General features: G+C 42.0%; 1 protein-coding gene across 2 annotated transcripts; it reads right to left on the bottom strand.

Moving 5' to 3' along the window:
- Positions 1 to 3,329: 3,329 nt before the first annotated feature.
- LOC136886057 (CD209 antigen-like protein 2) lies at positions 3,330 to 36,148 on the bottom strand. Of its 2 annotated transcripts, XM_067158783.2 has the most exons (5): positions 36,092 to 36,148; positions 31,715 to 31,823; positions 25,201 to 25,296; positions 20,989 to 21,219; positions 3,330 to 3,614 (listed from the first exon to the last, which is right to left on the bottom strand). In XM_067158783.2, the coding sequence occupies exons 1-5, from the start codon at positions 36,122 to 36,124 to the stop codon at positions 3,469 to 3,471; spliced, it is 615 nt and encodes a 204-aa protein (XP_067014884.2). In that variant the 5' UTR covers positions 36,125 to 36,148; the 3' UTR covers positions 3,330 to 3,468. The 2 variants fall into 2 exon arrangements, with proteins under 2 accessions (XP_067014884.2, XP_067014885.2); XM_067158784.2 differs by lacking the exon at positions 25,201 to 25,296.
- Positions 36,149 to 72,089: the final 35,941 nt, after the last annotated feature.

Raw genomic sequence — 72,089 nt, forward strand, 5'->3', positions numbered from 1 at the left:
CTGTCAAAAAGCATGTGGCTTTTTTACAAACAAGAGCACGTGGAATTTCTAATTGCCCTCCGCCGCATGCATAAGGATCTTCATAACAGCAGCCGCCATATTGTGCAGTAGCCTTTAAGCTAGCTTTCTTCATGAGAGCAGCCACGAATTTGTGCAATCGTCCCCACGGCGTCTCATAAGAGCCTATGTATAGCAGCAATCTTGTGCGACCACCCCTAGGCCGTCTCATAAGAAGCTATGTATAGTTGCCACCTTGTAGAATTAGATAGCCGCCATCTTGCGCAAGCGTACCTAGGGCGTCTCATAAGAGCTTATGTATCACAGCCATCTTGCGCAAGCGCCTTTAAGCCGTCTCCTAAGGAGCTGTGTACAGCCCCTATCTTGTAGAATTATATAGCCGCCATCTTGCGCAGGCATCTCTAGGGTGTCTCATAAGAGCCTATGTATCGCAGCCATCTTGCGGCCACCATCTTACACAAGCGCCCGTAAGGAGTCTCATAAGGAGTTGTGTATAGCCGTCATCTTTTGCTATTGGCTTCGGGAAGGACATCCAGCCGTACAACTGAGGTTAGGCTTGCTGTCTTACGCGTAAAATAGTAAGGTTTAGCCCCTCGAAGATGGCGGATGTGAGGTGGAGGCCGCTGCCGAGAGCGCGTGCTGGCCCTCACTTATACTACTTACTACCACATGCGTAAAGTTGCAGGCAGTTGATTTAGGCAGCACTAAAATGTTTTGTTGATGGTCGCTGTGGAATTGCCCGCTACTACGAGTGCCGTAAAGATGGCAGCATGGTTCTCTGTTGATTAAAGATGGCAGCTTGTCAGAGAAGCACATAGAATTTCAAATTGCCACCAGCACATGCCAAAGGTATGTGGATTAGTGCCGTCCAGATGGCAGAACGATGCTCTGTTGATTAAAGATGGCCGCTGACAGCTGTCAAAAAGCACGTGGCTTTCAAATTAACCCCCACTACATGCATAAGGATGAGGTTTAGTGCCGTAAAAAGGGCAGCACGATGCTTCGTTGAATAAAGATATCCGCTGTCAAAAAAGCACGTGGCTGTCAGCCTGACAGCTGCCAAAAATGCCCGTGGCTGTCAGGAAAGCACGAGGCTTTGTTTACATTCATGGCCTGTGGCGGTGGCGGCGCTCGAACGCCTGACTTATACTACTAGTGTCCTTTTAGTGTCAGGCATACATTGACCGGAGTAGCTCAGGAAGCTGCAGGGAAGGTGAAGAGTGGAAGTCGGTTAGCTTTTTGATAGAAAACCATCCTAAGGCTGGTAAAATCCAAATTTCCGAATTTCTCTAAAGAGTATACTGAGACAGTTCAGCAGCGGAACTGAAAACGTCAGCACCGGTGCCACCCTTCAATCAGCATCGCTCCAACGTAAGAGAAAAGAGGTTTGCACCACTTTTGTTGAGCATAGAATGTGCGAATCGGTACCTCGATTCCTGGAAATTTCCACGGTCGATGGTCAGAGTTTCCCCCCTGAAATTTACTTCTGAGTCATAATTCTGTTGAAAATATAGTTGTGATGAAGCTGGATTTGTCCTTCGCTGCGATGTTCGGGTATGTGCTCATTAAGACGGAGAAATACAAATCTCTAAACTCTTGCAAAGGAGTAATCATTCATAGCGGTTTGCTTAAGGCTTCTGACGACGTCGGAATGGTTAAGTTGCTCGATGAGGGCGCTTTCATTTCGACCTTCAACGCCCAGGCTCTTTCCCAGCAAAAGGAATGTCCGCTGTACCATTTGAGAGTTCGCCCTTGAACTGCAGCTCCAGTGAGGTGTTGTAACTCCCACACCTCGTTGCCATGTCAAGCTTTCACGATCTGTAAGATGAGTACTCTGTGTGCTTCAGCTGTCGAGGTGTGCAGAGAGCGTACGACACTCAGGGAGGACGTCAAAACTCGGGGTAAGATTTCTTTCCCAGACGGCCAGAGAAAGTTAAAATTCGCGGCCACTCTGGAGTTCTCCGTTCCTTCACTGAACAGTTCGTGAAAATGCGGCTTTCACTAGAGAGCTCTACATCTGCAGTCGAATCGTTAAGGAGTCACCAACACAACGTTATTGCTGTAAGTAATAAAAATGGCCGTCCCAAGGACGTATCCGTAGCTAATGCAAAAGAAACACGTGCGTCATTATGGTCTATTGCCAGGTACGTTCGGCCGTGACGTCCTCTACACGAGGGCGGGGGAAGACGTTCCAAGAGCTGTCCACACCATCACTCCTCCAACCTGGTTCGAGACCATCGTATCCCCAAGCATGGACAGTCCGAAGTGCCCGAACACTGCCTACATTATCGGCCAGGCATGGGCGTTTTGATGTCAGGGTTTGTTGATAACCACGTTGGTTCTCTTACAACTGAAATAATGACTGCTGTAGAGGAAACAGTAGCTCCCTCCCCCGGTCTCCCTCGCAGGTAACGGGTCAGCAGTACGTGACCGCCGGAGGGCCATTAAGCATTATCATCCGAATACTATGGGCTCGAGACAGTAAGGAGGCTCCTTGGGTTCTTCCGTGACGGCACATACTCCACCATCGCAAGTAAAGACAAAACTCCGCCTTGTGAACGCCGTACACTCATCTCCATTGCAGACCACATCCCGTCACATTTGGCAGGAAGGTTACCCTACGTATACGTGCTTCACCATCTCTCGTAGTCCTTCAAGGGTACCTTCCATAAACATTTCTGTGACTGATGCTTCAACAATATCCTCAATCTCGCGTAAAGGCATTGGCATACACATTCCCAACCCAGGTAAAGATCCAAAAATTCTGGCAGATTTTAGGACATTAAATGGCCTCTGAAGGCTATTTGAAGGAATGCTGAACCAAAGATTTGGAAGAAGGAGGTCTCCTGACTAACTGCCTGTGTCACGGCCTGCCATGGTTCACCTGGTTAGTTTGAATGAGGCTGTTCTTTGCATTAACACTTTTTACCTGGGGAAATCTGGCGGGATCTTCTCCCTGAAACAGTGATTGTTGTCACGGAGTATCACAGATATCTTGACGCTATGTTCGCTCTATGTACTGTAGACGATTTGCTCTTATTTTGAGCTCCACAATGATGAAGTTCGCCGAGCATGCTGTTGTCCGAATCGATGCGATTTTTTTATTTTCAGTGGACAAAACCTCACTTGCACACTTCTGTCAACATCAATTTCCATTACTTATGTCTGATAACTTTGTTGTTTTAAATGAATGTACAAAATTACATGTCTGATGATGTTTAAATGAAGGCACAGTAGAACATTACATGTCTGATGACCTTGTGGTTTTTAAAGGAAGGTAAACATTGTATATCTTATTACATTGTTGCTTTTAGAAGGGAGAACATTACATGCCTGATGGCCTCGTTGTTTTGTAATTTTCATTGTAGTCAGTGTTCAAACAGCACAAAGAACTTCACCACTTATTTACAAGTAGCTTTATTAAATGTCAACACGCTACATGAGATCTCTTCAAAGTGGAATCTCGCAGATGTAGGGTACCCAGGCATCACAATCCCAGTTATGCAGCAGCCCTGAGCTGTTAGTATCTGCGCACATATGATCAGGTCTCTTATTCGGCTCACCAGCCGCCCACCAACTGCTGAGAGCAGGCTCACCTGAAAACACAGGACATAAGTGTCGTACAGTAGATCAATAACACTTTATCTGTCTTCAGATTATAACGCTTATTTCCGAGGTCACTGCATCCTCCGAGGCTCATAATGGTTTTGAACGCAGACATACGTCCGGATGCCCTTCCCGACAGCACGACGATTTTGAGATGGAAATATCAACCTAGGATAAAGCGGGATTGGATCCTCAGCCATCTGGACCCCCAGCGAATAGGGGAGTATCCCCTCTCTGTCGTAGGAGAGAAGACTAAAAGGTGCACTGATGGCTCTCACTTGAGCCCGTGGTTTGACGACCAGGGGTCCTCTAGCTGAGCCTGGCATATCTTCTACTTACGTCCTCTCTCTCTCTGTTCTTTTTACCTTTCCAGTCCGACCTCTCTTTGTCAACTCTTGTTCTCGTCCGACCCCGAGTCACTCATATTCACGATTTCTGTGGTGCTTCCCTACCTTCCGCCGATACCTTCAATTTTTGAAGTGCCGGACCTTGATAGAGGATGGACGCCCCGTGGTATTCCTATTGAAACAATATTCACCAGCAACAGGCAACAACTTCGTTAGCGGTTTATATCATGAAGTCAAGCAGGTCCGTGTAAATGAGATCGGAATATCTTCACTTCTCACAGACAGGTGTCACCTTGACGGACCCTAACCTCACTTTTGAGGGCAACAGAACATCGCTAACCTCAGTCCTGGCGTCCTGACAGGGCATAACCTAATTGTTGCCACCTAGTGGCAGGGTATTTAAAATGCACATGCTTGTGACATCTGTTAACTTGACAGCTGTCATCTTGGCGGGCCCTTACTTCACTCTTTAAGCACGTGGGCACTGCTAACTTCAGTGCTAGCATCTTAAAAGAACCTAAGCTTATTGCTGCCACCTACGGGGCGCGGAATTTAAGATCCGCGTGATTCTTTGACAGCTACAGTCTTTAAACACGTGGGCACTGCTAACCTCGTTGCTGCATCTTGACCTCTTTTATGCCACCTTAATTACGCAGGGGCGCGGAATTAAATTGATCTTAACAGGGACTTCGCCAAGCTGCGGAATTTTCGGAAGCCCCTTCCCGACACCATTTTGGAGAGCGGATGTTAGTTTTAATGCAAGCTGCCCTTCTCGCCAACATCTTAGAGGACAGTTTAGGGCAAGCTGCCCGCCATCTTAGAGAACATAATTTTAAGTAAACTGCCCTTCTCGACATGGTCCTTTCTCGTTACCATTTATGAGAGAGATGGTCGTTTATATGCAAGATGCCCTTCTCGACTAAACACTATCTTAGAGAACATATTTTTAAAGCAAGCTGCCTTCCTCGACATGGCCCAATTCCCGTCGCCATAGTTTAAATTCATCCTGCCCTTCTTGACATGCTCCCTTCCCGATTATTCTTGAGAGAGGACGATAGTTTTAAAGCAAGCTGCTATTCTCGACACCACCTTGGACAGAGGTTTAAGGCAGGCTGCCCTCACCGACATGCCTCTACCTCGGAGGGGTTCTGAGGCCGTAGTTTTATACCAGGGTGTCCTTCTCGACTTGATAAAGTACCTATAACGTGGAGGGAAGCGGTACCTGATAATAAAATTAGATAAGGAGGTGGCCTAGACGCGTTCTTCCTCCTCCTCCTGACCGGTTAGGTACATTCTTTCTCCTCCTCCTCCTCCTTACCCTCCTCCTACTCCTCACAGGTCAGCTACGTTCCTCCTCCTTACAGTTTTACGGACACATGCCCTTCCCCCTCGCTAAAGCTTTACGTTATCATCCGACAAGACAGAACATGTACAATCCTGTTACAGTGGACGCGAAAGAATGGCGTAGCGTTGTTCTCTTGTAACGCATATGATTTTGCTTTAGGAGGGAGCGGTAGGAGGAGGAGGAAGAGGATGCGGTAACGAGGAAGTAATACATTTTCCCTTTTCAATTTACAGATAAAAATTGCACTTCTGCATACACACACACAAATATGGAATTGATTGGAGGACAAGCGAATGCTGTATGTCTCCATCCGACAAGATTAACCGGTTCAATCCTGTTACAGAGGGCAACAGCATAGTGTTCTGAACAGGAAAACTTACCTTGATTATATTGTCAAGACAGAACATCTTAACAATCTGTAACAGGAAGACGGAACGCGAAGAGGAGTCGATAAAATCATTTATTTCTATTACTGTAATGGATTCGAACACTAATTACTCCACTGAATGAGAGTTAAAAAAATTCCATTCGAACCCCCGTTCTAGTATCGAACTCTGATTAATATCAACAGTATAAAAATTGTCTCATTCTATTACCGTAATGGATTTGATTAACATGGCTTTCGAACTTTTTATATCGTGAGGGAAAACCTCTAATAGAAGGAATCTCACTGGATTAATGCAGGAATAAAATCTTATTTTGTAGGCTGTTAGGAATAGAAAACTGAAATTCTCCGTTGTGAAAGATAACAAATGCACTACTTGATTAATGATTGTACGACAAGCAAATGCTGTGAGGTAGCCCCATTAAGCGCAGACATTTTGCATGAGGCTTTATATCTCCATCCGACAAAAGCGTCCTCTCTCTGCGGAGGGGATTGTTACGCTGAACGGCGCTGTCACTTCTGATGTTCTTCTAACGCATGTTCTGCGACTATACCCTCTGTCGGTATTCAACACAACAATCTAGATTTACTGTCTTCTAATCTCGGGAATCGAACACGTGAGTACCAGTTGTGCATCTACAAACGTTATAATCATTGATAAGAGGGCTACTCCAAGGTAAACGCGTAGTCAGCGGAACGATAGGCCGGCAGAGGATAGATGTGCTTCTTCATAAAACAATAATTACCGCCATGTGATTAGCGTGCACAAGCTATATGCCACATGAACTAGCTCATAGAAGGACGGTATCGACTGCATACCTGCTTTAGAATACTGAATGTTTTAAATCGATCCACGAAATAAAGAATTTATCGTCGCATTTCTCATAAAACAATTGTACCGGGCGGTACACCTCCACGCCGCGAATTCAAATATTGCGCCAGTTGAAACCTCTCTACAGGAGAAACTCTGAACTTTAAAAACTGTATTAAATCCAAGGTTTCCCGGAAGATGTCTCTACTGTAAATTTTGAAGTGTTCTGAACTATATCTATTTCGATTTGTATTTGTTTGCTCTGTAGCAAGAAGTGTGGACATTCTCTTCTAGATGGCACTACTTAAGAACTATAATTGTGCACCCTAGTGTGAAGTGAAGGAACTTTTTTTTGGAAGAAATTTCGTATTCATAAGTTTGTTCTTTGTTAAATTTCTTTCAGTCATTTTTTGGGTTGGCAGTATAACCCTTCTCTTTCCGCTTGTTTTGAATTTAGCTAATCCCGAATTTCTTTAATTATTTTTTGACCAATAACGTATGTCTTCTCCGATATGGAGATGTTGCTTTAAGCTATCCAATAAAGTTGAGGGGGTGTGGGTACTCATTCTTGAAAGGTCTCGAATGTTCCACGAGGGTATTTAAACTGCTGATTTTCTTGTCTCGGTGCCACTTCATCGACATCTTGCTTAGTGTGTGATTATATAGCAGGGGGCGGGAAGCGCCTCTTTCTTCGGGCAACAGTTCATCCACAAGGTAATGGCCGTTTAATAACTTTATTTCTTGCTAGCTCAGCAGTTTAACCCTAGGGGCAGGTTCGAAACTTTTCTCATGTAACCTATCTTTAAAATGTAATAGACATTTGGTAAAATTTTGTTTCTTTAACTATAAATTGGGATAGAGAGTGCCTAACCCTCTCGAGCTTCCACTCATATTGTTTTGAGGTGACTACGTTTTCATAACCGTTTTTCTTCTCTTCGTAATGTAATAAAGTTTTCTGATCGTGTCACCTCCATAGTATGGGATTAGCCCTTGCGTAAGCGGCCTAGTGCCAAGTAGGTTTCAAAAGTGTATTAGGAGTGCAAGATGCGCCTCCATTCTATTTTGTATTATGGGCCAGTATCTTAACCTGATGTTTTATTTTCCTCATGTAAAGGCCCTGTAGTTTGGATATCAAATACCCCTGTTTCTTGGTGTGCCTTAAGGGCAGATAGAAATGAAATTTGTTGTAGCCTTTGATAGGCTTGTCAAATTGAGAGCGGGTCTGCTCTTTTTCTTAACATTGTAATTAGGAGCAAGTGCTCCTTGTACTTAGGGGTTTTCTGCCCTTTAGCTATTGTGGTGGTGAGCTGAGAGCTCAGAAATTAATCTTGGGGCTCGAAGCCCAAATCTTGTAACTATTGTAATTTCTTAAATTGTTTTCCTGCTACTTGGTACCTGTTACTCTGTTGTTGTAATCTGTTGATTTTGAAAATAAAATATAACCTTTGTTAAAGTTTTAAATTAACTTTAATTTCGTAAGTTGAGACCTATTCCACCCAGCACCTTCTTTCACCTCTGCAAATCCACACAACATCGTAACAACAATAATCACCACTAACATTACAGTTTAAACCAACTACCTTGTGATCCGGATGCTAAAACGTCGCTACACTGAATATTTGAAATCGATTTACGAAATACGGAATTAACACTTACTGTACCGATTGGTACACCTATACGCCGAACATTTGAGTTCTCCGCCTTAAATTATTCCTCTACAGCTGAAGCTCTGAACTTTAAAACTGAATTAATTCAACCGTTTATCTGAAGATGTCACTTTGTTAATTTCGAATTATTTTTGTTTACTAATTATCATGGTTCATGTTTGTGGGTTACTGTAGTCACGTCCTAGTTCGTGAACCATATGCAACGGCTGAGTGGCCTAGTAAGTGGTCCTGAGAGTCGGGATACCAGTTGCTATGGAATGGGAGTGAGCATCTCGGACATATTCTGAGTCGTGGCCCTCCTTGTGCTCAGGGGGCTAGGACTATACAATTCACCGGTGGTCCATAACCCGTTAGAGGAGAGATCCTCACTTGCACTATGTGCAAGTAGGGCAGCATCCTCATTCATGAATTTACCGAGCTCAGAACACTTTAACCAAGCCTCGGACCTATGGGAGTAATGGAGTCCCACTCCCATTTGACAGGCGAGGGACTCTTTGGAAACAACTTGGCGAACGAAATGGAATTCGATGGGGAGCTATGGAAGAAAGAAGGTAGAACTGGCTGAGTCAGCAAAGAGGATGCATCTGGATGTGCTAGGAGTAAGTAATATTCGGGTAAGAGGAGATAATGAGGAAGAGATAGGAGATTATAAAATGTACTTGACGGGTGTTAGAAAGGGAAGGGCAGAGTCTGGGGTAGGGCTCTTTATCAGGAATACCATTGCACGCAACACAGTTTCTGTTAGGCACGTAAATGAGCGAATGATGTGGGTAGATTTGTCAGTGGGAGGAATTAGGACAAGAATTGTGTCCATGTATTCACCATGTGAGGGTGCAGATGAGGATGAAGTTGACAAGTTTTATGAAGCATTGAGTGACATCATGGTCAGGGTCAATAGCAAGGATAGAATATTGCTAATGGGCGATTTCAATGCGAGAGTTGGGAATAGACCTGAAGGATACGAAAGGGTGATTGGTAAATATGGGGAAGATATGGAAGCTAATGGGAATGGGAAGCGTTTGCTGGACTTCTGTGCTAGTATGGGTTTAGCTGTTACGAATACATTCTTCAAGCATAAGGCTATTCACCGCTACACGTGGGAGGCTAGGGGTACCAGATCCATAACAGACTATATCAACAGACTTTGAGTTCAGGAGATCTGTTAGGAATGTACGAGTTTTGCGCGGATTTTTCGATGATGCAGACCACTATCTGATCTGTAGTGAACTAAGTATCTCTAGGCCTAGGGTAGAGAAAGTGAAATCTGTCTGCAAACGAATAAGTGTAGAAAATCTCCAGGACGAGGAAATTAGACAGAAGTACATGGATATGATTACTGAAAAGTTTCGAACAGTAGACAGTAAGCAGGTTCAGGATATAGAAAGTGAATGGGTGGCATACAGGGATGCTGTAGTAGAACCAGCAAGGGAATGCCTAGGAACAACTGTGTGTAAAGATGGGAAAAGGCGAACATCTTGGTGGAATGATGAAGTGAGAGCAGCCTGTAAACGTAAAAAGAAGGCTTATCAGAAATGGCTCCAAACAAGGGCCGAGGCAGACATGGATTGGTACGTAGATGAAAGAAACAGAGTGAAACAAATACTTGTTGAATCCAAAAATAAGTCATGGGAAGATTTTGGTAATAACCTGGAAAGGCTAGGTCAAGCAGCAGGTAAACCTTTCTGGACAGTAATAAAGAATCTTAGGAAGGGAGGGAAAAAGGAAATGAACAGTGTTTTGAGTAATTCAGGTGAACTCATAATAGATCCCAGGGAATCACTGGAGAGGTGGAGGGAATATTTTGAACATCTTCTCAATGTAAAAGGAAATCATGGTGGTGATGCAAACAGCCAAGCTCATGGGGAGGTGGAAAATGATGTTGGTGAAATTATGCATGACGAATTGGAAAGGATAGTAAATAAACTCCATTGTCATAAGGCAGCAGGAATAGATGAAATTCGACCTGAAATGGTGAAGTATAGGGGGAAGGCAAGGATGAAATGGCTTCATAGAGTAGTAAAATTAGCGTCGAGTGTTGGTAAGGTACCTTCAGATTGGACAAAAGCAGTAATTGTACCTATCTATAAGCAAGGGAACAGGAAGGATTGCAACAACTATCGAGGTATCTCATTGATTAGTATACTAGGAAAAGTATTCACTGGCATCTTGGAAGGGAGGATGCGATCAGTCGTTGAGAGGAAGTTGGATGAAAACCAGTCTGGTTTCAGTCCACAGAGTGGCTGTCAGGATAAGATTTTCAGTATGCGCCAGGTAATTGAAAAATGCTACGAGGGGAATAGGCAATTGCGTTTATGTTTCGTAGATCTAGAGAAAGCATGTGACAGGGTACCAAGGGAAAAGATGTTCGCCATACTGGGGGACTATGAAATTAAAGGTAGATTATTAAAATCAATCAAAGGCATTTATGTTGACAATTGGGCTTCAGTGAGAATTGATGGTAGAATGTGTTCTTGGTTCAGGGTACTTACAGGATTTAGACAAGGCTGTAATCTTTCACCTTTGCTGTTCGTAAGTTACATGGATCATCTGCTGAAAGGTATAAAATGGCAGGGAGGGATTCATTTAGGTGGAAATGTAGTAAGCAGTTTGGCCTATGCTGACAACTTGGTCTTAATGGCGGTCTGTGCCGAAAGCCTGCAGTCTAATATCTTGGAACTTGAAAATAGGTGCAATGAGTATGGTATGAAAATTAGCCTCTCGAAGACTAAATTGATGTCAGTAGGTAAGAAATTCAACAGAATTGAATGTCAGATTGGTGATACAAAGCTAGAACAGGTCGATAATTTCAAGTATTTAGTTTGTGTGTTCTCCCAGGATGGTAATATAGTAAGTGAGATTGAATCAAGGTGTAGTAAAGCTAATGCAGTGAGCTCGCAGTTGCGATCAGCAGTATTCTGTAAGAAGGAAGTCAGCTCCCAGACGAAACTATCTCTACATCGGTCTGGTTTCAGACCAACTTTGCTTTACGGGAGCGAAAGCTGGGTGGACTCAGGATATCTTATTCATAAGTTAGAAGTAACAGACATGAATGTAGCAAGAATGATTGCTGGTACAAACAGGTGGGAACAATGGCAGGAGGGTACTCGGAATGAGGAGATAAAGGCTAATTTACGAATGAACTCGATGGATGGAGCTGTACGCATAAACCGGCCTCGGTGGTGGGGTCATGTGAGGCGAATGGAGCAGGATAGGTTACCTAGGAGAATAATGGACTCTGTTATGGAGGGTAAGAGAAGTAGAGGGTGACCAAGACGACGATGATTAAAATCGGTTTCTAGCGATTTAAAGATAAGAGGTATAAAATTAAATGAGACCACAACACTAGTTGCAAATCGAGGATTGTGGCGACGTTTAGTAAATTCTCAGACGCTTGCAGACTGAACGTTGAAAGGCATAACAGTCTATAATGATAATGTATGTATGTATGTATGTATGTATGTATGTATGTATGTATGTATGTATGTATGTATGTATGTATGTATGTATGTATGTATGTATGTATGTATGTATGTATTAATTATCACACCGGTTTAGTGCTCGACACTCGGAGCAAGTCGTGCACTTTCAAGTTTGCTAGTAGTTTCAAAATCACCTTGTTATCATGTAGTTCTGTATCATGTTCATCTGTTTCGCCTACCCAGGAGGAGATGTTGTTAGACCTTAGACATCTACCTGAGGAGCAGGCTGATAGTATTCGCAAGTTGTGTCAGTCGTTTCCAGAAGTTTTTCTGACACTCTTGGTGTTACTGACCTCATTGAATACATGATTGAGGTTACGGATTCGATTCCAGTCCGTTTTCCTTCTTATAGGCTATCTCCATCTAAAATGAAGACGTTGAAAGATATCATAGATCAAATGTTGAAGAATGATATAATTCGGCCCTCTAAGTCGGCGTATTCATCGCCTATTCTCCTTGTTCCGAAACCCCAAGGTGGCTTCAGGCCTGTGATGGACTATAGGGCTTCAAATCGGAAGGTGGTGTTACAATCTGTGCCCCTTCCAGACCTTCACTCTTGTTTTTCAAGGTTTTCGAAAGGCTAAATTCTTCACCATCTTAGACCTCAATCAGGCTTATAACCAAATCCCTCTGGCGGAAGAATCTAAACATCTTACAGCGTTTGCCACTGATTGGAACTTGTATGAATACAACCGCGTGCCTTTCGGGCTCCCCACGGGAGCAGCCTTGCTCACGAGACTGCTAGACAGGGTCTTCTCCGACATCAAATTTGAGTATTTATACCATTATCTTGATGATGTCGTCGTATTTTCTGAGACCTTTGAAGAACATCTAGATCAGCTGAAAAGGGTCCTGAGTCGCCTTCGTAAGGCAGGGTTAACGGTGAAGTTGTCCAAGGTTGCTTTCGCTAAGCCTTCCATGTCATGTCTAGGGCATATTGTGTCGCCTGATGGTGTCGCTGTAGATCATTCTAGAACACAGGCCATTCGTGATTTCAAACCTCCTTAGGACATCAAAGGAATTGCCAGATTCATTGGTATGATAAATTTCTTCAGGAAATTTATTCCTAACTTCGCTAATAGAGAGGCGCCATTGAACTTACTTCGTAGGAAAGGCGTCAAGTTTGAGTGGGGTCCTTCTCAAGAAGCCGCTTTCGAAGATCTCAAATTAGCTCTGTGTAATGCCCCTGTTCTTGCCATGTCTGATTTTTCGAAGAAATTTGTCGTTCAAACCGACGCGTCGTCGTCGGCAGTGGCTGCGGTCCTTCTTCATGAGACTGAACTAGGAAGGCGACCCATCGCCTATGCGTCTAGAACTTTAACGGCTCAAGAAGCCAAGTATTCCATTTATGAACTTGAAGGTTTGGCAGTCTTATTTGCTCTAGAAAAGTTCCGCCTCTATTTGGAACATGTCAAGTTCGACTTGGAGACTGATAACCAAGCCTTAAGTTGGGTCTTAGGTAGGCCGCGTGGCACTGTTCGAATAGCCCGCTGGACCATCAGAATTTCTGCCTTCCAATTTGATGTTAGGCATATAAAAGGAACTGAAAACTTTGTTGCTGACGGACTAAGCCGTATGTTTTCCAACGAGGTAGAGCCCCTTGAAAAGGAAGATAGTTCTTCTCTTCCCGAGTCCATATCTCCCGTTGTAAATGCCATTCTAACAGATGCTCCCATGTTGTTTCGGGATATCGAAAAATATCAACGTGAAGATCCGACGCTGGCCCCGATCATGGAAACCCTTTCTTCTGGGGAACATGTAGTCCCTTATGTGCTGAGAAATGGTGTTTTATGTTGCCCGTCGAGGCATGATAAGAAGATGAAAGTTGTGGTTGCAGCTGTTCTTGTACCTATGATCTTCAAGTATTACAATGAGACCCCATTAGGGGGGCATTTAGGCATTTTCAAAACTCGAGAAAAGATCAGAGAAATGTTCATTTGGAAAGGTATGGACGGTGAAATTCGTGAATTGGTAAAAGCTTGTAAAACTTGTTGGCTGAGTAAACCTAGCATGTCCACTAAGCTAGGTTTATTGGCTTCTCACCAAGCGTTGCGCCCCATGGAACGTCTTTACATCGACTACGTAGGACCCTTCCCCCAGTCTAAGGGCCAATAAATTCATCCTTGTGTGTGTAGATGGTTTTACAAGATTTTGCTGGTTATTTCCGATTAACACCATTTCGTGTTTAATTTCCATATTCGCTTCTTTCGGTCCGTGTCAATATATTGTTTCTGATAATGCTAAAGATTTCACCTCCAATCTCTTCCGTAAATTTTGTTTTGTTCTATCCATCTCACATGTAACTACTTCTGCGTATTATCCTCAACCATCTCTTGCTGAACGGGTCAATCATAATCTGAGGTCGGCCCTAATTGCTTATCATCATGATGATCATTCCAGGTGGGACACGTCCTTGCATTGGTTAGCTTTCGCTTTAAATGCGGCGGTTCATGAATCTCATAATTTTACTCCAGCTTCCTTGATGTTTAAGTCTGTACCCAAGACGCCGCTCTCTAACTTTTGGTCGCTTAGTGATATTGTACCTGAGACAATAGATCCAGATAATATTAGAGATCTTTGAAAGAAGGCTAAGGCCAACCTTAAAATTTCTCATGAAATGGTTAGGGGAAGATATTATCGTGGACGGAGGCCCACCAATTTAAAGGTAGGAGACCAAGTTATGGTCAAGAACTTTGTTCCCGCGGGCAAGCTTGCCCCCAGATTTCATGGGCCGTGCATAATTTTGGATTTCCTAACTCCAGCAACATTGTTAGTAAGCAATCCAACCACTGAGAGGATCTTTAGGGTACATATATCACAAATTAAACCCCTGTAGGTCATTGTTAACTTAGCCATCTATGTGTTGCTGCGGCGTAAAGGTTATATTTTTTATTTTCAGAGGCCTTCTGACCCAATATAGTTTAATTGTAATTGTAATCAATATTTGATATAAGACCTTACCCACGGGTTATTCTGCTGCCTCTTCCTGTACGGCCATTACCAAGCTCCCGTCTCCTGCTAAACCATACCAGTGGCAATAAAAATATTTCCACTCCTCTGTCTCACCAACAAGATCGTGCACTAAAATAAGAAAACAAATGTAAACAACAATTCTGCCGCCGAGATTTTATTGTTTCATTGTCCCCGCAGCCGTGCGGCGCCGTACCACCACCGAGGTGGGCTACGGGCCCACTCCACTCCCGTGATGTCTACCTGTGTACGGCGTGCCGGAGTCCATCTACCGGCAATGGCTGATGAGCGGTGCCCCTACCGCCAACTCATCCGGGGACTTGTCCTGCACTTCTGATCTGCGGCGTCTTTCACGACGACTACCCCTCTCATAGTGCGGGAGAGAGGTATCTCAGGGTACTTCAGGGGTCCGGGCGACCTCGACTGGACTTTGGCAGCGGCGGCTGGTCTTCCCGTTAAAAGTAGATACATGTACGGTATTCTACGGCAAACAAGACACTCTAAATCTGGAGTCTAACAAGTTATCAACGAAAAGACTTCGATTCTTTTTCTTTCTTCAAAATTCTTTTTCTTCAATATTAAGAGTCCTTTTCATCGATTAACGTTTCTTCCATGTACACTCACTGACAGAGCAAATGCAACACCAAGAAGGAGTGGTTCGAAAGGGATGAAAGTTGGGGAAAAAACAGAGACGGCACGGACGAATAATTGATGTTTATTTCAAACCGATATGCAGGTTACACAATGCGCACGGCATCGACTCAGTAGGATGTAGGACCACCGCGAGCGGCGATGCACGCAGAAACACGTCGAGGTACAGAGTCAATAAGAGTGCGGATGGTGTCCTGAGGGATGGTTCTCCATTCTCTGTCAACCATTTGCCACAGTTGGTCGTCCGTACGAGGCTGGGGCAGAGTTTGCAAACGGCGTCCAATGAGATCCCACACGTGTTCGATTGGTGAGAGATCCGGAGAGTACGCTGGCCACGGAAGCATCTGTACACCTCGTAGAGCCTATTGGGAGATGCGAGCAGTGTGTGGGCGGGCATTATCCTGCTCAAACAGAGCATTGGGCAGCCCCTGAAGGTACGGGAATGCCACCGGCCGCAGCACATGCTGCACGTAGCGGTGGGCATTTAACGTGCCTTGAATACGCACTAGAGGTGACGTGGAATCATACGCAATAGTGCCCCAAACCATGATGCCGCGTTGTCTAGCGGTAGGGCGCTCCACAGTTACTGTCGGATTTGACCTTTCTCCACGCCGACGCCACACTCGTCTGCGGTGACTATCACGGACAGAACAGAAGCGTGACTCATCGGAGAACATGACGTTCCGCCATTCCCTCATCCAAGTCGCTCTAGCCCGGCACCATGCCAGGCGTGCACGTCTATGCTGTGGAGTCAATGTTAGTCTTCTGAGCGGACGCCGGGAGTGCAGGCCTCCTTCAACCAATCGACGGGAAATTGTTCTGGTCGATATTGGAACAGCCAGGGTGTCTTGCACATGCTGAAGAATGGCGGTTGACGTGGCGTGCGGGGCTGCCACCGCTTAGCGGCGGATGCGCCGATCCTCGCGTGCTGACGTCACTCGGGCTGCGCCTGGACCCCTCGCACGTGCCACATGTCCCTGCGCCAACCCTCTTCGCCACAGGCGCTGCACCGTAGACACATCCCTTTGGGTATCGGCTGCGATTTGACGAAGCGACCAACCTGCCCTTCTCAGCCCGATCACCATACCCCTCGTAAAGTCGTCTGTCTGCTGGAAATGCCTCCGTTGACGGCGGCCTGGCATTCTTAGCTATACACGTGTCCTGTGGCACACGACAACACGTTCTACAATGACTGTCGGCTGAGAAATCACGGTACGAAGTGGGCCATTCGCCAACGCCGTGTCCCATTTATCGTTCGCTACGTGCGCAGCACAGCGGCGCATTTCACATCATGAGCATACCTCAGTGACGTCAGTCTACCCTGCAATTGGCATAAAGTTCTGACCACTCCTTCTTGGTGTTGCATTTGCTCTGTCAGTCAGTGTACTTCAACAAATCTATCACCAGGGAAGCAAATTTTCATCAAGTTGGGTTAAACAAAAAAAACATTCTTCTGTGTCACCACTTGGAAGGACTTTTTGGGGGGGGGGGGAGGTCTGTAGCGGTTGGTACACCTATACGCCGCACATTTCAATTTTCCGCGTTAAATTACTCCTCTACAGCTGAAACTCTGAACTTTAAAACTGAATTAATTCAACCGTTTATCTGAAGATGTCACTGTGTTAATTTCGATTTATTTTTGTTTACTAATTATCAAGAAGTGTGGACATTCTCTCACAGATGTCTCTACCAAAAACTATGATTATGCACCCTGGTGAGAAGTGAAGGAAATTTCGTTGAAGAAATTTTGTATTTATAAGTTTTGGTCTTTACTAAATATTGTTCTTTCATTTGTGGGTTGGCAATATTAAGCTTTCCTTCCGCCTATTTCGAACTTAGCCAATCAGTAATTTCTGTAATTAATTTTCCACCTATCAGAGGTTTCTTCTTCGAATTTCCATGCGTAACTCTTAGCTACCCAATAAAGTTGAGCGGGTGTGTCTTTATTATTCATGAATGGTCTCGAATCTTCCACGAGGGTTTAAAAACTGCTGTTTTTCTCGGCTCTTCGCCACTTCAACAACATCTGGCTTAGTATATGGAAGTATAGCAGGAGGCGGGTTGGGCCTCTTCCTTCGAGCAGCAGCTCTTCAGCAAAGGTAATGGCCTCTTAACATCTTTATTTCTTTCTTGGTCAGCAGTTTAACCTCCGGGGAAGGTTCGAAACCTTTTCAAAGTATCCTACCTGTTCAAAAATGTAACTTAGTGCCGGCTTATGTAAACATTTTCTTATTACTTTAAATGTAAATCGGGGATAGAGAGTGCTTTACCCTCTCGAGCTCCCCTCCATTTCGACTTGAGGTGACTATGTTTCCGTAACTGATTTTCTAATCTTTCCTAATGTGTTAACATTTCTTATACAAGTCTCCTATATGGCGTGGGAATAGCCCCTGTGTATCGGCTTAGCGCCACTTAGGTTTTAACAAGCTTTCATGTAGGAGTGCAAGTACTCGCCTCCATTCAATCTTGTATTTTGGGCCATGAATTTAAACCGTTTGTGTTTTCCTTTCTGAGAAGGCCCAGTAGAATGGGTACGAGGTATCCCTGCTCCGTTATAAGTTGTGCCTTGATGGCAGTTAATTGTAATAAGCTGTTATTGCCTTTAATAGGCTTGGACGATTGAGAGCGGGTCAGCTCTTTCTGGTATTTTGAAAGGTGCCTCTAGGAGGCTTGACTTTATGAGGTGGGAGCAAATGCTCCATGTAATTAGGGGTTGTCTGCCCTTTAGTAATTTGTGGTTGTGAGCTGAGAGCTCAGAAATTGTTAAACTTTGGGGCTCGTAGCCCAGAATTGTAAAAACCCCTTAACTTGTGCTTTCGTTTGTAAAGTTGCATTGTACCTGATTTTTCTTTGTTATTCGCCTAGTGAAAATTGTTAAATATTGTTATCAGTTGAAAATATAACCTTTATTTAAATTTTAAATTCATCTTTCAGACTTGTAGTTAGACCCATTCCAGCCCGCACCTTCTTTCACCTCTGCTGATCCACCAAAACACGGTAACACTTACATTGCTCTTAAAACAATAATCACCACTACCACGACTATCTTATAAGGTGCTACTTACGATAGGTAGGAAGTACTTCCATGCTACCTCTTACAACACGCAGCGTTGCGGTGTATCAATAATCACCACCACTAACAGTACAAACTTGAATTACAGGCACGCATGCGCTTACCCGAGATTAACATACGGTACAGCTCCAGCATTCTTCCTAATGTGAAAATAAGAAACCACGGAAACGCATCTTCAAGGTGGGGTTTGACGCCGCGACATCTACGTGTCCTAAACCGCGCAGCCAATTCGCTTAGTGATGTTTAGAACACAGAATCCCGAAATGAAGTCTCTTGTCCTAACTACAGGTGTTTAGAACACAGAATCCCGAAATGAAGTCTCTTGTCCTAACTACAGGTGTTTAGAACACAGAATGTTGTGTAGTTAACGACTACGGGTCGCTTAACTGAGCGTGTGGGGTGCCGACAACAGAGCATATAGCTGAGTCTGTAGGTTGTTCACAACAGACGCATTACCTGAGATTATTGCATTCGTGAGAGACCTACCGAGTGAACAGCGTGGCATGGTCGCTATCTCCAACACAACAGCCTATCGCCTTACCATCCGCTACAAGGACAGCGCGCACTTCTCTTATAAGACGACTACAAGGGATTCTCAACTTGAGTATCTCCCTGCTTGCCAAGAGGCGCTTTTACTCGGAGACTGCATATTTTCAGGAAAATGTTGGAGAAGACTGCGGGTTCTAGGTTTACCTCGGAGATTAGGTGTTTGGGATTCTCAGCTTGAGTATCTACCTGCCTGCCAAGAGCCGGTTTAGCTCGGGGACTGCATATTTTCCGCCAAATGATGGGAAAGGCTGGGTGACGGGAAGGAACTACGACGAGAAGGGGAACTTGCCTTAAATTATGCCCTCTATGATGATGGTAAATCGAGAAGGGCAGCTTGCAATAAAACTATAACTCTAAGAGCGAGGACAGTGCCGCTGTGATTAGGCCCCTTGGCCTTAGGATCTGTCAAAAACATTCTGCAGCATGGCTAAGTCCCTGTCAAGATCATTTAAAATCCGGGCACCCTAGATGGCAGCAGTGAGATTTGGGTATGTTAAGATGGTAGCAGTAAGTTTGCTTGTTTAAACTCCTCGCCCACATGGTTAAGACTTGTCAGCTGTCAAGAAGCAGGTGGATTTTAAATTCCGCCTTCCTAGGTGATATAATAATAATTTCGTGTGGCTATTTCTAGCCGAGTGCAGTCCTTGTAGGGCAGACCCTCCGATGAGTGTGGGCGGCATCTGCCACGTGTGGGTAACTGCGTGTTATTGTGGTAGAGGATAGTGTTATGTGTGGTGTGTGAGTTGCAGGGATGTTAGGGACAGCACAAACACCCAGCCCCCAGCCCATTGGAATTAACCAATGAAGGTTGAAATCCCCGACCCGGCCGGGAATCGAACCCGGGACCCTCTGAACCGAAGGCCAGTACGCTGACCATTCAGGTAACGAGTCGTACTCCTAGGTGGTAACAACAACGTTTGGGTTTGTTAAGATGGCAGCAGTTAGGTCACTTGCTTATTCTCCGCGTGCATGCGATTAGGACCTGACAGCTATCATAAAACACGTGGATTTTAACTTCCGCTCCCACGTGGTTAAAGATGGCAGCCCTAGGTGGCAACAGTAAGGTTTAGCGCTGTCAAGATAGCAGTAGCGAAGTTCGCTATGTTCACTTGTTTAAAATACTCAGCAAAACATGTGCAGGTGTTTAGGACCTGTCACCTCTCAAAAAGCATGTGGATTTTAAATTTCGTGCCCCTATGTGGCTGCAGTGAGGTTTGGGTCTGTTAAGATTGCAGCACTGAGGTTAGCCTTGTTCACTTATTTAAACTCCTCAGCAAAACTGGTGCACGTGGTCCGTATCTGACAGCTGTCAAAAAACAAGCACGTGGATTTTAAATTACCACGTGCATGAGGTGGCAGCAATGAGGTTTAGCCTCGTCAAGATTGGAGCAGTGAGGTTAGCGATGCTCTGTTGTCCATAAAAGTGAGGTTAGGGCTGTCAAGATGACAGCTATCAAAAGCACGTGGCTAATCTAATATCATGGAACTTGAAAAGTGCTGCAGTGAGAATGACATGACAATTAGCATTACAAAGACTAAAGTAATGTCAGTAGGGAAGAAAGTTCCGAGAACTGAATGTCAGGTCGGAGATACAAAACTGCAACAGGTAGATCACTTCTCCAACAACACCAAGAGGTCTGCTGACGGAAGAATGTCCTCGTACCCGCACGGTTTTAGGTTGCGACTGTTCACGCATTTGACGGCCCTTTACATTCCTTTGGACTTAATTCCCTTTATTACTTTTGCGCAACAATAAATTCATTCGCATGGTTTTCCGAGACTCCATCGTGCCGGAATTTTGCACATCAGGATTTATTTTATGTGCCACTAAATCTATGGACACGAGTCTGACGTAGCACCGGACTGAGCGAGAATCGAACCTGCCAATTTGAACTCAGAAAGCTACTGTTGGCAGGACTTCTTAGTTCCTCCCTTGATTAAAGTTAACAGGGGGTGGTTATCTGCTCCTCATGCGCTCATCAGCCAGTGACATAGCTAAATGTCGACTGCTGTTGTTTAATATGGCAAATGTCTTCCGTCCGACATCCGGTACTTCATGAGTAGAAGAGAACTAGAGAAGAACTCACCTTTCACAGTCTCCCAGCGGTCTTCATATAAGAGCCTGTAAACTCCCATCCAAACAGACAGTTTGGAGCTCGCATTCTTGAACATTGAAGGGATCACCTCTTTCCTCTCCCGTTCACTCTCCACCACCATGAGATCACCACCGTCACTCTTGCACTGCTCCCTGGCGTCACTCCAGCTCTTAATTTCATGGTATCTTTTATAACAGTTGAAACCTCCAAACAGTTGGTAACCTGAGGGCAGATAGAACATCACACGTTTAGATTTTAGACTATCCTATGGGTGAAAATGACGATCCTTCATTATTTGTCGTACTCTTTGATGTATGACATGGTCAGAAGGCACCGTAGTGTACAGAAGAGGAATTAATGGGCTGAATGTATGATAGCAGAAAAGGAGAGGGTGAAACGCGGTGCCGGCACGTAGCCTACTTCTGTCAAACAGCAAAAAGTTGTTTGCTCTTGGCTTAACTTCGCACTCCGACGGAGGAATCACCGTCAAAAGTGTAACATGCCCTGGCTCCAAATGAGAGAGTTTTGGTACGCAATCTAGTGATTAGAAATTGTATACAACAACCTCTCCCACTCTGCCGGCCAACATTGTGATGGCGAGACTCGAACCGGGTAACCACGGTATAGACTTGACGCCTTAACGATCTTGCCCAGCAGGCGTACTGTACCACCATTGGTTCTATCTAGTGATAGACTGACGTGCGCAGCTCATTTCAGGAGCTGGACAATTTGGAGTATTTCAGACATGATTTAGCTGTCTTGGAAATATTCCGGAGATTTCTAGAACGAATAATCAACAATATCGCCGTCGTGTTTAATCTGTACTTTGTCATGGACTCTAAATATATATGCGGCGCTTCTGAAAATGCCAAGAGTTTTCCGCTAGAGTCAGCTGGATTCGAAATTGGCGTATTAGATTATTTATGTTGCCGGATATTCCTAAGGATTTCCATAAAATTTTATTCGACTGACTGCCATCTTTCTTTCCTTCACCCGCTTGCTCTATTCTATGATGACATGAATTAGAATGTTAACAATTATGTCACGAGGGGTGCCACGCCCTGTAGCAGGTGTTGTTTTGGACTGTACCCAGTTGTACAGAAAGGGAACAGACATTAAAACTAGAGCGTGATTTGCCAACCTACTATCATTTTCCTCTGAATTAAATGCTCAAAAATGAAGAAACTTTCACTCACAACGAAGAAGAGTTATACAGATTTCCTTCTGTAAGCTTTAGCTCATGAAAGTTCAGCATGCTCCTGCTTCCCACTAAAACGTTGTACTATTGCAGCAGTAGCACGACCATTTAAGCCACCTTCACCAGTTTTCTCATATGAGCTTCAGAAGGACTGTAAGTCGTCATGATTGAGCTGTGCTGATAACCGCTGGGAGAGTACAATTTTAAACGAAGAGAATCCAAGACAACTCATTCCTTTCTTAACTTTCAGTTGACATTTCTTTAACATTTTATCGAATATACAGTAATTTTCTATTCTTCTTGATTGATGTTCTGATCCGGGCTTTTCATAGACACGAGCGTCTGCCCACCTCACGGGAGAGTTACGTATTGTGGGGAGATGTTGCACCAATCACCTTAAGTGACTCGACTTTTATTGAAGAGTAAAAATTAATATCACGCACGAAAACAAATTATGAGTCGGACAGACTTCTCCCGCTGCTCTCTTTAGCGGATCTACATGAAGATGATCGGTTATGTGTGCGAAATACGTGGACAGGTTGTGGCTCACTTGTCGCAATATTCTCTAATGAACCGTTCAGCATTCTCTTGCTCTAAGGCGAATGCTGGGACAGTTCCTCGTATAGGCGCTTCACCTTCTCCACACCACAAACCTCCCTGGTCTGAGAGAGGCCCGCCCCACCCCTTCACAGTACGGGATGAGAACTGAAGTGCGTAACAAGTTCAATACAGTGAGCTTACTCTTTGGTCTGAGAGAGGCCCGCACCACCCCTTCACGGTACGGGATGAGAACTGAAGTGCGTAACAAGTTCAATACAGTGAGCTTACTCTTTGGTCTGAGAGAGGCCCGCACCACCCCTTCACGGTACGGGATGAGAACTGAAGTTCAATACAGTGAGCTCCATGAGTGCGAGCTGACTGTTTGAGATGTAACATTGTATCGTGAGTAAAAGATGTGTGAGATAATTAACAAAAACCTGTAATTATAACTTCTTTTCGAATTTAGTTACATTTCCCCTGTTTCGTTGGAACCTCCATTTGCTTAATATTAATAATTCTGGAACCGCCTAAATGTGCATACATCACATGTTAGAGGTGCTTTTCTCTAGCGTACAGTGTATAGTCAAAGTCGGATCAGCCCACAACAGTAACTGCAAAGCTTCTTCTATGTATTTAATTTAGTTGGCAGCATTAGAACCATTTCAAAATATGTAAATGGAGAGTAGGTTGTGTGTACAAAGATTGATCCATATTTGATTATTCTTTCTTAAGAGTGAACCACATTTTGTTAACTTCATCATTTGTACAAATTTTGGTTGAATTAAGCCAGGCGCTTGGAAGATATTAAATGGTTAATCGAAGCTTTTAAACAACTTAACACAGTGTTGGCCTGCGAGGCCCATGTTATACACTACTGTACAATAAACGAGGACTTATACAAAACAGGAGCATACATGACATCAGCACTCATCAAGGGAACCGCCTTTCTCAAGCCAAATTATGACAATATTGTGAAAGGAAACGCTTAACACTGGAATACAGCGGGACATAAGTCACTGGTGTGTAAGCATTCAGGGTTCTGTTATAGGGTGTATGTGACTTTAGGGTCATCACATAGTGTAGTTCTCTTTCGGGAGGTCTAAGGAGTTGTCTGAGTTAAGGTTTGGTTCACTGAAAAATGTGATATAACACAAGTTGTAGGAATCGCAGGTTTTGTTCGATTCTTTCACGTACAGATTGACCTTATAACCGGATAATATCAGATATGATTTTTAGTTGCAGTCCTGTGCGATGCTGTGTCCATGTCACATCGCATTACAGATGGAACAAAGCAGTCAATTTAGTTTTTTGATAGCGCAAACGAATAGGGGAGACATCAATAACAACGTGTTTCTTGACTGTTCAGTCACAGTGTTTTACTGTACCGTTGTTGAGGTTCTATCCGCGTTTGGTTGAGGTTTGACGTACTTTTCACTACTGCCACAAGCTTCCGATGAAATTATCATTTAAACACCGGAAGTAGTATGTGACCTGAACCGCAAATTCTTGGAGAAGACTTGTATTCCACTGATGTTCGAGGAACGGGTACAGTGCTGGTAATAAATACGTAGAGTTAGCACCGCTCTTACATCTTCTAGCAGCTGACGAGTGAGACAGAGTTGAGCACACCATGGAGGCTGTTTGCTAAATTGTGGATGTATTGCATTTCGCTTGGAAACTAAAAGTCAGGAAGTGTAGATCCCTAGTAGTTCTATTGGAGTAGTTTCTTGTTGCTTTCCTTCCATACAACATGACACAAACTCAGATAACCTCACACACAGATATTTGTCTCGTGCCGAACTGAGGAGCCACGGAAAATTGCACTGAGGGATGTCGAATCCACGACCTCTGAAATACAAGCCTACAGTCGTTTTCACGTGACAGTATCATCGGTTCGCGTGTGTGGCTACGATACGTCTCTCAGCTATGGAACACTCACTGGATCCGACCTCCAGCTCAGACCCAAGGCTCTCTCGGATCTCCTCTTACAACAAGTTTATCATATTCTCTTTACTCGTGCACTCGTTCTGCAGACTGCTGCTCCAAGCAAGCGCCTATACAGTAACTACAGAGTGAGCACTTTATCTGTGGAACGTTTGTGTTGTGGGAAATTCGAGTGTCGTGGAGTGTAAGAATCCCGCAAGAGTACTTCAGGTTAAACAACTCTTTAGTTATATGTCGTGTCACTGAATGGCCAATTGAAACTGTCTACGTGCGTGAAATTCCCTTCTACGTGGGGATGATTTTAAGTAATATGCATGGCCACCTTTAGATTACACTTCTCTTCGTCTACTCTTCTCATCGAAGGATATCCAGGACTAGGAATGCCAAAAACCCTGAACGTCTCTTGAGAAACTGAATGGTTTCTGTTCGGGATGTATGTGAGCCATAAACGAATATTCGTTTGGTCTCACGTACACAAGTCACAGTTAACCTGCTTAACCAATTAACCGTTTTTCACTCACCCGAATGAGGACAGAACTTTGGTTTAGTAGTAGTAGCAGCAGCTGGTGTAGTATTTGAAGGTGTAACTGGCTCTATACCTTGAGACATCGAGGTACCTGGAAGAAAAACACGCGCCAAATATTTAATTTCTGATAAATTGTAATCCTGAAAATCTATCAGAAACTATGTAAATAATATAAAGAAGGAATTATTTCACGTTCACCGAAAAGGCCCACTTCAAATTATTGTTATGTTTAACAAAATCTGTACCAAGATTATTGTATGTTTTTCACTCTTTCTTTTAAAGATTTATTGTTATGCTATAGAAAGATTACTCATCATGATAATGCTGCTCCAGAAAGGTGTATTTGGTTTGTTTTATCATTCTTGAAGGTGAAGATTCCTTACTTAGCTCCTGTTGCACAAGTAGAAGGCTAAAGACTATTATACTAGATATTAATACTTATTACTGTACTTTCAAAGCAGCAGCGGGCATATTAAAACATGCTGGTGTCAGTTTTACGGAGAGTAACCTTGAATTTACAACAAGATATAAATTGTCTCATTTACAGCTGATGCCACGTAAACAAGTTACAAAAATTAATATCGAATGTTTCCTTTTCTGTCTGACCTGAAAGAAAAGCGGAGAATAAGTTTGCAAGTTATGAACTGAGAAAATGTTCGTAACTGATAGGACATGCACATATTAAAAAGCTGGTTTCCGGTTGTGAAGTGTATTGAAAAACTTCACCGGAAACTTTCGAATCCTATGTTAGGAGACTTACGTATGTAGCATTCTGTTTGGAACACAGCTAACAACATGTGGCCTGCTCCTCCTATCCTGCAGTAGTGAGCCCACAAGGTCTTCCAGTCCAACACCGTATGAACTGTCGCTTGGACGGGAACACTGAATAATAGGTACCATCCCAGCTTTCACCGAGCAGTGAGATAAAAGCCTCTCCCACAACTACGTGTTTCTTAAGGAGACTCAGAACGCTAAAAACAGGAGACATTCTTAGATTTTCCTCCTTCAAGGTTGTGATAAAGCTGAAGTACCACTAGCCTTTTCACTCCGGCGGACTGCCGAAGACGCCTGTACTTGCCGGTAGAGTCACCAGATGTCAGTGGGCGACACTAACTTCACTTTGCGTTATTTGTATTCCATAATGTCAGAGAAACTCTTCTTTCTCATACTGCCGCCAAGGATCTAAACGAAGGGTGGTACTAATTGCCAGTAATAAATTAAGTGCAAGTGCGAGAGAGAAAGCGGAAAACCAAGGTTCTCGCTAGGGCAGAGTGAAAATTTATTAGGAAACTCATACTAAAAAGCAAGTTCCTAACTGCAGCTATTTATAGTTCAAAATAAATTATTCCCTTCTTACGAGAGGTCCATACAATCCCTCTGTTTCCTATGCATGCGTCTACATTTTCACACTTTTAGTGTAATATGTACGTCTACTGAACAGAAATACACACTTTTAGTGTAATATGCACGTCTACTGAACATAAATACACACTTTTAGTGTAATATGTACGTCTACTGAACAGAAATACACACTTTTAGTGTAATGTGTACGTCTACTGAACAGAAATACACACTTTTAGTGTAATATGTACATCTACCGAACATAAAACACTTTTAGTGTAATGTGTACGTCTACTGAACAGAAATACACACTTTTAGTGTAATATGCACGTCTACTGAACATAAATACACACTTTTAGTGTAATATGTACGTCTACTGAACAGAAATACACACTTTTAGTGTAATGTGTACGTCTACTGAACAGAAATACACACTTTTAGTGTAATATGTACATCTACCGAACATAAAACACTTTTAGTGTAATGTGTACGTCTACTGAACAGAAATACACACTTTTAGTGTAATATGTACATCTACCGAACATAAAACACAACTTTTGGTTTATTATGCACGTCTACTGAACAGATGTATGGATAGCATCAACAGTTACGAAAATCACCAAATCAGATTAATATTAAAATATTCCTCACTAGCAGAAGTACTCGTTCTTCGTACGGGTTATAAGAAACTGGCTTTAGTTACTCATACTATCGGTGTGACTGACTTCATGAGTTATTTATATCACTGGTGTATTTACTTAAGTACGCAGAAATTAGTAGAACTCTTTCAAGATTAAAATTATTGTGTCCACCTTTTCATTACAAATTATAATTTTATTGAATGTATTTGTTTGATCCGACATTTCGTAACTATTACAAATGATCAAGGAAATACGCGATGCATAAAAGAAACTGCTATAATTATCGAGAATTATAATCCTCTGGGCTTGTCACTCATGTCGCACATCATATAATGAATCTGAGTATAAATGTCGAGAAATTTTTTCAAGTCATATAGTATACAGGTTGTTTTCATGGTTACAATAATCGTAAAAGTGGACAAAAATATCGGCACTAATAACATCAGTGATCCTACTACTCCATGATTTGATAGAAAATAGTTTAAACTATATGTAACAGACTCCGCAAAATGCTGAAATCTAAGCTAGTACGTAAATACGGAGGCCCGTCGGCAACCGCTGGTCGCTGTACTACGGAGATCTCCGGGGCTATTATTTTTATACTTCACTCCTTTTCCATCTCCGCCCAAAGGAGTGCTATGAGCGTCTTACACAACAGTTTACTTTTCCAGATAGTGAGTCATATGTGTATCAGTTTTTGTTGGCAGGTATGCCAAACGTACATGCATGATGTTGCTGCTGTAGAATCCTGGAGCTGACGTTGCCATGGTTACGGCCGTTCGTTTCTTTATCCGATTCCTAGATCAGGGGTAGTGTGGTTCCAATATCTCCTTAACGGTTGGTTTTAGGGCCCGAAGGGTTTACTGAGTTTTGTTCTTTGCGTCAAGAGGATTAAATTGAACTTTGTCTCGTCCTTGTACGACAAATTCGATTTCGCCTATATTAGTCTATTATTTTAATATTTGTATATCTCCCCCGTCGTCCCTCTCGAATTGTTTTGAAAATAAAATACAGCCCATGTTACTCACTGGCATTGTAGCTTTCTATAGGTCAAGTAATTTTTAAAATCGATTCAGTAGTTTTTGAGTCTATCCGTTACAAACAAATATATCAATTTTTCCTCTTTATAATATTAGTATAGAAGTATAGATTCCATCCCCTACACATACGGTTGCCGTCAGGAAGGGCATCCAGCCGTAAATCAGGGTCAAATCCACATGTGCGACACAGTACGCACCCGCAACCCCACAGGTGTGGGTAAAATGATAGAAGAAGAAGATACTCATTTTAAAAATTCACCCGGTTTTTTAAATTCTTTTCACCCCCTAAGTGGATTTTCCAAAAGGAGTGTGTTCATTTTTAAAGGAAATTCCAAGTACCAAACTCTGTAACATCTTCATTTTTTGAGATATATGTATCCTCATATTAACGAATATTTGTCTTCTTTTACTTTTAAGGGGAATTCCAAATACTAATTTTCATGTCTGTAACATGTTAGGTGTTTGTGATTTATTCTAGGTAATTTCGCTGCTGTAGAATCCTGGAGCTGACGTTGCCATGGTTACGGCAGTTCATTACTTTATCCGATTCCTAGAGGAGGGGTGGTGTGGTGCCAATATCTCCGTAACGGTTGGTTTTAGGGCCTTAAAACATGGTTCTTGGGCCCGTAGGGATTACCGAGTTTTGTTCTTTGCGTCAAGATGACTAAATTGAGCTTTGTCTCGTCCTTACACGACAAATTCGATAGTTTGCCTATATTAGCCTATTATTTTTATATCTCTTCCTCCCCCGGGCCCCCCACCTGGAATTGTTTTGAAAATAAAATTCAGCCCATGTTACTCACTGGCAATGTAGCTTTCTATACGTGAAGTAATTTCTAAAATCGTTTCAGTAATTTTTGAGTCTATTCATTACAAACAAACACATTTTTCCTCTTTATAATATTAGTATAGAATGTCAGTCACAGCTTAGTGTGTACATGTTATTCAAGACGTAGGAACTGTTTAATTCTGGTAGAATGATCTTACAAGGGATGTGAAGAACGTCTCTGGTCACTTTAAGTTTCGGCGACACTTTGATCTTTCCAACTTTCCTTAACTTGATAACCGTCCTTAAGAGGTACTTCCCCTCATGTCTAACCACAGCGGGTCGAAAGTGTCATCAAAAGAAAGGTAAGAGCCACAACGGACATGAAAAGGAAGGACTCTTCTCGCTACAGACTCTCCAGCGCTCCATGCTCACTGAGGTCATCACACACATTACTACATCACGACTTATGCAACAGCACTATTCACATTCTGGAAAAAAGAATTCGTCACCACCCTGGTCACCTTTACCTTCATAGCATTTTCTCAAAACACTCATCTGGTTTTGCCACCATCACATCAATAATATTCCTTCATCTATTCGATCCCGTCACTATCTCATCCACCTCTTCCTCACAGGTTAATTTAAATTTCCGTCATTCGCATTACCTTCCGAGTTAACAGTTGACCAATCAATACAACCCCGTTATTTTTCTGTGTCGTTACCCAAATCATTGTTTACCTTATCAAATATTTCCGCGTCTGTATCAATCACATCGATGTCTGTATCCCCCAAACTATCATCTCTTGAACTTCATGCTTCCCATCTTTAACCTTTTAATAGCTAACAAATTCTTCTTTAATCCGAATAAATACTCCCCCTGCTATCGATCACATCCTATCTCTACAATAAACTTTCCATTTTCGGAAGAAATTTCCGCAACATTATGTCACTTCTTAGACATGAATTAATTCCTAACAACCACCACGTCCCTGTAATCACACCTCCGCTGTCTTGTCCTCCGTATCTCTCTCCTAAACATATCCCTGTCTGATGCATACATACTCAATAGAAGACTCACTCCCAGTCTCACATAAATCTACTCCTTAGTTTCATGTAACGTACCCCTCCACTCAGTAAACCCTCCTAGAAAGTATCCCACTGATAACAATCTGCTCGCCCTTTAATTCATAACAAGAACCCACACTATATTGGTAGTTATTCCTGCTTGCCGTACGTTATTCGTGCCAACATGAATAACTGTCACACAAAATTCTTACCGTCCTCATTCCTCTACCTTGGTTCCCTTTCCTCCACGTACTTTCTCCACGAGCCTAACTATAGAGTCCTCAATGACCAGATCCTCGACCCCATCCACTTCATATGGTTTTTCGTGGTTTCCCATTTTCACACCAGGCACCTTAATTAAGGCCACGGCCGCTTCCTTCCAACTCCTAGGCCTTTCCTATCCCATCGTCGCCATAAGACCTATCTGTGTCGGTGCGACGTAAAGCCCCTAAGCATCCACTTCATCAGATCGCGTCCCCTACTAGTCTCCACGTTTCTCTTTATTCCTACCTGTCACCTTCCTGTAACACTCTGATATTTCCCCTATTTCCCTCTGTGTTTTACCAGCGACGGCTCACGGGTACACTCGTCAAAACTCCCCTTGCCTTGATCCCTTTGCCCTCACCTCTACCCCTCAAAATATTAGGCCTACCTGTCTTTCCGAACTTCCCCTGTTCTCCGTCATAAGCCTAAACACTTTTCCATACTTATCCCATAACTCCCACCAGTCAAGTGCTCTTGGTTTGTTCTATGATAGTGCATCTCACCTTAAGCTTCACAGTGTAACGGTTAGCGCAATTACTTGCAATGCTAGAGGGCCCACTATTCTTTCCCACTATTTCGAGAAATGTAATGTTGGCAGGGCTGCAGGTATGTACCTCAATATGCTCACCCCCATTGGGAGTGCTGCTGGAAAGAACTGCACAACCTCGAGGCAAGTACACGAGTTTTCATTACTTACCTCAAGAACTCTTCTGTAACACCACATTTCAAAGGTTCTACTCTCTTTCTCTGATAATCATGTTTCTATCTCATGGAGTCTCACGTTCCAGGTAAATACTTTTGCAAACGACACCCTGAATTGTATATTTATTGCCATTAAAAGAAGGCGTCATTTACCAAATGCTGATCTTCGATAAATGTCCAGCTAGTGTCGTCTGTTATTTCCTAGCTCTCGAAATTCCTCCACTTCCTTAGTGAGTACATTTACTAGTTTATATCACTTACTTCACCTGACTTTATCTACTACATTCCACTGCCCTTCCCTAGCATTTGTTTGATTTCCACCAGAACAATGACTGCTTCTTCATATCCCACATTGCCTGCTCTATATACACTTTGAACTGTAAGACAGACAGACTACACACCTGTCTCACTCGCTGGTGGATTGTTACTTCCATTATTCAGACCAGTACAGTTTCTGTTATTCTTCGTTTGCTGAAATTAATTCCAATCCCCTCCGGAATATCAGAACGCATTGTACAATATTGAATATGGTGGAGTGTGACACAAGCACGTTCCCTAGCAGATACGCAATAGATACAAAGAAGATTTCGCCCACACAGAATGAGGTCCTACTTCATGAGTTAAGGAATACCGAGTGTGAATGAGGGTTCTATTACATCGATCAGCAACTATAACACTTGGACTTACCGTGTAATGGTGGATGTACAGAAGTCACCGAATCAAGCTGCTTCATTTCATTGCTATCATAAGAACGTTTTTCTTGGTTCTCCGTTGATGCGAATCGTCGCGTGTCAACCTGTAACGAAGATCGGAAACTTTTGACATAGAAAATTAAACCCTACATTTAATTCACAATCCACGGTATTTCCAAGATGAGCAAGGACACCCACTTGAAACAATCCTTCATCTTCACACTCGTGCGTACGTCCTGGACTACTACGGCTCCAGGCAGGGTAGCAGTAGATTGACCTGGCTGGAGTATTTGTTACCACTCCAGGCAGTGTAGCGGTAGATATCGCCTGGCTGGATTATTTCTTACCGCTCCAGGCAGGATAGCGGTAGACATCGCCTGGCTGGATGACTTATTACGGCTCAAGGCAGTGTAGCAGTAGATACCGCCTGACTGGACAATTTCTTACTACTCCAGGTAATGTAGTAGTAGATACCACCTGACTGGACAATTTCTTACTACTCCAGGTAATGTAGCAGTATATATCGCCTGACTGGACAATTTCTTACTACTCCAGGTAATGTAGCAGTAGATATCGCCTGACTGGACAATTTCTTACTACTCCAGGTAATGTAGTAGTAGATACCACCTGGCTGGACTACTTGCTACTGCTCCAGGCAATGTAGCAGTAGATATCGCCTGAATGGACAATTTCTTACAACTCCAGGTAATGTAGTAGTAGATACCACCTGGCTGGTCTACTTCTTACTGCTCCAGGCAGTGTAGCAGTAGATACCTCGTGGCTGGTTTAATTCTTACTGCTCCAGGCAGTGTAGCAGTAGATATAACCTTTCGGAGCTACTTCTTACTGCTCCAGGCGTTGGACCAGTAGATATCGCATTGCTGGACTACTTGTTACTGCTCCAGGTATTTTAGCAGTTGATGTCGCCTGGATGATCTACTTGCTACTGCTCCGGGAAATGTAGCAGTAGATATCGCTTCGCTAGTCTACTTGTTGCTGCTCCAGGTAGTGTAGCAGTATATATCCCAAATTAATTCAGAGTTACTACAGTATTGCCAGTGTACAAAGGATTAGCTGAATAAAAATTAATAGGTCAGTTATGGGCCAGTCAGCTTTACATGTGATCCGTGGAACCCGAGGAAAGCATTCTTTCTGGTTATATTGCACACATTTTCAAAATTTCAAACTGATCTGATAGAAGAAAATCTGTGTTTAGGAAAATACATTCCAGTGAGGATCAACTAGCATGGTTAAAGCAAGATATGCCAAATATTTTATATTCATGCGGCCAAATGGACTGCATCGCCATTTACCTATGGAAGGCCTATTAACAGGGCAGATCAAGGAAGTGAGCTCTATTGGACTAGACTAGGTGTGACTGATTAGGTTGCAACATTTTTAGAAAACATTAGAGTAGGTGCTGCAATCTCTGGTCATATTATGATTAAGAGTGGATGCTGCAAGACAATGTTACTGGACGACGGTGTTCTCTTGTATATCAATTACTGTGTCGATGCTGTGAAAATAGCACATATGGATCACTGCAAGTACCTAGGTGAGCTTTACAGATCTTTTCATATGGTTATGGGTGTATTTAGGGGTCGCAGTAAGGATGTAAAACAGAGGCGTATAAGTCACTGGTAGGACCCGTCCAGCTTATGAGAGTCTCGCCATGATTACTTGACTGAAGAACAGGATGGAGGTACCCAGTGTCGGGCAGCGAAATTTACTCTAGACGGCGTCCGACTAAGAGTAGTTTTATGAAAATATTGGAAGCTTTGGGCTGGGAAGACTTTGCAGTAAGGAGACGAGCAGCTGAGAGATGAACACCTTAAACATGATTTTGACCAGTAACATTTCACCACACCTCACTCTGAGTTCTGCCTGCATTACCTAAGCGCCATCATAGTCCTGGTTCTGTGGCCTCTTAGCACACTATATACGCATATTCTTTGAGGAAAGAATGCTGTATAAATAGACTGACGACATGCGGCAGATCTTGTCGAAAGTGGTGGAGACATGTGAAAACCTTGGTCTAAACCTGAACTTAAAAAATACCAAATGCATTATTGTGAGCAAGGTCCCTGTGAATCAAGGGAGCTCCCATACAAAGGGTCGAGAATATCGTCGTCAACGAGCGCTGGGACCAAAGTGCTGATAGCGCGGAGCTGTGTGTTCTCCATTTTGTTGTATGGAATAGCATCATTTGAAATGTGGGTCTATCTGTAGAAATGTGCTCGGCTGCTAAGATCATGAAGATCTCATATCATGAGGCGCCTTCCTCCAAATAAATATACAACGGAGGATCGAGGGAAGAAGGGGCCTGGGAGACCCCGCACGTCTTGGCTGGGAAACCTGCGACTGCGATTCAGCCAATCGCAAAACTAAGATCTTCAAAGTCCAATGACGGATACGGCAGTTAAAAAGTTAAGTACATGCTTAGTTACATTCTAAGTTAACCTAGGTTTGGTGTTAAAATTCTGTTGTAAAAACCTTCCCTTCTTAGGCCCCTCCCTGCAACGCTGAGTCAGAAACTGCGTGTGCTCCTCCTCAACAGTCGCCAAACACACCTACACCATAATGGAGCACCATCTGAGAAGCACTTACTGTTGCCACAAAATTCAACGTTACAGTGCCCTACATTCATCCGAGTCACGTCATATCAACCTGCGAGAGTTGCCGGCGTAGGGTATGGGCCCGTCTTGCTCCGGCCTGAAGTCCATATAAATTGCCTCCTCTGGGACTGTAATCACTGGGAGATGCGTACTTTCCAAACTGACTCACTGAAATGGAAATGGTGTATGGCTTTTAGTGCCGGGAGTTCGGCTCGCCAAATGCGGGTCTTTTGACTTGACGCGCGTCGTGATGAGGATGAAATGATGGTGAAGACGACACATATACCAAACGTATTTTGGCTATGCGTCAAAGATGGGAGGCGTTGATCGCTCTGTTCTTTCTGTCAAATATTGAGGTTGAAGGGCACAACAAGATAGATCGTGCACCAAAGTGGAATTAAACAAGAAAGAAAGAAAACTAGAGAAACAGAAACGGCGCAATGTAAGAGCAAAGTTATACTAAGTATAAAGTCGACCGGCTCCCATAACATGATAAAGAAAGGCTCACACAGCTCATCAGAGCGATCCACTAACTGGAAAACATATTATAACGGAGAAACGCGTTCGGGAAATGATTGACGCCATTTTGTTTTTTGAAATGTGGCGAAATTAAAACAAGGAATAACAATGTTTAAAAAGGGAGTAAAATGTATCTCCGCCACGAGATAGGACACTGATAAGTACAAGGAATGAATATATAAAAGAGGTGTAAAGGAACAGTAATAGCAATGAATTCAAACCAATCAGAGAGTAATTATGAATCAAAGTGTGCATTTCAAGTTCGAACTGTTCGCCGTTCGGTCAGCTTGGAATTGTGTCTCTTTTGCTTCCCGTTCTGAATTTTGCCTCTCGATCATAGCCAGCGCATTCTCGCCTCTCAGCCGTCATTGCCTTCCTCAGCAATTTCTTTATCTATTTTATGGCGTGAAAGAATTTTCTCCTTCCGCGGTAGACATTAGTTTGGTTCCAGCGATAGCACATAGGGGCGTACTAGACACTGAAGTGTGTTTAGAGAACCATCTGCTATCCTTCTCGGTCACAGTTTACTTGTGACCGAGGCTCCTTCGATACAGCAGGCACCTTCTACACGTATCCTAGCATACAGCAACTTTTGATACTGGGGATTCAGATACAATTTCATTATTATTACTATTATTGTTACCATTATGTGACTGTAATTTGAATTTCGATAAGCGAATTTTTTCTAGTTGAATTGTTGTTCATTATAAGAGGAGTGTGGTTTCTCTCTACATTCCCTGACTCTTTGGGGATAACTAAACGCAACTTGCTGCTGGATGCGGCTTTAGTTATCTTCGCTCTCTGTCATTGAAGTAGCATATTACCTTCAGAAGAGAGATTTACTTTCATTTCTTGAGAATGTTTCTGGGAGATTATTAGCCTGGCAGCACCACCGAATGATATGCGGGTATAGGAAATACACAAAACCGGCAGAGGAGATTTTGCCATTGCTTTCCTCACCTAATAACAGCTCCAGTGTGAAGTTGTATTCAAAACCACCCCTACCTCGAAAACTTTCTTACTGTCAGAGCCATAAGTAGGAAGTAAATAAAGTACACGATTGTATCGACAGGTGGCACTTCAGTGGTACTTGCGTTTGGACACACAACTTTTTCCGGCATGAGGCAGTACTTGTTAGAGATATTCGTGCAACAATGAGAATTATCGACTCGGTCGAATTGCTTGTACTATGAATGCTGAAGATAGTTATGAAAAGTATTTGAAAGCAAAGAACTCACCAGCACGAGTAGTAGGACCCAGATGATCTTCATATTGACGTAGGGCGTATTCTGACAATGGCCAGTGCTTGCCTTGATGAATATATACCTGGAGGTGTGTGAATATCGACATGACAATGTAGTTACTGGGGTGAAAGATAAAGGAAAGTACATGATAATATTGCATTTGATTTACGTCCTATTGTCTAATTTTACGATTATCGGAGAAAAAGGGAAGTACAGTCATATATTACAGGAACGTGACGTTCAATATTTCATTTTATACTATGACGTGACTGTACTGGCCATTTTCTCGTAATGTCACATAATTCAATGCGCGGTGACAGTGGGTTGTGTGGGCGTTCAGTGCGATTGCTTCTCCCGATACATAATATGTGGATTCTTGAAGTGTTATCTGCTCTTATTTTAATGTATGCAATAGTAAAAATAATGTTAATCATAATAATGAGTAGTTATTGATGGTTCATCAACAAACAGAGCTGTTTGGAATGAACTTGGCATAACACGGAAGAAGAAATCTTATACATAAAGTTGTAGGGGGTCCACTGTCTGTAATTCCCTTTTTTCTGCCAAATTTTCAAATATTTATCCGTTTTACGTCAACTCAAGACCGAATCGGTGGTTTTTATTTTTCGTGTCTGTTTGTTTGTCTGTTTGTCTGTTCCATAATTACGTCGAAACGGCTGAATAGATCTCAACCAAACTTCATATTTAGAGTATAAGCCTACCCATCCCGATGAAGGTTTCGATATGCATATCATTTTAAAATCTTTTTTACAGGAAAACCACAACGGTTTTCCTCCATTTTCTCTCATACTATTGATTTTCTGTAAACTCTGTGAACCGTATGTGAAAGGTCTCTTCATTATAAACAACTTTCGTTATGTTCATAATTTACCTTACTCTTCAAATGACGGAGAAATTTACTATTTTCTGCCGATACCATGCTCTGTATTGAGTGATCGACAGACCGACAACGAATATGTGGGTTACCATGGCAACGTCTCTGACTGCTTGCCAGCAGGGAAGTAACGTATTGCCATTTTCCTCATCATTCCTTTAAATTCGTGGTTGTTCCTTGGGTAGAAAGCAAGATAGTCGTCAATCGGCCATTCTGCGGGATATTGGCGGAATATCATTGGAGGTTATAACTAGAGACGAGAATTATAGGCACTAAAAACAGTTATAATAGGCAGGCATATAGGCTCTTGAATTACCCAAAATAGGCACTTAAATAGGCACTAACGTGTAAAATAGGCAACAAAATAGGCATGAAAAAATTGCTTATAATTTGATAACACACTCAGTTACTATACAAGGAATTTACAAGCAAGTTTCAATGATTTCCGGTAACAAACATGTTCTCCTTTCATGCATAATGTTTTTGTACTGAAAGAAAGATCTCTCAATATTACAAGACATGAATGGACAAAACTTCAGTGAAGTCACTTAATCTGGTTTTATTTCGTTGACAGTGGCTGCCTTCCCAGAAGTTCGGACAAAGCTTCCCCTGACTTCTTCCACAATCCTGAATGGCTCCTCCAGGGGCATGCCACTCTTCTCCCACTTGGTGATTGCTCCCGGCAGCTTGTTGAAATTTTAAGAACCTCTGGTTTAGGCAGGGGCATGTTAGTTCCCAACATTGCAGTGCATAGGTCTGAAGGAAATGGTTGTTAGTCGCTGCCCAAAGTGGACTGGTAGAAAGGCTGCGTTAATATAGATTTCTGTACTCGTATCAGATGCATCGCAGTATTTCTAAGTTGATGTATGCGGTATTTTTCTCACATTTGATCTGTAAAATAATAAAATTGACATCAATTACAGTGCCCCTATATCTTAAATTTCTAAATTTGGGCTAATTGGCAATAATGCATAGTATATATATATATCATGCAATTCATAAAAAAACTATTAGAGATGATGTTTCCAGAAGTACAAAACTTAAAAGTAGGAACAAAGGAATTAGTAATTTACATGGAAATATGTCCTTAAGGATTTTCGGTTATAATTTGGCAGTATCGTGTCGAGTTCACCGAGTGAAAAATATAATAAAAAAGACGTGAAACGATACGGGAGTAGCGTAGAGGAGAGATACGTCCTTTATGCTTGCCAAGGACCCACCAAGCTGGCCCTAGCAGTATTTTTACTTATATAGAAGAATGAAAGCGATACTTAGACACTACAGCACAGTGGTAAAGCCAGAGGGTCTCTACACTTCAGAGAGCCTGACAATGAATAAAAAAGTTGAGCTTCAAGATCTCGAAAAAAAAAAAGGAGAGGAGAATCTTAAGGAAAATTTTAGGACCACAGAAAAATGCTGATGGGGAGTGGATGGTTACAAAAATAATGATCTATACAAATACACCGAAAAAATCACTGTCACCATGCGAAAGCGAAGGCTGAAATTCTATGGGCATCTAGGAAGAATGGATGAGGAACGGCTAACTAAGAAAATATTCAAGTACATCACTGGACTAAAAGCTTCGACGAAGTGGGTAGAAGAGGTAAAAAAGATGCAATATAAAGTGGAATTACAATGGGTATGATTCACAACAGAAAAGAATTTAGAAGCCGAATGTACAACAACAAAACATTCCAGGAGAAACCACCAAAATGTAGACCCGAATTGGTCATATCCGAGAAAGAAAGGAAGGTTAGAAGTGAAAGGATGAAGAGGTTGTGGGAGGAGGAGGAGGAGGAGGAGAAGGAGAAGAAGGAGAAGAAGACAAAGAAAAAGAGAAAGCCTTAGGTTCAATGCGGTCCAAAGGCGGCCAAATTCAGAAACAAGAAGATGAATGAAAACGGAGGCACTATAAATCTCAGATTTGTGAACGTTTTACTTGTTTCTATTCGCCAGCTTTGGTCAGCCAGGTCAGCTGTCATGAAGACTATTTTCTGTCGTCTGCAATAGATCCTGCATCGTGTGTGTCAACAAGGCCGCCACCCTCGTTGAAAATTAAAAACCGCGTCATTCGAAACTGTCGTGACATGCGCCCTTATCCTTATTTTTGTCACAATTTAGTAAGACTCTGGAGGGGATGCTAGAGGCTTGTTAACCTGGGAACTTACGCCCCTCAGACTCTCTTTGCTCCCCCCCCACCACCTCAAGCATAACGGTTTCTAACCGGACCTCACCAATCCAGACCAAGGGTCTTTTCGCTGGCCTGGTCTTGTAGCATCGTCCTAGCCGGGCTACATTGAATCTGGAACCTATGTTTCGCGAAGGCTTAGCAGAAGTGTAATAGCATTCACGACATTTTTTGGGAAGTTGCTTTACGTCGCACCGACACAGATAAGTCTTATGGCGACGATGGGACAGGAAAGGGTTAGGAGTGGTTAGGAAGCGGCCATGGCCTTAATTAAGGTACAGCCCCAGCATTTGCCTGGTGTGAAAATGGGAAACCACGGAAAACCATCTTCAGGGCTGCCGACAGTATGGTTCGAACCCACTATCTCCCGAATACTGGATACTGGCCGCACTTAAGCGACTGCAGCTATCGAGCTCGGTTCACAGTTTTTTAAGGGAGTTTTAAAAATTGCATTTCATTTGCAAATCTCTATTTTCACAGGAGATGAATCACAGTTCAAAGCACCGATTTAATTTTGATCCATTCTGTGACAAAAGACCACCGGCGTTCTAACTCCTCGTTCAGTAATTTAATGATGATTTATGTTTTAGCAATATAAAGGAATAATTGAAAGTTCACGACTAATACAGCATTGCGACAAAACAACTTGCCACAACACATAAATGAATAGGTCCATATATGCTGCAATGAAATGCGATCATAGTTCTCAATCACAAAAAAAGATAAAAGGAACAAACGTACTCACCTCCTTACTGCAGGCTTGACAGACTACCCTTCCATCGTCGTGAAATTGGGATCCCCCGTGATCCACTGCTTAAACCAGTAGGACTTTGACGATTTTTCTTTGGGCATTGCCGCAAGCACATTTCTTTTTTCTTCTTCCACTTCACAATAAATCATAACACGTTCTGAACAAAAAGCATCGAAAGAGAGGTACAGGGCATATGGATTGTACAACGCAGTTCGACCTTGACTCGTTCTCGCATATGTCGTAAGAGGCTGGAGGGGTTGAAGGCTTCGAGGTCAAATTGTTCCTTGTTTCTCTTGATGGAAATTTTCCTAGAACTATTTCTGATGACTTCTGAGAATTCCCATTTTTGTTCGTGGGGTAAACAGATATTGGAAAAAGAGAAGATAATTCTGTCGAGCACACAAGCTACAATATAATGCACTGGAAGAAAATCGGCTTTGTAAAAATACGGTCAAAAGGCATAAAATAGGCATGAAATAGGCATTTATACTCCAAATAGGCACAAACCCCTGAAATAGGCATTTATAGGCACAATAAAACCAACGAAATATAGCTAAAAAAGACCCTAAAACAGATTTATATCTCAAAAGCCTTCGTTTCTGAACACAGAAATAAAATAGGCAAATAGGCAAGTTCCCGTCTCTAGTTATAACGGTCCTCGAATAGCTTAAGTAATAACACAAATATTCATCTTCTTAGCTGATTACCTAAGAATCCCTGCGCCTAAATTTCTCTCCGATTACCGCTCTCTTATATCCATAACTCACACCGGCATAATTTATTGAGAAGCATTTGATTTTCCAACACATTCACTTGGTATTTACATATTTGTCGTCATCCGGATGTTCTCAGTTATAATCCATTTTCTATTAATTTCAACTTACTAAACTGTATTATTTTCTTCCTTAATTACCACGTATGTATGCGAGTGCTAATCCCCAATGCTGGACATCCTTTTCTTTGAGGAAATATTCTAAGCTATGCAAATGTATAACGTTTGGCCCAGGAAAATTCCCAAATATGGATGCAATTTTAACGACGGTGCAGACCTTCGTTTCGGGGTAATTGGTGGCTAATCAGTAAGTCGTATTACAAATCAGAAAGCAAATGGCGTTTCATTTTGGAGAGATCTACAACTTTTGTCCTATGACTTTTCGTCGTATTTCTATCCCTAATACGTTAAATACAGCTGTATTTCTCGATTTCAACTTGATTTTGTACTTTTACACGTATATGTTATCATTTGGCACACTTATAGGAGAGGTAGAATCATGACATTCGGCACGCACATTGACATGACACTTGGCCATGAGTAGTATAATACAGGGATTCGGCGGCCACCACCTCCTCCGGCTCTCGGGAGACCCTCCACCACCCGCGGGGAATTTGAATTTTGGCGGGAAATTTGAATTTTGGCGGGAGATTTGAATTTGTAAACAAAACCACGTGCTTTTTGACAGCTGTCATCGACAACAACGCATCGCTAACCTCACTGCTGCCATCTTGACGGGCCTAAACCTCAGTAGTACCAACTTAACCTAACTAGCGCGAGGTAAACAAATCCACGTGTTTTTGGACAGCCACGTGCTTCTTGACACACAACAACGCATCGCTAACCTCACTGCTGCCATCTTGACGGGTCTAAACCTCAGTGGTACTAACTTAACCTAACTAGCGCGAGGTAAACAAAGTCACGTGCTTTTTGACAGCCACGTGCTTTTTGACAGACAACAACGCATCGCTAACCTCAGTACTACCATCTTGACGCACCTAAACCTTAGTGGTACCAACTTAACCTCACTAGCGCGAGATAAACAAATCCACGTGCTTTTTTGACAGCTGTCATCCGCCATCTTTAAACTACAGAGCACCGTGCTGCCCTCTTTATCGCAGTAGCTGCAAATTCGTCACCTGTCATCGGCAGTGCTGCCATCTTGGCGGGCCTAAACCTTAGTGGTACTAACTTAACCTCACTAGAGCGAGATAAACAAAGCCACATGCTTTTTTGACAGCTGTCACCCGCCATCTTTAACCAACAGAGCACTATGCTGCAATCATGCGGGCAATTTCGTTAGCTGTCATCCGCCATCTTTAATGAACAGAGCACTGTGCTGCCCTCATGCGGGACAATTTCGTTAGCTGTCATCCGCCATCTTTTAATGAACAGAGCACCGTGCTGCCCTCATGCGGGGCAATTTCGTTAGCTGTCATCCGCCATCTTTAATGAACAGAGCACCGTGCTGCCCTCATGCGGGGCAATTTCGTTAGCTGTCATCCGCTCGCATACCCGCAATGATGCATGTTTAGACTTGAACACACATACTACTGTTCAAAACTTATTACAACTTGCCATCTGCATACTAGAGCTCGATGTTGTTGAACACTGCATTGTATAACTAGAATCGAGCACTGTTTAGAAAGAAAAAAATTATTTTCTCAACATACTTACTAAGCTGCTCTTCCTCTTCTATCAAGCTACATCTCTATCGAACGTGCATTGCAAAAGCAAGAGTGTGCAAGTTTAGACTTGAACACATACTACCGTTTATAGTTCGATGTTGTTGAACACTGCATTGGAATCAAACACTGTTTAGAAAAAGAAAAAAAATCTCTTCTCAACATGAGCTAGACAATAACATACTTACGAATCTGCTCATCACCTTTTTTCTTGCTTTTCTTCTTTGAGTAATAAACGAAACTCTATCTTGCAAATAAGGAGCGGGAGGAAGGTAATACCTAACCTAAAATAAAAGAATATGCCAATTCTACATTATTTATTTACATCTTGTTATGTACAAGTTTTATCTCGAATCATTTTACCCTAGTGATGTTTGCGTAATTCCCACCTTTCTCGACGCAATTCTTGTATGTACAAGTTTAAACTTGCCGTACTACGCTCTCAGCGTACCTCTCCCTATCTTTATACAATATGTACAGTGAATTGTGATGTAAGACAGCGTAACGTATATATTACAAAGTACACACCTCTAGCATAATGTTTACACACATCTGCTTTATGTAAAGTAGTACCGATAAATACTACTATGCCCCCAGGCTAGAGTGTTGGTAGAATTTGGAATGACAAACCGTTTGCAATCATCGCTATTAAGGGCTACCTTACTAATTAAATGAGTGTACAACTGGTGCTTCTTGCTCCTAATGACAGACATTTGCTTATGCAAAACAGGTGGATTACTTTTAATGCAATTGTTATAGTTTTCAAAACTTAGCTGATTCTGAACGATATTCTTTTTAACCCCCTTCAATCTCTTTATTTGTAGTTCATTTAAGAGTTTTATGCAATATGACTTGGATTTAGTACCTACAAATGAATCGATAATATTCCCAGCACATTCATCTTTCATTTTACCTAGAACCTTTTTGTTCACTAGCGGTATATGATATTGATTATTTGCAGGATAGTTGCTTGTATCAAACCTACCCAAGTCTGGCTTTATATCATTGTAATAGTCATCAGTTTTTATTTGATAAATAAACGAATCGGTATCTGTGTAGAGCAATTGCGCATTATGCGCGTACTTCTTCATCATATAATCGTAATGGAATTCATACATGAGTGTTTTAGCCAATTCAAGTACTGCAAAGCCGACGTAGGTAGGTTTGTCATACTTAACCTTAACACGATTCATCTGTATAATAACTAAATTCTCATGTATGATGGTGCAGCTGTGGAAATTTGGTTTACTTATTAAATAGTTAGCACCATACCTTATCTTAATATTTTCCCAGTTTGTAATCAATTTTACATCAACGCGTTTGTCAACATTTTCCATAGTCTTACCAAACACACTGTTATTCATGAGCTTGTAGAAATCTTTTTCAAACTCGTTAACCGCATTCGTTCTTAAATTATTGTTAAGATCGATATATGGCTTTAGCCACGGTGACTGATTAAAATCTAGAACGCGATGAATTTTGGATAACTTCAAACCATGCTGCAAACACTGTTTTAAATTTCGGTAATGAATGATATACTTAGATTTATCACACAAATTAGCAATTAGCATTTTCGTCGTTGACGCGATGTACGGGGACTTCACATTTTCAGGGCAAAACGGTAAGTCATTATGAGAAGTGTGTAACTCTTTAGTATACTGTAAGTCAACTTCGAGGAAATAACCTTTATCAGCTTCATCGCCTAGGGCGTGCAGCTGTAAAGCATCAATTTCGCACTGCGTTAGCCAGCGGAAACCACTCACCGGTAGATGCTGACTCATCGCCCACCCATACTGATTATTAGCATCGAGATAAACAATATACTGAGATTCCTGACTAGAATCGAAACTCGGCATGTACTTATTATTTGCTTTAGAATAACGCCCGCTGCACTGACTTAGACCGCCTCGAATAGATGATTTTATAAAGTGCACCATATCAATATCGGTTAGCAGTTCCAAATTCACCTGCGAGTATTTTAACATGGCATCCCAACTTAACCCAGGCGCAGTAAAATACTGACATGGGTCAAGGCTGTAGGTTTTCTTGCAAACACAGCGAAAATTTTCAAAAACAGCAGCTAACAAAAGGACATCCGTCCTTAAATATAAATCGGAGTATTCACCCAGCGTTTGAATGTGGAACTGCTCCCAGATATGTTGTGCATGTAAATAGTCATCATCACTAATATCTGCTGAATTCAGCGAGCTGTAAAAGGATTGTTCCGATGGTAAGGCACGTTCTTCGAGGCGTTCTAAGCAGTCAAGATATTCATAACAAAAATACCCTTACGCCGAAGTAAATTAAACTGCACTTCTTCGGGAAAATCGCGTCGAATTTCCGTAAATTGTTCTGGCTGTAAATGACTAGAAAGTTTATCGAGGCTACTCGCCATAAAGCGAAACGCGTCAAGGAATCTCAGTTTTATAGAATGCTCCTCATCTACTTTTACAGACTTTGCAAACGCAATGTACCGCTCTTTATTCTGAGGGATTATATCTACTTTTTCATCTGAAGCTCCAAATTGTGAAATGATGAAATGTGAGTCGTAACCAGATAAGTTATGAAAAATTACAGGTATAAATTTAGGAACTATGTACTTAAGATTACAGCTATAATGAGCGGCACATCTGTAGAAACCAGTTAAATGATCATGATCAAAAACTTTAGGGTCATTTTCGGAAAATTCCCCATCACAAATGATACACTTTGTAGCTCGTTCATGATCATTTAACTGAATTTCGGTGAGTGGCTTCATAGGAATATTACTATTTAGAATACGACCAAGACGAACTGCATAACTTTCAAGTCATTCTAAAAATACTTTAGCAGCATCATGTCCTCGATACAGCTCTAAATTGTTAAGCGTACTATCATAACTGCACTTGATGTAATACGCGAAGCTATATGGGACATGCATGTGCGTAGTATTAGTGAAAGAGTTGTCAGGATTAGGTAAGCATGTGTTGCATGGCGTGAGGATGGCTTCAAAGCCTGCATAAATCAGGAACGGTACCCACATCTGCTTGTGAAAATTTGTAAATTTTAAAACATTATTGCCTGTAGTAGGTATCTCTGTATGTACATGATTGCAGTCATTTTTGGAATGCTTCGTTAACTGATCTTCAGTTCTAAAATACTGCAAACATCCATCACATAGCCACTTTTTACACCTTTCTTTGGACAAGTGACTACCAACAAGTCTACTCAGATTTTTAATCCAGCAAAAGTGGCTATTCTCACTGTTTTCGATATAGAGTAAGTTAACATGAGTACGCTTCTTATGACATGTATAATACAGAGGACCTACTACAGACTTTTTCTCTACGCCATACACATTAATGCTAATGTTATTTAGTTCCTCAAAGCGCTTAATATCCTTTAACTGCACAGGAAATTCTATACTATCAAAATTTAGCTGCGTTGAATAGTGTGGATACGATGATGTTCTATTCGCTACATTCGATTTAGCAGGATTTAAAGCCGACATCACCGCCCATGCAAAACATGCCTCGTCATTGTTTTGGATGTTTACAACAGCTTCATTTCGCTGAATCCATGTCGGCAGCTCGATGTACGATGTACCTCGCATAGGATTATACTTAATGATGTTAACTTCTAGATACATTATTTCAACTAAAGCCCACCCTGATTCCTTTTCCTGAAATTCCTCGCTCTTAGTTGAAATAATGTTAGAGACATCCCTAAGTACATCACCAAAATTAGTCGACTCACTTATGACAAAATTCTTCGTATTAAATGATTTAATGTCCGTTATTTCGGATTCATCTGTACTTTTAATGTACAAGGCGAAAAGTTCAAAATTAACTTTAAATAAATTATGATTGGACAAAGATTTAGCAAGAAGCTGTTGTACATCCGGCTGAACACAATTTAAAAAGTTTGAAGTGCTCTGAAACTTTTGACTGGGGCGAATTCTGTAACTAGAAATCCTACTTTTAAATGCTGTATTAATTTCCTCGATGTTTGCGTTACTACCACTTCTACACGCATTATTTTTATGTGCATTACCCCGTAAGTGTCCCTGAAAATGTGAAGATGGTACATCAGTGTTACAGTGCTCGCAGTGAATAGTTTGAAGTTCATGATTTTTTCTAGGTTTTTTACTACTAGTACTTTCTACAGCTACATCCGTTTTCTTTACGCTTTTCTCCTATTACCTGAAGGCAAGTAGATACCTGATGCCCTTCTACTAAGTGAGCCTCGAATCGCTCTACGTTAGCGAAATACACACTACAAACTTTACATAAAGCAGATGTTATGCTAGGGTGATTTGATTTCATATGGTGCATGAAGTTATCTCGTCTTGTAAACGTTATATTGCATTCCTCACAGCAGGGGAACATCTGAAAAGAGAACAACCAATAGAGATTAAGCGAAAGTTGCTATGTTCGAAAGAAACCAAGTTTCAACCTATAGAAGTCAGACATTGCTGAAAGTTTGAAATTATAAGATTAACCTCTTCTGCAGCATGCTGACTGAAGAGAACAACTATTTATCATTAGACTAAAGTTGCTATGTTCGGAAGAAACCATGTTTGAACCTGTACAGGTCCGACATGGCTGTGAGTTTGAAATTATAAGATTAACCTCTTCTACAGCATGAGGATTGAAGAGAACAACTATTTATCAATAGACTAAAGTTACGATGTTCGGAAGAAACCAAGTTTCAACGTATAGAGCTCAGACATGGCTGTGAGTTTGAAATTACAAGATTAACCTCTTCTACAGCATGAGGATTGAAGAGAACAACTATTTATCAATAGACTAAAGTTACGATGTTCGGAAGAAACCAAGTTTCAACGTATAGAGGTCAGACATAGCTGTGAGTTTGAAATTATAAGATTAACCTCGTCTACAGCATGAGGATTGAAGAGAACAACTAGTTATCAATAGACTAAAGTTACGATGTTCGGAAGAAACCAAGTTTCAACGTATAGAGCTCAGACATGGCTGTGAGTTTGAAATTATATGATTAACCTCGTCTATAGCATGAGGATTGAAGAGAACAACTATTTACCAATAGTCTAAAGTTACGATGCTCGGAAGAAACCAAGTTTGAACCTGTGCAGGTCGGACATTGCTGTGAGTTTGAAATTATAATATTAACCTCTTCTACAGCATGAGGATTGAAGAGAACAACTATTTATCAATAGTCTAAAGTTACGGTGTTCGGAAGAAACCAAGTTTCAACGTATAGAGGTCAGACATAGCTGTGAGTTTGAAATTATAAGATTAACCTCGTCTACAGCATGAGGATTGAAGAGAACAACTATTTTATCAATAGACTAAAGTTACGATGTTCGGAAGAAACCAAGTTTCAACGTATAGAGCCAAGACATGGCTGTGAGTTTGAAATTATAAGATTAACCTCGTCTATAGCATGAGGATTGAAGAGAACAACTATTTATCAATAGTATAAAGTTACGATGCTCGGAACAAACCAAGTTTGAACCTGTGCAGGTCGGACATGGCTGTGAGTTTGAAATTATAATATTAACCTCTTCTACAGCATGAGGATTGAAGAGAACAACTAAACCGCGTCTATAGTATGAGGATTGAAGAGAACAACTATTTATCAATAGACTAAAGTTATGATGTTCTGAACAAAACCAAGTTTCAACGTATAGAGGTCAGACATTGCTGTGAGTTTAAAATTATAAGATTAACCCCGTCTATAGCATGTGGATTGAAGAGAACAACTATTTATCAATAGACTAAAGTTACGATGTTCTGAAGACACCAAGTTTGAATCTGTACAGGTCAGACATGGCTGTGAGTTTGAAATTATAAGATTAACCTCGTCTATAGCATGAGGATTGAAGAGAACAACTATTTATCAATAGACTAAAGTTGCTATGTTGGGAAGAAACCAAGTTTGAACCTGTAGAGGTCAGACATTGCTGTGAGTATGAAATTATAAGATTAACCTCTTCTATGACATGCAGATTAAGGAACATAAATATTTATCAATAGACTAAAGTTACGATGTTCGGAAGAAACCAAGTTTCAACGTATAGAGGTCAGACATAGCTGTGAGTTTGAAATTATAAGATTAACCTCGTCTACAGCATGAGGATTGAAGAGAACAACTATTTATCAATAGACTAATGTTACGATGTTCGGAAGAAACCAAGTTTCAACGTATAGAGCTCAGACATGGCTGTGAGTTTGAAATTATAAGATTGACCTCGTCTATAGCATGAGGATTGAAGAGAACAACTATTTATCAATAGTCTAAAGTTACGATGCTCGGAAGAAACCAAGTTTGAACCTGTGCAGGTCGGACATGGCTGTGAGTTTGAAATTATAAGATTAACCTCTTCTACAGCATGAGGATTGAAGAGAACAACTATTTATCAATAGACTAAAGTTACGATGTTCGGAAGAATCCAAGTTTCAACGTATAGAGGTCAGACATAGCTGTGAGTTTGAAATTATAAGATTAACCTCGTCTACAGCATGAGGATTGAAGAGAATAACTATTTATCAATAGACTAAAGTTACGATGTTCGGAAGAAACCAAGTTTCAACGTATAGAGGTCAGACATAGCTGTGAGTTTGAAATTATAAGATTAACCTCGTCTATAGCATGAGGATTGAAGAGAACAACTATTTATCAATAGTCTAAAGTTACGATGTTCTGAAGACACCAAGTTTGAATGTGTACAGGTCAGACATGGCTGTGAGTTTGAAATTATATGATTTACCTCTTCTGCAGCATAAAACATTGAAGAGAACAACTATTTATCAATAGACTAAAGTTGCTATGTTCGGAAGAAACCAGGTTTGAACCTGTACAGGTCAGACATTGCTGTGAGTTTGAAATTATAAGATTATCCTCTTCTATGACGTTCAGATTAAAGAAAATAACTATTTATCAATAGACTAAAGTTATGATGTTTTAGAAGAAAGCAAGTTTCAGCCTGTTGAGGTCAGACATAGCTATGTGTGTTTGAAATTATAAAATTAACCTCGTCTATAGCATGAGGATTGAAGAGAACAACTATTTATGATTAGCTTAAAGTTACGATGTTCGGAAGAAACCAAGTTTCAACGTATAGAGGCCAGACATACTTTAAAATCTTCGCGCTGCAAACTGTTATTCGGATGAATAAAATGAGTGCGTTCAAGCCTGAAACTCGAATGATGATATTCTGGTCGTACCTAAAAAAGAAGAAACATATATGAATGTAGTGTAGGGTACATCAGCTAGCCTAGCTATCTTTACAACTCAAAGTTCGAAAACATACCTTAAAAATGCACGTGCTGCAGACTGTTACTCGGATGAATAAAATGCGTACTTTCAAGCCTGTAACTCGAATGATAATATTCTAGTTGTACCTAAAAAGAAAAGAATAAACATATATGAATGTAGTGTAGGGTACATCAGCTAGCCTAGCTATCTTTACAACTCAAAGTTCGAAAACATACCTTAAAGTTGCACGTGCTGCAGACTGTTACTCGGATGAATAAAATGCGTACTTTCAAGCCTGTAACTCGAACTATACCTAAAAAGAAAAGAAAATATGTATGAATGTAGATGTTTATTACCTAGCGTAGAAGTTGCTTTGCAAACAGTAACTAACAGTTCAGGCTTAACTGAAGTTGAAGGCTGAAGAATAATATTCACAGCAGACAGTACTTAGACGGGAGATGTGCACGTAATAAACACACACAAAGAACTGTGAGCGCTTCACGCAGACTGCAGCGAGTAAATATGCTGCTTGTTACCAAGCGGATATCAAGAATTGCAGACGTTTGCAGTACAGTTAGAACGAAATGTTTATGCAACAAGAACTCTCCGGAGGGTCTTATGCTGAGTTCTGCAGGCTGACGTATTTAAGCCGGGATCGAACCTGCTGTTGATGCCAAGGTGTCAGAATTTAAGAGTTCTGCAGTGGATCGAGCCTTGGAAAGTTAGCACGTGATTGCAATGTTTGAGGAAAAAGCTAAGTTTCAACATATAGAGGTCAGACATGGTTGTAAGTTTGAAATTACAAGATTAACCTCTGTCATGTCTACACCTTCTAATCCTAGAGTGCTAAAAAACCAAAGCGCGAGTCAGCTAGCCTAGAGTTGCGATGTTTAGAAGAAACCAAACTTTAACCTATAGAGGACGGACATAGATGTAAGTTTCCTCTCCTACAGCATGCGGATTGAAGAGAACAACTATTCATCAATAGAAATTAGCTAAATGTTACGATGTTCGGAAGAAACCCAGTTTCAACCTATAGAAGTCGGACATGGTTGTAAGTTTGAAATTATAAGATTAACCTCTACCATGTCTACGCCTTCTAATCATAGAGTGCTAAAAACCAAAGCGCGAGTCAACTAGCCTAGAGTTGCGATGTTTAGAAGAAACCAAGTTTTAACCTATAGAGGACGGACATAGTTGTGAATTTCCTCTCCTACAGCATGCGGATTGAAGAGAACAACTATTCATCAATACAAATTACCTAAATGCTACGATGTTCGGAAGAAACCCAGTTTCAACCTATAGAAGTCGGACATGGTTGTAAGTTTGAAATTACAAGATTCACCTCTACCATGTCTACACCTTCTAATCATAGAGTGCTAAAAACCAAAGCGCGAGTCAGCTAGCCTACAGTTGCGATGTTTAGAAGAAACCAAGTTTTAACCTATAGAGGACGGACATAGATGTGAGTTTCCTCTCCTACAGCATGCGGATTGAAGAGAACAACTATTCATCAATAGAAATTAGCTAAATGTTACGATGTTCGGAAGAAACCCAGTTTCAACCTATAGAAGTCGGACATGGTTGTAAGTTTGAAATTATAAGATTAACCTCAGCCATGTCTACACCTTCTAATCCTAGAGTGCTAAAAACCAAAGCGCGAGTCAGCTAGCCTAGAGTTGCGATGTTTAGAAGAAAACAAAGTTTTAACCTATAGAGAACGGACATAGATGTGAGTTTCCTCTCCTACAGCATGCGGATTGAAGAGAACAACTATTCATCAATAGAAATTAGCTAAATGTTACGATGTTCGGAAGAAACCCAGTTTCAACCTATAGAAGTCGGACATGGTTGTAAGTTTGAAATTATAAGATTGACCTCTTCTATAGCATGAGGATTGAAGAGAACAACTATTTATCAATAGACTAAAGTTGCAATGTTCGGAAGAAACCAAGTTTCAACCTACTGAGGTCGGACATTGTCGTGAGTTTTACTAAGCTAAGTCTACATCCACAGTACCCCCTACCTGTTAGCAACAACACGAAACGCTGAGGTACCGAAATATACAAGCTCTACAAGCAGACGTATTTGTACTATGATTAAACGGGAAGGTTTGAGCTCAGCTCTACAAGCTGCTAATAATTTTAATGCGAACGGTACGCGTGCAGCGAACTTCGTACTCTGCTGAGGCAAACGCATTCCAGGTAGGAGCTGGCTAGCCGGATGCAGCTTGCGCGCGCGCGTGTGTAGGCATGCTTCAAAAACACATCCCAGATATTTTTTCTCGTTGTGGAGTCTGCTTATTCTAAATCCGGTGCTAGGACATAGCTACTCGTAAGGCATAACACCTGAAATGCACTGGGAAGCAGCTAGCCGCTGATCTCCTCTTGTTTTTACATGAGATTTTAAATTGTAAGAACCTATTTTACGGCCAGATGCCCCTCCTGACGCAAGAATCTGTTTTACGGCCGGTTGCCCTTCCTGACGCTGAAAGACCAGGATTTAGCCAGTTACCCTTCCTGATGTAACAAGACTAGGATTTTTTTTAGACTGCACTTGGCTAGAAATAGCCACACGAAATTATTATATAGAAAGAGAATTACCGGCTCTTACGGTTTGGTTTAGTGTGCTTGCCTCTCACCCGGCAGACTCGGGTTCGATTCTCTTGGGATTAAAATATGTTTTACAGCCGAGTACCCCCTCCTGACGCAAGAGTTTAAATCGTAAGAATCTGTTTCACGGCCGGTTGCCCTTCCTGGCGCTGAAGGACCAGGATTTAGCCAGTTACCCTTCCTGATGTAACAAGACTAGGATTTATTTTTAGATTGCACTTGGCTAGAAATAGCCACACGAAATTATTATATAGAAAGAGAATTACCGGCTCTTACGGTTTGGTTTAGTGTGCTTGCCTCTCACCCGGCAGTTTCGGGTTCGATTCTCTTGGGATTAAAATATGTTTTACAGCCGAGTGCCCCTCCTGACGCAAGAGTTTAAATCGCAAGAATCTGTTTTACGGCCGGTTGCCCTTCATGACGCTGAAAGACCAGGATTTAGCCTGTTACCCTTCCTGATACAACAACTCTAGGATTTATTTTTAGACTGCACTTGACTAGAAATAGCCACACGAAATTATTATATAGAAAGAGAATTGCCGGCTCCTACGGTTTGGTTTAGTGTGCTTGCCTCTCACCCAGCAGTCTCGGGTTCGATTCTCTTAGAACGAAGGTACACCCCAAACACACCATTCAATGTTCTGATCATATGTTGTATCGATTATATTCTTAATCACTTATTTTGTAATATAATCTTCAAGTATTCGATAAAGCTATGCCTTAACAGAGCAGGGAAAAGGAGGTTATAACAATCGCTATCTTACGCAAGCCGTTCAGAACCGTAGTCTTGTTTTCTTTTAGAACAAAGTTATTCCTTGACATGTTCTTTCTAAATTGTCTGCCACAACGAAGAGTTCGTCACAGTGCTCTCAGATTGTGGATGTAGAATATGCCGCCACCACATGTCAAAGAATAAAGATGCCAACACAAAGATGGCAGCACGGTGCTCTGTTCATTAAAAGATGGCGGATGACAGCTAACGAAATTGTCCCGCATGAGGGCAGCACGGTGCTCTGTTCATTAAAGATGGCGGATGACAGCTAACGAAATTGCCCCGCATGAGGGCAGCACGGTGCTCTGTTCTTTAAAGATGGCGGATGACAGCTAACGAAATTGCCTGCATGATAGCAGCATAGTGCTCTGTTGGTTAAAGATGGCGGGTGACAGCTGTCAAAAAAGCATGTGGCTTTGTTTCCAAACAAGAGCACGTGGAATTTGCCGCCACCACAAAGAGGGCAGCACTGTACTCTGTTGCTTAAAGATGGCGGATGATGGCTGTCAAAAAAAAGCGCGTGGGTTTGTTTCCAAACAAGAGCATGTAGAATTTGCCGCCACCACATAGAGGGCAGCACGGTGCTCAAAGATGGCTGTTGTCACGTAGAATTGCCTGCTACCACAGGTATCTAGCTAAGGAGGGCAGCACTGTGTTCTATAGATTAAAGATGGTGGATGACAGCTGCACATGGATTTGTTTATCTCACGCTAGTGAAGTTAAGTTGGTAGCACTAAGGTTTAGGCCCGCCAAGACGGCAGCACTGCCGATGACAGGTGACGAATTTGCAGCTACTGCGATAAAGAGGGCAGCACGGTGCTCTGTAGTTTAAAGATGGCGGATGACAGCTGTCAAAAAAGCACGTGGATTTGTTTATCTCGCGCTAGTGAGGTTAAGTTGGTACCACTAAGGTTTAGGTCCGTCAAGATGGCAGCACTGAGGTTAGCGATGCGTTGTTGTCTGTCAAAAAGCACGTGGCTGTCAAAAAACACGTGAATTTGTTTACCTCGCGCTAGTTAGGTTAAGTTGGTACTACTGAGGTTTAGGCCCGTCAAGATCGCAGCAGTGAGGTTAGCGATGCGTTGTTGTCGATGACATCTGTCAAAAAGCACGTGGTTTTGTTTACAAATTCAAATCTCCCGCCAAAATTCAAATTTCCCGCCAAAATTCAAATTTCCCGCCAAAATTCAAATTTCCCGCGGGTGGTGGAGGGGCCTCCCGAGAGCCGGAGGAGGTGGTGGCCGCCGAATCCCTGTATTATACTACTGCCATGTTATAGCCAAATTTTATGATTCTAGCCGTCACATGAGTATTAAAAATATATAGTATATGAAAACTTTACAAAATTTCACCCCACTCAATGACTCTAACTCAATCCAACCCATAAATATAGGAGATACGAGAAGATGTCATAGGACCAACCATGTAGAGCACTGAAAGTGGCGTCTGATGGTGAAGTCCGTTTGTAGATACGTCGGACAGTTTCAATGCAGTATCTATCGAAATAAAGGTCTGCACTTCTGGAGTGTGTCTGTACATTGACAATTTTGGCGAAATTCCCGTACAGTTATCCGTTTCAGGTGTAATAATGACCATCTGCTTATATTCAGTTTTGGTGTATGTCTCTTTTTTCGTTTGTCTGTTTGTCTATAACTTGGAAACTACTGGATATATTTCCACCAAACTTGATATTTAGAATCCACCTGTCCTTTGGTAGGTTTTAGGGCAAATATTGTTTCTAAATCCCTGAATTGACTGGGGATTATACGAAACCGAAACCGTGATTTTGCATTCCCACAAAATATACACAACCAAACTTAATGTAAATTTACCTGCCTTAATGAAAATTAATTTCTAAGCATTTTTCCTCATGTGCATCATTTCAATACGAGGATTAATAAGGGAGATATTAACGGACCCTTTTCCGGTACAAGTCCCACCGGACTTAACTCAAGAGCGGGTGCGTGTAAAGCGTTTTTTTTTTCTTACAACTTGAAAACTACTGAAGATATTTGAGTCAAACTTTACATTAACATCCACCTGTCCAACGGTAGGTGTTAATCATAAATAACATTTCATGTTCCCGGAATAGGGAATAGGGAACAGAAATGGTGATTTTACTCTTCCACAATATATACAGTACAAGACCAACCTGATTGGAAATCGACCAAACGTGATGGAATTCCATCTCTCAAACGTTTTTCATGTGCATTTTTTCGACAGGAGGATTAATAAGGGAGATATCATAAACGGTCCGTTTTACAGGTTAAGTCCAGCGGATATAGCCCAAAAGGTGTTGTACGTGGAGCAGGTTCCTTATCTATCTATGTAAATAAAATCGTAACGACTGTGTGCCTGTACATTGACTATTTTGGCGAAATTTTCGTACAGCTACACGTTTAAGGGGTAATAATGACCATCTGCATGTTTTTTGGTCTAGTTTATTGAAAGTCCTAATTTTTACACTCTTCACCGAAAACCCAGATTGCGGCATAATCTGCCAGTCGAAGAAGGATATTGAAATTTGGCAAAATTATACGTTTTAGCCTGTAACGGACTGAAAACTTCCAAGATCTATAAATTTTTCCCTTTTTACCCCGAAGAATATCGAAATATGGAGGCAAATTTAATGATGGTGCAGACCTTCGGGAAGTATTATTACATAACGAATGGCACAATATCCGTTCAATTTGGAGTGATCTACAACCTTGGTCTTACGACTTTTTGTCGTATTTCCATCCCTTTTACGTTTTATTTTTCTCTATTTCTCGATGTTATGTACATTTGGACTTTCCACATAGATGATTCATACCTTCCATCACTTATAGGAAAGATAGAATCATCAAACTCTACACGAAAATTGGTCCACCCAGTAGCCATCTGCAAGCCAAATGCTATGTATGTAGCTGTCAATTATCCGAAAAGAAATGCAATGTGAGGTAATCTTACACAAATTTTACCCTATTCCACGTTTTTAATTCAATCTGACCCATGAATCGATGAGATATCATAAGACCAGCAATTTAAGCCGCTAAATCCGGCGTCTGCTATTGTAATCAGTACTCCCCACACCGACTTTGACTGGCAGTAGGAATGGGGTTCTTCTCCAATTCCTGTGTAACTGGCATTAATAAGGCAGGCCTACCATTGTAATGAATAATTCACTTCTCGATTTGACTTCCAGAAGGCAAGGGAGCATGCAGTTTTGTTCAAAACTCCACTTACCCGATTGTGTTTGGCTGTAGGCAAGCGTTCACGCAGTTATAAACAGAAGTATCCATCTAAAATGTGACTGTCATTAGGCATACTGGCCTGCTAATGTGATGGAAACTCACCAACTTGGTGTGACTGGCAGTAAGCTGGCTGGCAGTTGGAAAAGGGGCCTGTCATTATAATGATAACTACACAACTCAATTTTGACTGGTTGTAGGGAAGTTTCCTGCCATTATAATAATAACTCCTCAATTTGTAATATGTCTGGAAGTAGAAAAATGGGGCTGTCATTGTAACGGAAACTCCCCAAATCGATTGTGACCGCGCAGTAGGCAATGGGGCCTGCAATTATAATGTAAACTTCCCAACTCGATTGTGAATGGCAATAGGCAAGTGAGCCTGCCGTTATCATCACAAATCCGCAACAAGCACTTTACATTGTAAGCAACGTATGGGGACCTCTCCATGCTGTTTCTTGGATAACGCTAAGGCCCGGTTTCACAGTATACGCTTAAGCCTTGGATCGGGCTTAAGCGGGAGCTTAAACTCTGGACGAGTTTCACAGTGGGGAGTGCAAGTGGTAAGCCGAGCTTATCTGTGACTGGCTTAAGCTGTATGAAACTGAGGTTTAAGCTAAGGATTCAGATCAGATGGTAGAGCGCTGGCCCTCTTATAGCCCAACTTGGCAGGTTCGATCCTGTCTCAGTCCTGTGGTGAAGGTGCTCAAATTCATAGTTAGTGGGACGTAAAACCAATTACATTAATAAATAACTTATATTTGTGAATATATTTCGAGGCTCAAGAGACAAAAATGTCGGTCGGTCACTTGCTTTCTTGGCTTACGCTGCGTGAACCATCAACGATAGACCCCAAGTGTAAGTGTACGAATTGTAGAGCATAGAAACCTCTACAAAAAAGTCCGCGATGGTATATACCTATTTCCAACCGTTTGCCCTCTAGAAACGATGTATAACCTACAAGTCAATCAATCATAGGCTACGGATGTAAACAAAGATGAGAACTGAATCACTGCGCATGCGCAAGCATTACCAACTTCGGAGATGTTCAGCTTAGTAAAGCTGCACATGGTCCCCCTACTGTGAAACTCGTAGTGTTTAAGCCAAAGAGTAAGCCTTGCTTAAGCGGCGTGCGTGGCTTACTAAAGCTTCGGCTTAAACTCAAACTGTGAAACCGGGCCTAAGAGACATGCTATTTTAAAACAATCTTATTTACAGTATTTAATTCAATATTCGTATACAATGCAGAATACCGTAGTGTTTAAATATTTCCTAATACAAATTATGTAATTTTCCTGATGTATCTAACGTTTTGAAGTAGTCATTGTTTACTCATTGATCTTGCAACAGGCTCTTACATTTTACAGTTGTACTTTTACTACTTAAAATACACTACACTTGCAACTATCTCTTCCACACATTAAATGACATAATTATTGTTATTAATATTATTACTGTTATTATTTTAATTACTTTTAAGTTTATGTCGTGGTTTGCCGTGGGATGAGAACTGTTAGGTTTCAATAAGTGGACAACTTAATACCACAAATTTTGAACTTTTATTTGTATCCCTTTTTTTAAAGTTAAAAATTGATAAATAGAAAATCTGAGTGAACAACAAGAGTATTAATGGTCTCGTAATCTCTAGCAAGAAGAAGGATTTAGAAGTCTGAAAATGAGGTACAAAGTTTACAGTTGTTAATAGCTTGGTTGATTTACGTAGGAAAGGGTCTTAATGCTCTTGACAGGAACAATATTCTACAAAGAGCATGTTTGCTCCGATCATTTATACAACATACAAGTCTGAGCTTCAAAAGGTACTGTAGTCCAACCTCGCCGCACTTAAGTTCCACCTGACAATCCATCAGTTGTTCTCATCACGTAGCTTTTCTATTGCTCAAATAGTTTATAACTTACTGTTCCTGAAGGGAACTACACACATTTACCGAATAAACAGGGGAATGATTGCCTTAATGTAAAAAGATAATGTTGAACATGACTGGCCATAAACCAAAAGGCTTGGAGGGGAAACACTCGCAATCCTCAGAGAACAAGTGGGCTTATTGCACAACGATACAGCGAGGTGACTAAGTAAGAAGTGTTAAAGCCGTAAGTGGGCTTACATAGGCTAAGCCTCTTCTACAGAGAGGTGACTGAGTAAGAAGTGTTAAAGCCGTAAGTGGGCTTACTGCACAACGATACAGCGAGGTGACTAAGTAAGAAGTGTTAAAGACATTTACAGATATTGTCACCCCATGGGAACCGACAGAGGGTAATTAATCCTTGATCCCTTACACTACAATTTCCCAGTAGGGAATACGTTTGAGTCCTCAGGCATTTAAACCACCAAATTTAGACATTTAAGAGGTTGAAACGTTCCTCTCAAACTAAGCGCAGCAGCTATGAGAATTCTGCCATTACTTGAGTTGCTGGGCCCGCGCCCCTGCCTCCTGGGTCACGTCAATACACTCTCCTCACACTGGAGTAATTCAGACATCACGGCCTTAAAGCTTAGCACTTTTGAGGGAAAGGTTCCAGTACACCTCACTGATAGGCTGGATGACAGTACACACCCAGAATTGAATGGATGAAAACCATAACGGTATAAGTAGAATTTTGGTCATTCAGAGAAAAAGGCATTTAAACATCTTAACACTCATTTGAGGTTATACCACCCATCACTAGAACGCAGAATATTACCGCTATCACTTGTATCTCCTTGCTGGTGAGAGGATACATCCTGCACTTAACTCATTTTTTTAATGTCACTTATACCGTTATAGTTTTCACCCATTCAATTTTAATCGGCGAGAGAAAATATTTACAAGTTTCTGATTGGCTGATTACTATTGAATAAGGAACCAGCTTAAGTGTTGACAATTCTGATACATAAACAAAATAATACTCAAAACCTAAGGTTTGCCATCAGCAAAATTAAATTTTTAAAATTCAATACTTAGAGTTCATCCCGCTAGAGGGTGCAAATAGAACAGATGAATACCAAAGTGTCTTGTAGTGCACTAGTTCACGTGCATTGTAGAAGGCACTGGCCGGGCGAGATGTACCCCCGGTACAGCCCTCCACCCAGTATGGTTTTACAATGCGAAAAACAGCTTGAAAACTTGAAATCTTGAGATATGTTAATATTGAGATAAACATATATAAGTCGGAGTATATGTTCATTGAGAGTCCATTCATTCTGGCTTGTTTTTTCCTGATTATTGACATAGAGTACCGCTAGTCTTGATATCCTTGCCAAAGTAGTCCAAGTGGTATTCAGTTGTCCACTCATTGAAACCTAACACTTCTCATCCCACGGCAAACCACGACATAAACTTAAAAGTAATTAAAATAATAACAGTAATAATATTAATAACAATAATTATGTCATTTAATGTGTTTAAGAGATAGTTGCAAATGTAGTGTATTTTAAGTAGTAAAAGTACAACTGTTTCCGTTGCCACCCTATCTCGGGCTTTGAGCAGGTGCTCGGAGGCTATCTTCCATTTTTCCAGTACACTCGGGCTGCGGGAGTGCTCTGAATGATACCCGATATTCCACCCCCGGGAGAGCGGATCGTTGAGGACTCTGCCCAGGAATAACTGGGCAGGAGTGAACCGGCTGGATTCATGGACTGCAGTGTTGAATCCCAGGTCGAAAAGAGAATGGCAACAATACCAGAGGGATTGTGCGTTATAGTGACAAGCAGACAAGCATGTTTTTAAATTACGGTGGAACCTCTCAACAAGGTTCGGCTGAAGGTGATGGGGACTGAGGCGAACATGGCGGATCCCCCATGAAAAGCTAAGATTGTGAAAATTCGGGCTGGTGAAAACAGAGTAGTTGTCGGAAAGCAGTACTCTAGGCGGGCCAAAACTTCCTAAAATATGTTTATAGAGCAAGCTCATAGTAACGTTGGAATTGATCTTGCGAACTGGGAACAGCCAGATGAATTTACAGAATGCATCAATAACGGATGTTGCCATTTCGAGATTTTGTTAAATGTCCGAAGAAGTCAATGAATAATTTCTCCACTGGAAAATTGGCAACGTCGACAGAGTGCAGACCGACCTGACTATTCTGGGCTGGTTTGCATTTCTGACAGACGTCAGATGATCTGACGTATTCGAAGACATATTTTTTCAAGTTTGGCCAGTAGTAGATACGGGCAATATTGTGAAAGGTCCTTAGTTGGCCAAGATGAGCGCCTAAATAGGAATCATGGTAGTAATTTAAAATCATGGGCCTTAAATTGAGAGGGACGAAACTTTTAGAAGAGTGGCCGCGAGGATTATTGCGGTACAGAAGTCCCTGTTTCAATTCAAAGGACTCACAACCCTGTTCCTTCCTAGAAAGTTTGTCAATCAGACGAACACATTCATCGTCATTCTTTTGAAGTCGGACAAATCAGTGAAACTAAAAGAGTAATTCTGAAGTAGACAGGCAGAAAGATAATTATCGGGACTGCATCCAATCTCGCAATCAGCTGTTTCAACACCATCAAACATGCGCGATAAACAATCGGCAACAATGTTGTCTTTTCCCCTGACGTGTACAAGAGTAAAATTATATGAAGATAATCTGAGAATCCAGCGAGCCGTTCTTCCTAACATTTGCACTCATCCAAGACAATGCCTGATAGTCAGTATGGACCCAAAAATGCTGATGCTCGAGGTTGGAATGGAATTTTTCGACGCCAAGGACTACGGCTAAACATTCCTTCTTATATATGGAATACCTTGTTTCAGAGTCCAGTAATCTGTTGCTAAAGTAGGCAATAGGAGCTAGGCTACCATCCTGAAGCTTTTGATTCAGTACAGCCGAGACGGCTATGTCACTAGCGTCACACTGAGGGACAAATTCGCCATTGAAGTCGGGACTGTGTAACACCGGCGCTCGACAGAGGGCATATTTAAGTTGACAAAAGGCTTGTTCCTGATCATCGCTCCAGAAGAACCGAACACACTTCTTTTTAGAGAATTTTAAGGGGCTGCAATTTCAGAGATGTTAGGGATGAACCTAATATAAAATCGAATCATGCCGAGAAATCTACGGACACCACGGAGATTTCTTGGCCTGGGGAAGTCACGAATACATTTAACTCGTCGGGATTAAGAGAAATCCCGGCCGGACCCGGAGACAACATGACTCAAAAACTTAATTCTTTTGGAACTTTTAGGTACATTCTCAGGATTGATTGTGAGTCCGTGTCTTTTCAATCTGGTGCAGAATTCCCGAAGATGACTAATATGCTCTTCAAAGGTGTTGGAATAACTCGCGACGTCGTCTAAGCATGAAAACAGACAGGAAAATTTCAAATCACCGAAGACAGAATCAGGAATTTGACTCAGCGCTCGGCCACCTATGGAAATGTCCATCGGTACATTATTGAATTGGTACAAGCCAAAGGGAGTGGCAAAAGATATAAATTCTCGGGAACTGTGTTCGAGGGGAATTTGAAAATAGGCGGAATTAAAATCAAAAACAGAATAATACTGGGCTATTCCAAAAGACTGAAGCGCAGATCGATGGTCGGGAGAGGGAAGCTGCCGAATACTACATTGAGGTTCTGAGATCGATAATCGATCACGAGGCGGGGCTGGCCGTCCGTTTTGGGAATAAGAAAGGCGGGGATACTGAAAGAAGGCTTACAGGGGCTGATGCCACCTTTCTCCAACAAATCATTAATGTATTTCCTCTTGGCAGCAAGCTTGGGAGGAGAGAAACTAAAAGGAAAGTGTCTAACGGGAGTATGGTCTTTCAGTCTAATACAGTACGAACATTCTTTAGCACAACCTAATTTTGCGGTAAGCACATCGGGGAAATCAATTAGGAAATTGTTACGCACGGAGGCTTGATTGTTGGAGAGATTAGATAAATCGATAAGAGGACTGTGGTTCGACACAAAACATAACGGTCTATTATTGGTAGGGTACTCAAATCGAAAGTTCTCATTAGATCGGAAACGAAAAGCGAATGAGTGGCTGAAGAAGCCAATGGAAACCAGTAGCTAACACAAAATCAGCACCAAGGATCAGGGGAACAGAGAGTTCGGGGACGATGTAGAAATTCCAATCCCAAGAATAGTTATGAATTTTGAAATGTGTTTTGGTACGTTCTTTGGCACATATGCGTCGACCGTCGCGTGACATGTAGGTTGTAGAACTTTCGCGATCTCGAAGATCATTCCCTCCAACACAGATTGATTTACGAATGAAGTAGAGGATCCAGTATCAAGTAAAGCGTATACAGAACGCGAACCGGAATGAACTTTGGCCCACGGTGACGAAAAGCGGAGGCCGCAAATTTGGCGATGAGAAAATGATTGAGACACCAACAACGGGCCTTCACGTTGGTGCGAGGTTAGATTTTCGGTTTTCCGTTACATCGCGGGCAAATGTTACGGAACACGCGAGGGATTCGAAACAGTCGGAATGGCGTTTAGTAGATGACGCACGGGGGGTGACTTGGAAAAAGAAACATATGATGCAGAACGACAGGCGACATGAGGAAAAGAGCAACTGGAGGGCGGGGGCAGAGGTAGGCATAGGTGATTCGATTGAAGAGTACACTCGTATTCACGGCCTAGATTCACAATGTCATCGACGAAGTTTACTTCCGACCTTTTGATAAACAAATTGTAATTTGGGGCAAGATTTGGATAGAATGTATCAAAAATTTCCGTCTCATTTAAGCTCCTTAGTAAAGTCGGAACAACTATGGATTTTATATTTCACGAACCGGAACCATTTGCTCGCACTTTCCTCTAACATAAGAGGAATAACAGGAATAAAGGAATCTAGGGGCATCGAGGCACATGCAGCGACATCTTCGACCCTCTACAAATATTCAATAATTGAAAAACTTTTCTCCTCACAGGAGAACCTCAAATTCCACCTCCGGATAATATCAAGAGCAATGTTAGGTTAGTAACCGGGTGTGAAGTATGACAAACAGGCTCACTGTTGGTACGAGAGATAAATGCACTAGATCGATTGTTTACCATAGCACTGGCATTGTTGTTCTCCTTATTTGAATGTATAGAAGAGCTATCATTTGATGCGCCCGAAACGTTTTGTTGATCAACACAAGGAGGGTTTATACACACAGGGTCTTGTATATTCTCTATACCGTCAAACAGAATGGGAAATGTGGAGGAGAGTACACAAGAGTGATAAACATAAAAACTGAAATTATACACAATATGCAAGGGAAAGTATATATCAAAATAACATACAGTAGTGTCATACAATCAGGAATCTGAGGTTGACAGCTGTCGAAAAGCACGTGGCTTTGTTTACAAATTCAAATCTCGCGCTAGTAAGGTTTAGTTGGCGGTACTGTGGTTTAGGCCGGTCAAGATGGCAGTACTGAGGTTAGCGATACGTTGTTGTTTAAAGATGGCGGATGACAGCTGTCCAAAAGCACGTGGCTTTGTTTACAAATTCAAATCTCGCGCCAAAATTCAAATATCCTGCTGAAATTCAAATTTCACGAGGGAGGAGGAAGCCTCAGCGGAGGGCCTGAGCAGAAGGAGGCCGCCGAACTCTCCACATTACACTACTGTCATCTTGCAAAAGCGTCAACAGGCCGTCTTAAAAGAGAATGTGTATAGCCGCCATCTTACGCAAGGGCCCCTAGGTTGTCTCATAAGAGCGTATTTATAGCAGTCATCATGCCCAATTAGATAGGCGCCAACTTGCGCAAGCGTCCCTAAGCCGTCTCATAAGAGTGTATGTATAGCAGTCACCTTGCGCAATTAGATAGCCGTCATCTCGTTCAATTACATAACCATGATCTTGGCAAGAGTCCCTAGGCCGTCTCATAAGAGCGTAAGTATAGTAGTCATCTCGCGCAATTACATAGCCGTGATTTTGCGGCAGCGCCCAGTAGGTATATTTGACAGTTCTGCCTCCTCCACCTCCACGGGGCTCCCAGGGACCTCCACCTCCGCCGCAGCCCGGGAGGCCGTACCATGGGCCCGCTCCTCCGAAGCCAGGGGCTTCTTCCAGTGCTGCCGACTTAAACTTACTAGCGCGAAATTTGAATTGGTAAACAAAGCCACGTGATTTTCTGACAGCCACGTGCTTTTTTGACAGCTATCATCAACAACAAAGCATCGCTAACCTCACTGCAGCTATCATGACGGGTCTAAACCTCGGTGCTGCCAACTTAACCTCACTGGCGCGAGATTTGAATCGGTAAACAATCCACGTGCTTTTTTGACAAATGTTATCCGCCATCTTTAATCAACAGAGCACAGTGCTGCCCTATTTAGCTACATATCCTTGAAATGTAGTGGCGGATAATTAGAAAAATGTTTTTTGACAGCAGCCATCTTTAATCGACAGAGCACCGTGCTGCCCTTTTTAGCTGCATACCTTTTAAATGTGGTGGCGGCAATTTGAAAAATTCCACGTGCTCTTGTTTGGAAACAAACTCACGTACTTTTTTGAGCTGTCATCCGCCATCTTGCATCACAAACCTCAGTGCTGCACTCTTAGCTAGATACCCTTGACGTGTGCTGGCGGCAAATTCCACGTGCTCTTCTTTGGAAACAAAGCCACGTGTTTTTTGACAGCTGTCATCCGCCATTTTTAATTAACAGTACACCGTGCTGCCCTTTTTACGGCTACTACCGTAAGCACGTAGTAGGGGGCAATTTGAAAAGTTCCGTTAGCAGTCATCCGCCATCTTTAATCAAGACAGCACCTTGCTGCTATCTTTAGCTACTACCTTTGAAATGTGGTGGCGGCGAATTGAAAAATTCCACGTGCTCTTGTTTGGAAACAAACTCACATGCTTTTTGACAGCTGTCATCCGCCATCTCGCATCACAAACCTATGGCTGCACTCTTTAGCTACATACCTTTGAAATATGGTGGCAGAAAATTTAAAATAATTCTACAGCAGCAATCTCTCGACGCTAATTGCACAAGATGGTGGCTGTACATGACTCCTTAAGGGTGCTTACGCAAGATGTCTTCTATACACAGGGTCTCATAAGACTCCCTTGGGATGCTTGCTCAAGATGGCGGACAAAAGATGGCTGCTATACGTGACTCCTTATGAGACTCCTTAAGGGTGCTTGCGCAGGATGGCTGCTGGTCTTATGAAGAAAGTTAGCTTAGAGGCTAACGTGTCGTGCTAGTTCGATTCATTAAATTTGGGGCTTAAATGCAAAATGTTAAATATCTCGAAAACGGTGCATCGTAGAGCAAAACGGACAAAATTTTTCCGCCTAATAACCAGGTTCGCAGTATTAGGAACATGATAGCATAAGAAAAAAATAGTCTAATGATGAGATCAATGGTTCGATTCCTACTTAAGCCCTGTGGCATTGGCAGCTATCTAATTCCACAAGGTGGCGGCTACACATAGCTTCTTATGAGACAGTTTAAGGGTGCCTGCACAAGATGGCTTGAGACACCCTAGAGATGCTTACGCAAGATGGCGGACACAGAATGGTGGCTATACATAGCTCCTTATGAGACAGCTTAAGGGTGCTCTCACAAGATGGCGGCTACTCGTGTGAAGAAGGCTAGCTTAGAGGCTACTGCGCAAGATGACGGCTGCTGTTATGCATGCGGTGGAGGACAATTTGAAATTCTATGTGCATAATCAACAGAGCATCGTGCTGCTATCTTTAGCTACTACCTTTGAAATGTGGTGGTGAGTAATTAAAAATATTCTTCGTGCTTTTTTGACAGCTAACAGCGGTCATCTTTAAACAATAGCGGTTATACATAAGCTGTTAAGGCCTCTTCCTCTGTCAAGGCATAGCTCTATCGAACAAGTTTAAACCTGCATCGCGAAGGCAAGAGTGTGCAGCGATAACATCATCGTGCATGTTTAGACTTGCGAAACATAACAAGACTAGAATCGATATCGTCAACCTCAACATGTGATCAGAATATTGATTGATGTGTTCGGAACACTACATAAGTCATTAAGACTAGAATCGAACAATGTACTCGATACAACATGGGTTTAGAACATGTTAGGGGATACCTTTGTTCTAAGAAGATTATATTGAAACATAACAAGACTAGAATTGTTGCTGTTAACTTTAACATGTAATCAGAACATTGTTTGATGTGTTCAGAGCAAAAGTACAATTTCAATGATCTGCCTAGTGTAAATATCAAAAACACACTGTGCATATAATGCATAGCCAACTGGCTCGGTAAACGATAATCTGATTTAGTTACAATAGAAAAAACATAGATTTAAACCCTGTTGTATTATCGCAAACACGAAGAGTAATATTAAACAGAACAATTAGAATATTAGAATTATTTAATCCCTTTCATCATTGAGCAGGACCAGCCCTCACTTTGGGAGTCCTGCAGATTTCAGGGATGCAAGCAAATGATTAGGCAATTTGTTGAATTTAGGTTTTGTTACTTTTGACTTGAAACCTGAAGTACGTAAGTCTTCTTGGTTCCCCCGTAGTTACACTGGAGTACTTTCCATTTGCTTTCCTTCCCTAGCTCTTCAATGTAACGCGAACTCAGATAACATCACCATAGCAAATGGATGGCGGTAACAAAGAGAGTCCGTTTGTCGAAACACTGCCTGCCTCATGGGAAAACTGGCCGTAATTTTCCAAACGCCAAGTGATTGCGGGTCTGTTGAAAACCACGCTGGGAATTGCGACTGCGGCAGAACAAACAAGTGTTTCCTCTTCCGGCATCTCTCGCAATTAGTCAGATGACCGAACATATAGCAATTAAACACCTACGGGCTAAAGGATTCGAGATGGCAGGTATAGTATGTGCCTTCCCTGACAGCACATACTCCATCATCGCAAGTGTGGGCAGAACTCCCGCGTATCGTCGGAGTACACAATTCACCTACTCATCTCTATCTCCCGTCACTTTCGGCAGGTATGTTCAGTTTTGGCCATAAAGCGCGAGGTTGTGGCACACCATCTCAGGCGCCCTTCATGGAGATGGACTTGAGGAGTGCAGCAAAGCGTCTCCTGGGGCGTACAAAATCCATAACCATTTGAGTGACTGATCAACAGCATATGGCGTAAGGGCACTGGGATTCCAATTCCCGAGCCAGGTAAAGATTATGCCTCTGAAAGCTGCCTGTAGGGATGGATAATGGAAGGCTTTTGCGGGCCTTCGATGAGCGAGGATTCTTGACGTGTGTGACGGTCTGCCGTGGATCACAATTCAGGAAGCTGCTCCTCGGCAGTAGCACTTAGTCGCCGTGTTTTATTTTTACCTGGGAATGTCTTAGAACGGTACCTGGTGGTATTTTCACCATAAAACAGAGGGGATTGAGGGGACTTCATGTCCCTCATGCGTTTTCCGGGTCGTGTATTACGTTCAAAATCATGGAGATCTTTACTGAGTGCCGCTCTGTTCGCAGTCGTTCCATCGCTGTGCGTAGACTATCAGCTCTACATTTGAGCTCCAGAATGATGACGGTCCCTGAGTGAAGTGTCGAACGAGTCGAGAGACAGTAGAGAAAACCACAGTTGCACACTTCTATCAACAATGGCGTGATACCTCAATGCCCACTACATATGCCAGATGGCCTTGTATTTTATAAAAGAAGGTAACCCATTACATGTCTCATAACTTTGTTGCTTTTAGGGAAGGCTGAACATTACGTGTCTGATGACCGTGTTGTTTTTCAGGGAAGGTGGAACATTATGTGTCTGGTGACCATGTTGTTTTTAAAGGTTGGTAGAACATTACATTTCTGATGACCTTGTTGTTTATAACGGAAATTAGAACATTACATGTCTCATAACTCTGTCGGTTTTAAGGAAAGGCTGAATATTACGTGTCTGGTGATCTTGTTGTTATAAAGGAAAGTAGAATATTACGCGGGTGATGACCTTGTTGTTTTTAAGGGACGTAGATAACTACATGTTTGATGACCTTGTTTTTTAAGGCATGGTAGAACTTTAGATGCCTCACGACCTTGTTGTATCTAATGAAATATAGAACATCACATGTCTGATGACCTTGTTGTTTTTCAGGTAAGGTAGAACATTACATGTCCCATGACATTGTTGTTTCTAACGGAACATAAAACATGACATGTCTGATGACCTTGTTGTTTTCGAGGGAAGGTAGAACAATACATGACTGATGACCTTGTTGTTTTTGAGGAAAGGTAGGACGTTAATGTCTGTTGACCTTGTTGTTTTAAAGGAAGGTAGAACAACACATGACTGATGACCTTGTTGTTTCTGAGGGAAGGTAGAACATTACATATCTGATGACCTTGTTGTTTTTGAGACAAGGTAGAAAATTATATGTCTGTTGACCTTGTTGTTTTAAAGGGAGGTAGGACATTACATATCTGATGACCTTGTCGTTTTAAAGGAAGGTAAAACATTACATAACTGATGACTTTGTTGTGTCTGGGAAGGTAGAACATTATATGTCTGTTGACCTTGTTGTTTTAAAGGAAGGTAGGACATTACATGTCTGATGACCTTGTTGTTTTAAAGGAAGGTAGGACATTACATATCTGTTGACCTTGTTGTTTTAAAGGAAGGTAGGACATTACATATCTGTTGACCTTGTTGTTTTAAAGGAAGGTAGGACATTACATGTCTGATGACCTTGTTGTTTCTGGGAAGGTAGAACATTATGTCTGTTGACCTTGTTGTTTTGAGGGAAGGTGAAACATTACATATCTGATGACGTTGTTGTTTTTGAGGGAAGGTAGAACATTATATGTCTGATGACCTTGTTGTTTTTAAAGGAAGGTAGGACATTACATATCTGATGACCTTGTTGTTTTTAGGGAAGGTAGAAAATTATATGTCTGATGACCTTGTCGTTTTAAAGGAAGGTAAAACATTACATATCTGATGACCTTGTTGTTTCTGGGAAGGTAGAACATTACATGTCTGATGACCGCGTTGTTTTGTAAAGTTCCCCTGTAGTTAGTGTTGAAACAGGAGAAAGAACGTCACGACTTATTTACAAGTATCTTTTTATGTATCAACACTGTACAAGAGATCTGTTCACAGCGGGATCTCGCAGATGAAGGGCCGGAGATTTGCACAATTGTAGTACCACAGCAGACCTCTCCTGTCAGCAACGGTGCACTTATCAGCTGCGCCATCCGGTGCACCAGGCTTCCACCAACTGCTGAGAGCGGGCTCACCTGGAAACACAGAACATAAGTGTCGTACAGTAGTTCCATAACACATTGTCTTTCTTCAGATTATCCCAGTTATTTCCGCGGTCACTGGAACACCCCAGGCTCATTTTGGTTTTCGCCTCAGATTTACGGCCAGATGGACTTCCTGACACGCTCATTTCTGTATGAAAATATCAACCCAGTATAGAGAGGGATTTGAACCTCAGCCTTCAGACTTCCAGTGGGTTTGGGAGTTAGAAGAGCATCCACGATATGCCATGTTTGTGGTAAGAGGAGACTAAAAGGAGCATCACGGGTACTCTAGCTGAGCCTGGCATCGTTCCCAATAAACTTTTGTCAGGCTAATCTCTCTTGTCTTTCTTGTGCGACCTCTCTTGGCCAACACTTGTTCCAGTCCGACACCGACGACTTGGGAGTCTTTCATAATCACGACCGTCGTGGGGCTTCTCTATCTTTCCGGTACCTTCAATGTTTAGAAGTGCCGGACCGCTTCTGATTGGTGCTAATAGAGGAAGGTTGTTCCTATTAAAACAATATTCACTGATGTTCTACTTGACTGCACTGTGAAGCCACCAGTAATCTGTTTCTAAGAATAATTTGTTGCGATGGCAACAACTTACCACGTGAGCGGTTCGTCAGACTGATATTACATATTTTTATCATGAAGTCAACCAGGTCCGTGTAAATGAGATCGGAATATGTTCACAGATCCACGAATTAGAGCGATGTCAATTTTATCTACGCTTTTCACAGGCAGCTGAGGCACTTTGTCGAAGCTTATAAGGAAGTCTTGGATGTTATGTCGTGTTCCAGTTATCAATCCGATAACTTTGATGTTACGAAGCTGGTACTTCTGCTAGCAGAAAGGCATTGAGGGTTCCCCCGGCTGCCCTCTCTGATGCTTCAATTATCAATCCGATAAATTTGATGTAACGAAGCTGGTACTTGTGCTAGCAGAAAGGCAATGAGGGTTCCCCACCTGCCCTGTCTGGTGCTTCAGTTATCAATCCGATAACTTTGATGTTACGAAGCTGGTGCTTGTGCTAGCAGAAAGGCATTGAGGGTTCCCCACCTGCCCTGTCTGGTGCTTCAGGCACCGTGCAATAGGTGGACAAATTCAAGTACCTAGGAGAATTTATAACAGGAAGGAATAGGAGCAATGAGGGAATAACAGAGAGGATAAAGAAGATGCGATCAGAGATATATACAATAAAAAGAATATATCTACAGACGCAAAGATTAGACATTACAAGGCAACGGTGAGAAATGCTGCTGAGACAATAGCACTAGGAAGAAATGGTGCGGAACAACTAGAGAAAGAGGAGAGAAAAATATTGAGGAAAATACTAGGCCCTAAGAGAGGAGGTGAGAGATGGATGAGGAGACCCAGGGAAGAACTATACCGGAACATGAGGACAATCTCAGAAGAAATCAGACTGAAAAGAGCAAGGTTTGCGGGACATGTAATCAGGATGAATATGGATAGAATGACGAAAAGAGTATGGGAAACAACAGCGAGGACACGAGGAAAGACAGGAACCAAGTGGGTAGTTGAACTCCGGAAAGATTGGTCGGAATTGGGGATCAAGGTGGAAGAAAAGGAAAATTGGAGAAGCAAGTACATACCGACTAATATGCCAGAGATCAACGATAGGGATGGGTACAGGAAAAGGATTGAGAGTCACCAGTGGAGTAGACAAGAGAAGAGGATACTGAATATCTCGGAAGAAGAGCGGGAGAGAAGAAGAGAAAGGATGAAGAGGTTCTGGGAGGAGAAGAAAATGCAATCCATAAAGGAGCTGTCCATGGTCCTACAGAGGCCGTAACGCAAGAAGAAGAATAAGAAGAAGAATCCGAAACTTGCAAATCGCAGACTCAATGAGAAACGGAAATTGTAGTAGCTACAATAAGTAAACTGAAAATACAGCACAGGCAGATTCACAACAAATACAAGCATTTACTTTTATTATAACTGAGAAGAAACGGGTAGGAGATGGCTTCAAATATCACAAAAAAGTATGAAAATTCAAACGCACCAGAAAGTAGAAACTGCTTCGGAAGACGATGATGTGAAGGTGAAGAGAGCAATTACATATATTTCGATGAGTTAACCTGAGGTCAAGTGAAGACACCGCGGCTCATGGATAGACGTAATCTGGTCATAAGGAAACATTTCCGGGATCAAATCGCAGAGACTATTAGAACAACGAAGTTGGCTTTGGTCGTCTTATTATCGACGATGTCACTACTTGGTCTGAGGTTCCGTAATCGATACCAGGGATATGGACGATATTGCCACACAACTTTCCTTCTATGTCTCTGAAGTGTTAGCATCTCAATTTGTAAATTACTGTTCACGTTCGAGTAGAGAGAGTTCTTGTCGATTATGTCAAAGTGAGGTTTCACGACGAGCCATGCTGGCACTTTTTAATCAATTAATTAATAAGAGCATACGAACGCACATAGAGAAGTGTGGCTTATAGTAGGGTTCTCCTGCAATTCTTGCACCAGGAGAAGTGATATTTCTCACAGAACTGATCAAACAAACTACATGAACAATATGTGTTGGTTTCATGGTATTTTGTATCCTTGCATATTCTGTGGTGGTATTCATGTATCGCCAGCCTTGTCAGTGCGGAACGCATCTCGTGGTTTCTTCTGTCCATCCTCTATCAAAGATGGCGTCAGTAGAGTAGAAATTTTCGTCTATTTTCATACGTTTGTCTCGCC

The sequence above is a fragment of the Anabrus simplex genome, chromosome X (genome assembly GCF_040414725.1).
Source record: "Anabrus simplex isolate iqAnaSimp1 chromosome X, ASM4041472v1, whole genome shotgun sequence".
NCBI classification, from domain to species: Eukaryota; Metazoa; Arthropoda; class Insecta; order Orthoptera; family Tettigoniidae; genus Anabrus; species Anabrus simplex.

Bases quoted from the DNA above. Each gene is read 5' to 3' on its own strand.
- LOC136886057 (XM_067158783.2), bottom strand. From the start codon at position 36,124: ATGAAGATCATCTGGGTCCTACTACTCGTGCTG. The intron at 25,297-31,714 runs GTAAGTCCAAGT...TTTTTCTTCCAG, and splicing joins TGTACATCCACCATTACACG to GTACCTCGATGTCTCAAGGT. The intron at 3,615-20,988 runs GTGAGTTCTTCT...CTGTGTTTTCAG, and splicing joins CCGCTGGGAGACTGTGAAAG to GTGAGCCTGCTCTCAGCAGT.